The sequence below is a fragment of the Aedes albopictus genome, chromosome 2 (genome assembly GCF_035046485.1).
Source record: "Aedes albopictus strain Foshan chromosome 2, AalbF5, whole genome shotgun sequence".
NCBI lineage: Eukaryota > Metazoa > Arthropoda > Insecta > Diptera > Culicidae > Aedes > Aedes albopictus.
In genome coordinates, this window is record NC_085137.1 from 92,597,554 (window position 1) to 92,669,642 (window position 72,089).

General features: G+C 36.7%; 2 protein-coding genes and 1 long non-coding RNA gene across 4 annotated transcripts; 1 reads left to right on the forward strand and 2 right to left on the reverse strand.

Moving 5' to 3' along the window:
• The first annotated feature begins 11,285 nt into the window (after window positions 1-11,285).
• LOC109431826 (zinc finger protein 91) lies at window positions 11,286-20,213 on the forward strand. Of its 2 annotated transcripts, XM_029852619.2 has the most exons (4): window positions 11,288-11,992; window positions 17,550-18,042; window positions 18,895-19,833; window positions 19,894-20,213. In XM_029852619.2, exons 1-4 carry the CDS (start codon window positions 11,435-11,437, stop codon window positions 20,199-20,201), a joined length of 2,298 nt encoding a protein of 765 aa, XP_029708479.1. In that variant the 5' UTR covers window positions 11,288-11,434; the 3' UTR covers window positions 20,202-20,213. The 2 variants fall into 2 exon arrangements, with proteins under 2 accessions (XP_062706052.1, XP_029708479.1); XM_062850068.1 differs by having other exon boundaries at window positions 11,286-11,992; window positions 18,895-20,213.
• Window positions 20,214-22,247: 2,034 nt separating this feature from the next.
• LOC109431831 (RNA polymerase I-specific transcription initiation factor RRN3) lies at window positions 22,248-31,150 on the reverse strand. The gene is made up of 3 exons (XM_029866796.2): window positions 30,294-31,150; window positions 23,491-24,114; window positions 22,248-22,990 (listed from the first exon to the last, which is right to left on the reverse strand). Exons 1-3 carry the CDS (start codon window positions 30,830-30,832, stop codon window positions 22,324-22,326), a joined length of 1,830 nt encoding a protein of 609 aa, XP_029722656.2. The 5' UTR covers window positions 30,833-31,150; the 3' UTR covers window positions 22,248-22,323.
• Window positions 31,151-42,521: 11,371 nt separating this feature from the next.
• LOC115255530 (uncharacterized) lies at window positions 42,522-43,816 on the reverse strand. The gene is made up of 3 exons (XR_003892210.2): window positions 43,316-43,816; window positions 43,198-43,255; window positions 42,522-43,109 (listed from the first exon to the last, which is right to left on the reverse strand). It is a non-coding gene; the product is annotated as an uncharacterized LOC115255530 (long non-coding RNA).
• Between the last annotated feature and the right edge of the window lie 28,273 nt (window positions 43,817-72,089).

Here is a 72,089-nt window from a genome sequence, read left to right on the forward strand (position 1 = left end):
AGGATCACAAAACACTTCAAACTCAACACTGTACGGTAAGAGGAGCATGCGATTAGTTGAATAAAGCAACCCAACAAACACGCATTATTGTGAATGTGATTTCGTGTGTGGCTCACAACATCAAACAAAAGCTGCGTTTGTTGATTACACGCTCATTGCAATTTGCACGAATATGAGTATAAGGCAGTTAGATGTTGGCTACGATATATTTCATTGATGCCAGGGGCCTGGTTTTCATATCATTCGAAAAACTATGCATTTAACGATTTTTCCATTTTTTCGCGCTGATAGTAAAAACCGTTATCAATTTGATATCACTGATGGCAGGAATTGTTTTCAACTTGTTGTTACGGGAACATTTTTCTGCTTTCATTTTTGATGTTTTAACCGTTAAAACGACCAAAATGACAACAACCTGAGTTATAATAATTTGCAATATCATAACATCAAAATTAGTTTTCAATTTGCTGTCAAGCTTTGCTCGGGAATGCCTCCCGCCACCCCATGCAACAACGGCAGCAGCAGTGCTGCTGATAAAACAAAACAAAAAGCCGTTCGTTGGATCACTAATCGGTAATAAATCAATAACTTTTTCCACAAGCGTCCAATTGTTTTGCGGTCTTCGTAGGAAAGTTTCATAAAATCATAAATGATTTTTCTTCAAGAAGCATTGATCGATTTGTATTAAGGAGACAAAGGGCGACTTCTGGGATTTTTTATCTGAGAGTGTAACTTTTCCCATAGAAAATTCTATGAAAACTTTGAACCGCTTGTGCTAAATTACCTATTGCGCTGAAATTTTGTACAGTTCATATGGGACCTCAATGAGATCTAAAAAGTCAACTGAAGCGAGGATTTATTTTTTACATACAAGCGTGTCTCATGCTAATGGGCAGTAGACGTTTGTCCCAGTTTAAGCTGGCCGTGCCTCTGGTACTTTGTGCCGCGGTTCGATCACACGCTACAAACTTCAGACTTCTTCAAACGATTATAGAGAAAACTGCTACAACTACTGCGTTAATGTAACTTTCGACCCTATTCGAACAAACGCTTTTCATTACCCCGATCAACTCAGATCAACCGATCATCATTTCAAGAATTCAATTAGCATTAGCATTAGCATTAAGCAAGTCGATCATTTCAAGAATTCAAATTCAAAAATTCAGTGATGCGTTCCAAGCCCAAAATATCAACAGCGTTCATTGTGGTCGTTTTTGTAATCAATCAAACTTTACACAAAAGCTTACACACAAAAACCAAATAACTCAATGCCACCGCAAAAATGGCAATGAAGCTAAAGCTCGGATAACAGCGACACCTATTCCTCAGAACGACAAACGCAATGCAACGTGCACTGTTATGAATTTCTACTCAATTTCATCAAAAAACCACACAACTCAGAAAACGAGTAAGTCATAAAATGACTATTTTTTATTCACTTGATTACTAAATTAAGTTTATGCATACATATTACTAAAAATTACACAATAATAAAATAGCTTTTAGTATCTCAATGAGTAAAATTTGCTAAGTTTTTCAAGTTTCTAGAATTCAGATCCGCGTTCCTGACTGAAATCAGTTAACAAGTGGTTTAATGAAATTGTTAGTGAAGTGTGTTGGCGCGTTTTACAAGAATAAAATGCTCGAGATAATGTTCAAATGGAAAATAGTAAATATTTTAATCATCGTTGTATATAAACCTCATTAATCTTGTTATTATAAATTATATGCAGGATCTGGTGCGATACGTATTATGTCAAGTCCGGAGTTCACACAGGAACCATCTCGGAGCGTATGCAGAAGTATTTACATATAATTATTTGTTATTACCAAGATTATTATTTGTGAAATCATCATAAACAAATTAAAATGTTAATGTTTAATCAAGTACGGTAAAAATAAAACTATTGGTAGCAAGTTAATAAAAGTGTCGGATAGTTACTTAAAATTAGTAATTTTTATGCATAGAAAACAGACAATTGAATAACCTGTCAATTTTACAAAAATAGTAAAAAATACTAAAATGTATGCATTGTCGAACTAAATGAGACTTAGTTTTCAGTAACTGTTCGTTACTTAGTAACTTAATGCATGAACCCAGTCGAACCTTCGTTTTGCATGAAAAATATGCATTAATGACTTCTTTTATTTCTGAGTGCACGCAAAGAAATTTCAACTCTGAATTGAGATCTTTTCGCGCACGCACGCTAAGAAAATGTTACTCTAAAATGAGTAAGATTCACACAAAACTGAGCTAAACTGGAACAGCTCAAAAAATGAGTAAATTGCATTTCCAGCGATAGCACTGGCTCAAGTGCAAAAATCCAACTGGTTTAAGCCGTATAATATTCTTCGCATCATCAAGAATATTATACGGCTTAAACTGATGAGATTTTCGCACTTGGGCCAGCGCTATCGCTGGAAAAAAATTTACTCAATTTTGAGTTGTCCCACTTTAGCTCGAAAATGAGTAAATTTTCTGACCGTGCGGGACGTTACACGCAACCACAGACAAACAGACGTAACACTTGCGAAATTTCCATCGACCACGCTTTCAACGATCATTTTAAATTTTCATAGTTGTGGCTTTCACAACCAGAGGCGCGCGCATCGTTTTTCTATGCGTTTGACGTTTTACACTATCGCCTTCTGTTGACGATATTGCACAACACAGTGATTCGTGCAACTTTTCCACCAGGTGATGATAGTGTGAACTGGGCGATGGAGTTTCATGAAAATCGTTCAAGGTGTTACGTCTGTTTGTCTGTGGCGCAACTAAAAAAACTTTTACGTTTTTCGGCCGTCGTGGAGGGTTTTATGTAACCTATTTATTAAACTCAAAATTCTCCTTAAATCTTTCCCATTCAAGCTGAATTATATGATGAAGTCTCAGGCAATTTGGCCGACTAAAACACAGAAAAAACTGTTGTGTGAACTGCTGCAACCCGATCAATCCATCGGTTGCATGAATATTACACAGGACGATGTACTCATAAGAACAAAAGATTATACATCAAAACTATGTAATCGTACATAGGAATCGTGATTACATTGATTATTTAGTACATCGGAATGAGTTACATCAGGCGGGTTGCATTTATTTTTTGCTGTGAACCTCTCATGACGAAGGGAACAAGCATGCCATGCCATGCGAATGCCATGAGAAAATTTATGAAAAGTCATTTTCATAAGATATTCTTATGTCATGCCATAAGGATTAGACCTGTTCACTTTTTTTGACCTACCCGTGTCACATCAAATTATCAATCCACATGCAAAAACAAGTCTTCAGTCCAAAAATGAGCCAAATTGATAAAGGTTTAGAGGTGTATCAAATCGATTTTGTGTTTTTTCGAGCATTTTCACGAAAATGTACTTCAATATCCAGAAAATTTCACCAAAAAGGTATCGAAAATACCGTTAAAATATAGTTAGAACAATACGCTACAACTTTGCCGAAGACACTACGGTGTTTATATTGCGTATTTCAAAGTTCTTCAACAATTTTCGTTAAAAAATCACCAAAAAATTGAATATGTTTACGATTTTCCATGTAAAAGTCATGTAATTTTACATTGTTTTAGGTGACTAATTTTATGAGCTATTGCTTCTATGTGTTACGAACATTTCGTCCATACATCATTTTAGTGTAGAAATTCGTTTTCATTGACGAATTATCAAAAGTTTGTCACATTGATAGTTAAAATTGTACAGAGTTGCCAGCATAAAATAAAACAAAGTTACCCATGATTTAAAGGTCATTACACTTCTGTGTCTCATCTGCATCAGTTTAAATTTGGTGCAGTTGGTTGAGCATGAGATTGTAGATTCGAAGATTTAAGGTTCGAGTCCTGGAATAGCATTTTTTGCGTCTCGATCCTGCTATATAAGTTGATTTGGCATCATAGCATTGTTTCGGAACCGTAGAGTGCATAGTAAGAATGAAGTTTCCCTTCATCGTGTAGTTGTGCTGATTTGTGGGTAGATAGATAACTAGTAAGCTCCACCCACAGTTGTCTGTAAAATGTTGCATCCAGAAGCAGTTCCATCATCGTATTGAATTGTTTTAGCTAAATTGATCATTATCAAACAGATGATCAATATTTCGCCCAGCTGATATCGTCGACACGATTTATTGTCAACAAGTATAAACTAATTATCTAGCTCAAGGTAAGTATAAACTTACCTTGATCTAGCTAGTCCTGGAATGGGCTTAATTGGCAGGTCCCGATCATTATTATTTGGGAGATTGCGTGTAAGTCATGGCAGATTCATCATCCTAACTGCTACAAAGAAAGAAAAAAAAGTTTATCATGTATTTGAGCTTGAACCTGGGACCTTCTGATCCGCAAGCTCGAGCCTTACCATCTGCACCATTTCTGATACTTAAATCAAAATACATTAGAATACGATGGCATGACGTCTTAATCATGGGTAACTTTGTTTTAATTCGTGCTGGTAACTCTGTGCGATTTTTAGTATCAACGTGACATACTTTTGATAATTAGTCAATGAAAACGAATTCCTACACAAAAACCATGTATGGACGAAATGTTCGTTACACAAAGAAGTAATCGCTTATTAATTTAGTCACGTAAAACAATGTAAAATGACTTTTATATGTAAAATCGTAAAAATATCGTGTTTTTTCGTGATTTTTCAACTAAAATTGTTAAATAACTTCGAAATACGTAATTTAAACACTGTACCCAAGTAACCACGAAGCTGTATATAAGTGCATCAATTTGGCCATATATTTATATTTAAAATTGTGTAAATAATGCTGCACTACTTTAAACACATCATTGAAGCAATATTAAAGTCGAAAAGGGCCCCACTAAAATGAAATTAGTGCCACATATTGCAGCACGTTGACAGCCATTGCTAAAGTGACATAAATGCATGTGCTGTACATTTGCATTAGCACAGTTTAATACGTGCAACACGAAAAACCAAAACAAAAATCTATTTTTAGCACCGTTTCGTCATCGACGGTACTAATGCCCCCCATATGAATGTTTTTACCATTTTTTTTTGTTGCCGAGTCGGGAGTCGAACCAGAAGTGTTGAAGACCGCTAGATGAGTTCCATACGCGCTGGTGCCGTAGACCGTTTCTGCTACAGTGGTAACAAGAGATATTTCATTAACTAAAAGGAAACTGTTCTTCTGCCTCAACCATTGCAGTAGAGGGCAAAACGACTATGGCATATGTAATCACTGATAAATACATAATGCATTCTAGAAGATATTTAACAAATATAAGAAAATTAAAACACCCTTCATACACTGCTCATAACATTATGCTAATTGCGGTTTCCATCATTATTGGCATGTGATCATCAGAAAAGAGAAAAGGTCATCTCTAAAATAGTTTTGCTGAAGAAATTCGTCGATCGGTGGTTCAAACGAGGATTAAGTTGGTCGGGAATCGAACCAGAAGTGTTGAAGACCGCTATAGTTGACCGTGAAGTTGTTAGCTCTTCTTGATTTCATTTGTTTACCATTAGAGTCAAGCTTTTATAATTGTATTGTTAGAGCAACCTTTGCTAGTTTGTACATTGCATTTATACAGTTTCTGCAGTGTTGAATTATTGAATTACCATATATCACCTTTTAATGCACCCTAATACAAAGAAAAAATGTAATGCATCAAAACATTGATAATGCCAATCTAAAGGATTATTGCATGATAAGTGTGGAATTACTGCATTTCGCATTGCAAAGGTTGATATGCAGTCTAATTCGTGCAATGATATAATGCTTGTGGTTACTTGGGTAGTGTCTTCGGCAAAGTTGTAGAATATTGTTCTAACTATATCCTAACGGTATCTCCGGCATCTTTTCGGAGCAATTTTGTGAATTTCTGAGTAAATTTCTGTGAAAACGGCTAAAAAAACACAAAATCGATTTGATACACCTTTAAATTTTCATCAATTTGGCTCAATTTTGGACTGAAGACTTGGTTTTACATGTGGATTGATAATTTGATGTGTCACGGAGAATCGGAGAAAAAAAGTTTCAAAGTGAACAGGTCTAATAAGGATGATAACATATGAAAATAGTTATTTATGTAACGAGTTGCACAATGATGATTATTACTGTACGAGTTGTACATTTATCCAACGAGGCTTGCCGAGTTGGATAAATTCGACGAGTGCTATATAAATCGAGTTTTGCAACGAGTTGCATACAACATTTTTTGCAATGAAAAAAAAACATTAGAATATGATTGTTTGCTTCAATATCATCGTGCTTCACGGTGGATGAATGGGAACGGCCATGCGCTCTATCGTGCTAGACACAAAATTAGGATCAAGCAAGCCGTAATATAACCGTCACAGTTTTTCAAGCTCTAGCCGTGGAAACTGCACGGTCAGAAAATTCACTCATTTTAGAGCTAAAGTGGGACAACTCAAAATTGAGTATTTTTTTTTGTCCAGCGCTAGCGCTGGCCCAAGTGCAAAAATCTCATCTGTTTAAGCCGTATAATATTCTTGCTGATGTGAAGAATATTATACGGCTTAAATTGGTTGGATTTTTGCACTTGGGCAAGCGCTATCGCTGGAAATGCAATTTACTCATTTTATTAGCTGTTCCAGTTTAGCTCAGTTTTGTGTGAATCTTACTCATTTTAGAGTAACTTTTTCTTAGCGTGTGAGGTCAGACCGAGGTCACAGACAAACAGACGTAACACTTGCGAAATTTCCATCGACCACGCTTTCAACGATCATTTTAAATTTTCATAGTTGTGGCTTTCACAACCAGAGGCGCGCGCATCGTTTTTCTATGCGTTTGACGTTTTACACTATCGCCTTCTGTTGACGATATTGCACAACACAGTGATTCGTGCAACTTTTCCACCAGGTGATGGTAGTGTGAACCGAGGTGTGAACTGGGCGATGGATTTTCATGAAAATCGTTCAAGGTGTTACGTCTGTTTGTCTGTGCCGAGGTTGTCAATCAAACAATATTGCATTATGATTTATAATGCAACCGAAATGAGTTGCATTATGAACCATAATGAAATTGTTTGGAATCGTGCGGAAAAGTAGACCGTTACCTTACCGAAACGGCAAGTATAAAATACAGCTTTATAGTGCCGAGTAGCAAAAATGATATTTTTTACTTTGACATACAATCAAATGATTCCGTTAGTTAGTTCCCAACCTTTGAACAGAACAGTTTGTTACTCTTATTTCATTAACCGATCTACGGCAGATCCCTCTGTGTATACAGGTTCGTCGGTGTTCTTATGCCATCCATACGCTTAAGTTATGGCTAAAATTCATAAGGTATTTTGATGAATTAGTTTTTCACCAAGCGAAGAAAGAGAAGTATAAATATAAGTATTGTACCCGGCAAACTTTGTCTTGCCAACTGCGTTTTTTGACGTTTTATGTTTCTAGCCGAGACCAAATCCCCGGTCAAAGTATATGGAAGATCGATTTTCAAAAACTCTCAATTTGTCCATGTTTTATGCCTCATAAACCTTCCTTGGGTGAAAACTAACAGAACAAAACTAAGACGACCAAAATCGGACCTTCTGTTCGCAAGTTATGCGCGGTCCCACGTATGCCACTGCATTTTAATATATATAGATATATCGCAGACAAACAGACGTAACACTTGCGAAACTTCCATCGACCACGCTTTTAACGATCATTTTAAATTTTCATAGTTATTCACAACCAGAGGCGCGGGCATCGTTTTTCTATGCGTTTGACGTTTCACACTAGCGCCTTCTGTTGACGATATGGCATAACACAGTGATTCGTGCAACTTTTCCACCAGGTGATGGTAGTGTGAACTGGGCGATGGATTTCCATGAAAATCGTTCAAGGTGTTACGTCTGTTTGTCTGTGGATATATACCCAATGTACCATTACCTATAAAATGCATTTGTGAACTTTTTAACAAATTTTTGAGCAAACTGACCTTAGCGTGTTGGTTTGATCACACACACACGGTCAGAAAATTCACTCATTTTCGAGCTAAAGTGGGCCAACTCAAAATTGAGTAATTTTTTTTTCCAGCGATAGCGCTGGCCCAAGTGCGAAAATCTCATCGCAGTTTAAGCCGTATAATATTCTTGAGGATGCGAAGAATATTATACACACGCTAAGAAAATGTTACATACCGCTTGTGTTAAATTCACACATCGAACCGTTTCGTGTACAAGAACGCTTCGGTGAGTAAAAATTTTGCTCATAATGTGAGTAACGGCTTCCATACTCACATTTTGTGTAAATGAGCTTTTAGCGTTTGTTCCGAAAACGTTTCGAAATGGAGAGATTGTTTTTAAACGTCAAGTTTCGAAACAAATTCCACATCGGAAGCTTGTTTTTGCTCGTAAAAACTTTTATAATGTGTTCCGCAGCTTCTTATTCCGGTCGAGATTCCACATCAAAACTGTCCCAGCATGGACGAGCAACTCGATGGACAAAGCAGCCTTGAAGGTAAGGAGATACTGGCCTAAGTTTCGTTTGAATTTCTTGGTGATCGAAATCAATCAACAGGAAAATCCTCATCCGGTAAAAGTCAACGGTTTCATCTCCAAGAGGAAAGATCTCCAGCCGGCCGTGGAATGAATCATCCCGCTGCTAACCTAACGCTCGTCAGAAGTGGCTTGAGGAATTAGCTGTTCAATTTCGTTCCAGAAAAGTGGACACAAATTCTGGGAATTCATATTTAAAAAGAGTAATATGAAAACTTTTAAAATAATTCCAGATTTTACTTCCGGCGCGGTTGAAAATCTGAATTTTTGACACGTAAGAGTCGTATTTTACGTCGTACGTCAATAAGCTGGAATAGCGGTTCGACGTGCGAAGAAAAATCGACAATCGCGTGTTGAAAATCAGATTTTCAACGCGCGCTCAGAACATTTCGTTTGCGCAAGAAATTTCTAAAGCATTCCATTTTACTAACCGATGAGTAAATTTTGCTCATCCAATTCTAAACAAGCGAAGCGTTTGTGGTGTGTAAAAATCACTCATCATCAAAACGCTTCGTGAAAACGCTTCGCTGTGTAAATTTCACTCATGACATTTTCAAGAACAGCAGTTACTCTAAAATGAGTAAACCGACATTTGCTCATTTTTTGTGTTGTCCCAGTTTAGCTCGGAGATGTGTGAAAAGAACTCAATTTAGAGTAACATTTTCTTAGCGTGCACGGTCAGAAAATTCACTCATTTTCGAGCTAAAGTGGGACAACTCAAAATTGAGTAAATTTTTTTTCCAGCGATAGCGCTGGCCCAAGTGCGAAAATCTCATCAGTTTAAGCCGTATAATATTCTTGATGATGCGAAGAATATTATACGGCTTAAATAAGTTGGATTTTTGCACTTGGGCGAATGCTATCGCTGGAAATGCAATTTACTCATTTTTTGAGCTGTTCCAGTTTAGCTCAGTTTTGTGTGAATCTTACTCATTTTAGAGTAACATTTTCTTAGCGCACGCTAAGAAAATGTTACTCTAAAATGAGTAAGATTCACACAAAACTGATCTAAACTGGAACAGCTCAAAAAATGAGTAAATTGCATTTCCAGCGATAGCGCTGGCCAAAGTGCAAAAATCCAAACAATTTAGGCCGTATAATATTCTTCACATCAGCAAGAATATTATACGACTTAAACTGATAAGATTTTCGCACTTGTGCCAGCGCTATCGCTGGGGGCTTGTTCACAAATGTCATAACGCTGGAGGGGATGGGTGGGTGTCCTTCATGGTGTTACAGCTCGAACAAAAAAATTTTCTCCCCATATAAACAATGTTACGAAGGGGTGGGTGGGTGTTAGAAAAGGTCAATTTTAGCGTTATGACATTTGTGAATGAACCCTGGACAAAAAATTTACTCAATTTTGAGTTGTCCCACTTTAGCTCAGTTTTGTGTGAATTTTCTGACCGTGCGTGCACGCTAAGAAAATGTTACTCTAAAATGAGTAAGATTCACACAAAACTGAGCTAAACTGGAACAGCTCAAAAAATGAGTAAATTGCATTTCCAGCGATAGCATGCACGCTAACCTGAAACTACCCATCGGCTGGGTCGATTCTACCCGGATTTTCATGTTGTTAGCAGTTGTCAAAAAACGGGTAACCCGAAAACCCAGATTTGTCGAATCTGGGTCAAGATCTGGGTAATCGGCACTTTCTCATTTTGCGGCTTGGAGTCATGGCGGCGGTCAGGAGAACGCTGCAAATTATGGATGTTACTACGGAAAATGTGATGAAATGATGATAAAATAGTGGAATTGTGCTTAAAAACTGATTTTCTACATCAGGTAGGTTGACTACATCGTGAAATTGGGGTTTTTTGTTTGAAACTTAAATTGGAAATAAATAAATAAAATCAAGGGCCAGGAGGAGCTGGGTAACGGTTACCCAGATTTGGCCATCAACATCGGTAACCCAGATTTGAGTAAAGGGACCTTTACTCAGATTAGAGTAACTGCAGTTTTGCTCAATCTGGGTCACTTTGACATCAATCTGGGTAACTGAGGGTTAGCGTGTGGGCCTTTTCATTTGACGTCTTAAATCAGCTGATTGTTCGGGCGTTTGACAGTTCAAGCATAATTTTTCAAATCGACGTATCTAACTTTTTCACTGATCTGAGAAAATTGATAGTCAATGTTGACGACCATTTCACTAAAATAGTTTTTTATTAAAAGACTTTTCATAAGTTTTTTCGTGCTTAACATCACCAGGGATATAGCACGCACTAGGTAAGAAACAAAACCTACTCATTCCATATCATTTTCACAATGAATTTTGACAAAAATACACATACACCGGGTTGATTAGAGATACGTCATGCCAGATACGTCGCTTTTGTATGGTGCCAATTTGGTGTATCTGTTACTTTTGATTTTGGCTAGATACGTCGTTTGGTTTTTCCATCTATCAAAACGGTGTATCTATCAGTAAAGTTGTAAACATCAAAATAGTTAGATACGTCGTTCCGAAAAATATGCTTAGTTAAACAAATTAAGCAATAAATCATCAAACAGTGATGTGGATTCTTCAATTTGCTTTATGAATCATGCATGCAGCAGTTAACCCGGATTTGTTTACATTCTTGAGTTACGTCGGATTGAAAAGTTATGCTTGAGTTCTTCTATGAAGATGACACGTTCTTGTTAGCAGCTGTTGTTCAAGCTTTGCAAACAAATGCATGCACGGATCTGTCACATGAAAAGGCCTATTGGCCCAACACAGGGAACGCTGCATTCCGCCCGCACCACCTCCCATCATCAATGATTGATAAAAGTAAACAATCAGTGATACCTTATTGATTAAAAAAGTATTTTTAATCGTAATAATCGTGATAACTATAATTATTGTAACATTGATGTAAATTTAAAGTTCAGGAAGTAAGACACCTGTTCTTTTCGTACAAAGCATTTAATTTTTCAAAACAAAAAAAAAAACAATTCACATGGATTCCGCTGAAAATTGCAACTCAACGGAAATCGACCGTTTGCCTTCGGAACACTACCCATGCAGCCACTGTTCGTCCGTGTTCCGGAACAGAGCCCTATTGGCTCGTCACCAAAGTCAGCTACACCCGGAAAAGAAGAAATTTCAATGCCCTCACTGTGAAGCAGCGTACAACTTATCGAAGAACTTTGCCCTCCACCGGATAGTCCACAGTGCCGGTGGCAATGTACCGTTCAAATGTCCTCAATGTGGGGTTGCGTTCCGTCGTCACGCCACACTGGTAGGTCACATCGAGCGGCACTACGTCAGCGAGGATTACATTTGCGCCATATGCGACGGGGCTTTTCAAACGCTGGATGGACTGAAAGCTCACGTGTACGAAGGCCACGAGGTTGGAGTACGGAAAAGGGACAATAGCACGGCGGACAAAATTGGTATGGGGAGTGCGCCGGGCAAAACCGTCTTCAAGTGCAATCTATGCGAGGACAAAGTGTTCCCGAAGCAGAGCTTGCTCGAAAGGCATTATCTCGTACATACCAAGCAAAAGCCGTTTGTGGTACGTATAACCTGATTTATGTATTAATACTAATTATTTTGTTTGGTTTTGTAAGTCCTTAGGAAGCAGACGACTTTCTGTACACTTCTAAATAAAGTTTTGATTATATTATCTTTTGAAGCAGCGAGTCGATTTTCAATATCAAAACAGGTAATTAGTTGTATTTTAATATGTTCAAATTCGATCAACATTCTATGCGGTAGTCATAGTGAATTGTGTACAAGTTCAAAGTTGATAATCGCATTATACTACTTTCATGTAGGTCTCAGTAAAGTCCTAGTTCATCCAAACTATTCTGGGGTTTAGATGTTTGGACAAGATGTGTAATGTCATACCAATACATCTGATCTGATTCTAGTTGGTTTAGTTTTAGTCATTTTTAATAATGAATATGTCTAAAATAATTTATTGTAGACTAGCTGTCCCGGCAAACGTTGTCTTGCCAAGCTGTGGCGGTTTGACAACTGTTGAGGTTATCGCAGCAACGCACTCTAGATTGATTCAATTTTGATCACGCTGAATTTGTTCCCGGCTCATGAAAAATCCGTACTTCATCATTTTTTTACCTTTCTAGTGGATTTTCGTAACTTTTTTTACATATAAACACAGCCACCATGAATACGAATCAAACCCTGCAAGAGTCATCCCGATCGGTTCAGCCGTTCGTGAGTTTTGTTGCCTCAAAGGGATTGATTGATTGATTTGTCTTTATTAGAGAGACTTTCAGCCCTTGGCTGGTTCGTCTCTCGCCTCAAAGGGACTTCAAACTCATTTTTATATGTGTACCGTGGAGGGTCCATATTCTGCGCATCTAAGACTTTTTCAATTTCAATCAGCTGTAACAAATTGCAAATCGAACCGATTTGGCTGAATTTTTGACTGCACATAGTTATTAGCTTTGTAAATGAGGGAAAAATATAATTCTTTTACAAAACACTCAATTTATATGTAAAATCATGAAAATTCTAAAGTGTGTCTCTGTTCCTAATTCTGCGCACCCTTTTTTGGAATATTCCTTATTCTGCGCACTAATGTTCCTAATTCTGCGCACATGGGAAAAACTCTAAAAAGATTATTATTTTTTTTATTATTATTATTTATTAAAGACCTTTTAACCCGGGGGTCATTCAGGTCTGATTTTATAAACTATATATCTACAATCTTCATTGATTTGATTCCAAACTTTTTCGTTTGTTTTTCCACTTTTCTCGTCCGCTTGCTAAAAACGAGATCCATTTATCCAAGTCATCCTGGGCTGGTTCGGGTTCTGAAAGATCCACACTGCTAGCTGTATCCATTTCATTCTCCTCCTCATCGCGCGCACGTCCATGTGCGGTAGTTGTAATGAGAACATGATTCATAGATTTTTTTTTTTTTTTTATTCTTTATTATTGTGTTTTTTAACATAATGTTAGTTCAACACACTAAATTAATGAACGAATGAGAGAGCTGTTAAATTAATTCATACAGGTTACAATCGTGGAGAAACTTGAACAGTGTTTTGATGGTATCCTGATCGTCCCGTAGGACTTCTCCAATATTACCAGCGATGTTGTGGAGTCGACGTTGGCCCTCGTAGATGGGACACACGCAAAGGACATGTTCTACTGTGGCTGGGATGTGGCACACTTCACACTCCTTGCGGAACGGACCACCTCCCATGTTGTGTGATAGAAGTGTGTGCCCGGTTCGCAATCGAGAGATTACTCTCTGGTCTTTGAGCACTGGCAAATCAGTCCATGGTTCAACCGTGTCTTTTGTTTTCCGCAGGAAAGCAGTTCTTGATTGGCTCCATAGGTTACCCCAGTACTGACGGCAGCTGGATTTGATCCATCGTTTAAGATCCATGAGCGGGATTCTGTCAGTGTGTCGTTCACGGGTGTGACCGGAGCCAGCGAGATGATCAGCTTTTTCATTTCCCGGAACACCGCAGTGTCCAGGGATCCACGTGAACACGGTATCAGCTGGAGCGTTCATAAGTATACCCTGGATCCAGGGGTGTGTCGGTGTATCAGATTGAAGCGCCGATATGACGCTCGCAGAATCGGTCAGAACCAGTATCGGGCGGTCAGATGGCGTGGTAGCAGCGATGAAGGCTGCTGCTGCTTCAGCAGAGAAAACTGAGCACTGTGGGGGAAGACTCATGCTGACCGGCGGGATGTCCCCTGATACACCTATCCCGACTCCAAGATGGGAGAGCGATTAGGGGTGTGCCGATATCGATAAATCCGATATTATCGATAATTATCGGGTTCAAATTATCGATACGATATCCGATAATTTAAAATCCGATATCGACGATATTCTCCGCGCGATATCGGACAGTCCATCAGTACTATTTAGCCAACTAAGTTTGCAGCAAGAGAAAATTTCCAAGTCTCGCTGATTTAGAAAATCGGCTGACGTTTCAGTGGAGTTATTACGAATGGATAGTTCAACGTAAGGTTTAACGGCATATTGTCTATCCGGTTGGAATCAAGAAAGACAATCAATCAAAAATTGCATGTTTCTTGGTCCAAAAGTGTCGCAACTTTTTTGGGACTCCTGCGCTTTGTTGTTGATGACAAGGAGATAGATGCACACTTCTTCCAAAAACGTCGCGAGTTGTGCGACGTCCGATATGGTGGCGAAGTGACAATATTATTTACTTAAGGGTCAACAAGGGAAGAGTAGAGCCACAGACAAACAGACGTAACACTTGCGAAATTTCCATCGACCACGCTTTAAACGATCATTTTAAATTTTCATAGTTGTGGCTTTCACAACCACAGGCGCGCGCATCGTTTTTCTATGCGTTTGACGTTTCACACTAGCGCCTTCTGTTGACGATATTGCATAACACAGTGATTCGTGCAACTTTTCCACCAGGTGATAGTGTGAACTGGGCGATGGATTTCAATGAAAATCGTTAAAGGTATTACGTCTGTTTGTCTGTGGTAGAGCGATTAAGAAATCTGTATTGAGAGTATTAATAAACGTGGCTTCCCGCTGTTGCATCAAGGCTGCAAGAACATTAATAACTGGAAATGCCATGTCAGTCTCTTCTCAGCATTTGTCTTTGAAATGGCTTAAGGTGAATATAGAACGAAGTCACACCTTGAAATTTTGGAAGCACAAATCTGAGGAACCAAACATCGCACCGAGCTGAAAAATTGATCGATTGGTCACCCACTGGTAGTGCGATACTTGGTTCTTCAGATTTGTGCTTTTGAAAATTCAAGGTGTGGCTTCGTTCTATATTCACCTTAAAAAGTTAATATTTTCACTTTAAAAAGTCATCAGCGAAACAGAAACCGTAAAATGTATATAATTACTACATTTTAAAATAAAATTTCATATTTCATTCATTATCGGATATCGGATTCGATATCGATAATTGGAAACCGATATCGCTTCGATTTCGATAATTGGGTAAACCGATATCGATAATATCGATAAATCTGGTCTCGGCACACCACTAAGAGCGATCCATCAGAAAACCGGTGAGCAAAGTTCGGGTAGGAGACACGCAAAAGTTCAGCGACCGACCTTCGTAGAGCAGCAGAGTTACAGCCGGCAGAGAAACTGTTTTTTATCCGATTGTCAATTTTCGGCGGTACGGAATGCCAACTCCTGTCTCCAAGCCAGTGCAGCTTTGCAACCGGAGGGAGATCCATGTTGGCTACTGTGTTTAGAGCTCTGTTCCCCTCGATGAGAAGAAAGACTCTGTCATCGCTCGTGTTCTTGCTGGAGAAGGTCGCACTCTTGATGCAAAGAGCTGCGAGGATAAATATCTGGAACGGTAGCAGACCAGCCTCTACGCAGGAAGACTCTGCCGGAGTTGAGGGTAGCAGTCCGGAGATCAGTCGAACATATGAACTGTATATGATTCATAGATGAAATTCAATTGAATTCTTCATTTTAAACTTTTATACGACATTACGACCATATTGGAACTTTGCATGTCCTCAACATTGCTACTACCTACTTCGATTACTAAGCAAAGGGATTTTTAATCATAATACACAAAAGGATTTTGTAACATTATCGAATACTACTACGTAAAGCTTTTTAGTTATTCGCATACGCACATTTTAGTAAAATTTACTTTCATTTCTAAAGGCAATATAAACTTTTTCGCCATGACAAGGTGGCACAATCTTTGTTTGCAAACTGAGACTTCTTTCTTGTCTAACTCCAGGGTTTCCACTGTTTAAGAAAATTCCATGTAAACTCACATCATATATCGCATTTGACGAATACTTGCATGAATCCATAAAATTTCCCCCGAGGTTTATAGCAAATGCTTAAAACAAATGGTTAGTCCGGTCGAACTATCAGATCAAAAATTCAAAAATCGTAAATTAGCCTTCAAAGTTCAAAAACTAACTTGTTGAGCCGTAATTACATTCACCGGATTGCTAGAAACTTCGAATATCCTAGTTGTAACTATGGTGGCATTTATATGATGTTTGTTTATTAATTATATGTTCAAAACTTAGTGTTGAAATGTCTGCGCAGAATTAGGACCACTATTTAATACCGGTTCCTAATTCTGCGCACCTAAGAAGAACAAGAAGATTAAAAAAAGAAGAAGAAAACTCAATTGTTTTTTGCCGATTCTGATTCCTCAAAGACAGCAGTACAGGATGCGCATGGAAAAGCAGACATTCTCTTCATTATTCATGTCGCAAAATGCTTCAGCTCATGAAGCAACTTTTTAGCAGTTTCGCTAACGGACACAGATTTCAGGCAATTTATGGTACTTGCAACATTATTTTATTTTTTTTACAAAATAATGATCGTTGATTCGAAATTTTTTTCTTCACAAACTTTTTCATTACTATTGAAGCAATATTCAAAAAATATATTTGAAGGTAATATTGACCTAGCGTCCGTGATTTTGTGGTATATTCGAGAAAGTGCGCCGAATTAGGGACTGCGCAGAATTAGGGCCGGTCACGGTAGATAGATTAAGCACAAAACTCCAAGTTTTGAATGACCTGAGCTGCCGTGAATCGCATATCAGTCCCATCTTTGCTGGATTTCCTATGCAAATGGGACAGATATGCGATTCACGGCAGTGATAATCTTTACAACAGTTGTTAAAATACAAAGCTACCTATTATTGTTAAATGGCAATAAACTAATATTTAAATGTGTACATTTGGTTTGCAGTACAATCACCGACGAACCGACGTGACAGTGGCGATTCAAAAGTGTCCCCCCCCCCCAAATTTAACGGTCGACCACCGAAGCGAGCGATCGCTTCTGTCAAATCAGCGCAGACGCGAATCCCTGTATACTAGATACGTATATGTATCTTTAAATAATTGACTTTTTCGATATTGAGAATCGGCGCACTGGTTGAAAAGGTAAATACAATCAAGTGTACAAAAAGTATTTCATATCCTTTAACCTTTCGTAACTGGTGGTCAACCACCACCAGCACCACGTTGAATACAAAAAGTGAGATTTTTTCGATGTGTAGTACAAAATACAACAGCGCGATCGCTCGAGGGTTCAGGGTAAATGTGTTTATAACAGTTAATATATTTTTAATTACCTTTATTTACAGTGCAGCATCTGCGGAAAAGCTTTCAACCAGAAAAGCACACTGAAAACACACTCATTGGTGCACAGCAAAATTCAGGAATTCGTTTGCCTCCTATGTGGCTTGAAATTCTCGCAGAAGGTCAACCTACGCGTTCACACACTCCGGGTACACCCAAAAAGAACAACTTCTTTGGTGGGAAAGCAACCATGCCCGTTCTGTCCATGTGTGTTCAAAAAACTAGGCAGTCTGAATGCACACAAAACAAAAGTACATGCCAGCCTAATGGCCGAAACAAGCAAAGATCAACGCTCACCCGCCAAATTTCCCACAGATTCAGCTAAACCGAGCGAACCATCGCTCGGTGTCATCTACAAGTGTGGCAACTGTGGAATGGATTTCCCAGAAATGGCCCAACTGAACAAACACATCAGGGAACACGAAACAGATGGTCGTCAATCTGTATCGGACGTAGTACAGCCCACCGTAGCCAGTCGGAGCCAAGAGCATTTGCAAGGTAAAATTCATATTTGTTAAGGACGAGATTTTTCTTAACTTTATTAATCATGCCGTGATTAGAGACTCCAGCAATTAGTAGGACAGGAAAGTGCAAGGAAAATGTAAAAAAAATGCCATATTCAAATTTTTCGCGGCACCACTAGTAACGTTTAATTCTATGTTTGCATTTTCCATCTTTGATAAATAATACCAAAAATTCAGCCAATTACGACATTCCGTGTAGCTAAGAAAGTTCTAGGAAGCTAAATGAACTGGTTTCCAACAGATCATCAGGTAGATCATTCCGTTCCGGTATGACTCTGCACTGCAGCCATAGCCATAGATAATTTTTGCGCTGATGTGGATACACAATTATCATCTTCATCATCACCAACATGTAAAAAAAATCAGAAATGAATAGAAGAATCAACTCACTAATTACAGATAGAACTTCAAGAAACAAGTCACAATAAGCTGGACAGATATGTGATAAAAGTGTGATTTCCATATAACGGTACACGTTATCAAGAAAATTCTCTCATGATGTCTTGAAAGGAGTGAATTATCATTGTAGAACTCATTCTAAGTGAAATTGTGCAGTGATTCCAGTATCACCTGTGTGTCATCATAAATATAACGCGCCACCATCACTAAAAAATGCAAACTTTGACTTAGCATCATTGAATTTACTACCTCCTAGAAACATTTTCCAGGATGTCAAGTACTCAAAAATAAATTGAAGTAATAGAGTGATCTAGGCGATCTACCACAATGTTAAATAAAATTTCAAAGATTCCCGACTGTACAGTTTCATCCAGATATATAGTATAGATCCCGTTAGTGATGTGTTCCTGTCTTATTAAATTTACAGGTCCTAATGCACAAAGACGTCACCTTTGTGAAATTTGCCCCGCTGCATTCAAAAAATCCAGTCATCTCAAGCAGCACACTAAGTCCCATTACGGCATTAAGGGTAACCGTTGTCATATTTGCGACAAAACCTTCACCACAAGCCACACCCTGAAAGTGCATTGCAACAGTCACAGTCAGAACTCTCACCTGCACTATAAATGTGACCAATGCAGTGTCAGCTTCAGCCTGCAGTCGAGTCTTCGTAGGCACCAGAAGCATCACGATAATCCCACCAGGTCATATAGTTGCCCTTATTGCAAGCGGGTATTCAAATGGTATCAGAATTGCAAGTCGCATATGAGAGTCAACCATCCGGATGTCGTCGATCAACAGAATCCAATCGAACAATTCTCAACCGAATCTGCACAGAAATCTGATGAGCCGCAACCTCAGCTAACCGAAGAAATGCTAATTGATGTGAGCAACCTACCTTCCAATGTCAGCATTGTAGACATCAGTAATCTCACAAATTGCATCGTGAGAATAGACGATCAACTATACGAACTTCCGGTGCAGATTGGAACCGATCTTTCAATAAACGAATCAATAGACCTAGGGGATGGCAATTTCGCGCAAGTCATAATGGAAAATCCAGTCGAAGACACGGTGCAACCAACTGCAGAAACGCCAAAATCGAATAACTTGGACGACTCGTTGTATCAGTATATGAATGAGACTTCCCAAGAGGGTGAGACTGAAACAACGTTTGTCTTAGAAGAACATGCGGATCCAGCACAAATTGCTCTGAAAACGAAAGAAGGCAAGATTCCGAACAAAACCGAACAAGATCTGTTCGAGGAAGTGGTTGATGACGGGAAGAAAAAATACCGCTGCAAGGGTTGTCAGAAAGTGTTCAAGAAGCCCGTGGACCTACGTCGACATATTCGAACGCATACAGGTAAGGTTGATCGTGAATCTGGTAAGGTAGAATGCTTAATTAAAATTCTGCATTTTTCAGGTGAACGCCCGTTCCGGTGTGATAAATGTTCTAAAAGTTTCACCCTCAAGGCCGTCCTCGAAGTGCATCTGAAGACGCACGAATTGCGAAGGGAAATAATGTCCTGCCCGGAGAAGGATTGTGGCAGTAAATTTTCCAGCAAAACCAGCCTGGAGTTGCACCGGCGTATCCACACCGGCGACAGGCCCTTCCAGTGCGGTGTGTGTAGGCTTACGTTTAGAACGTCGGGTCACATGCAGGCACACATGACATCGCACGCCCGTTTGGCTAAACGGCGCGAACAAAGTAGCTTTGAATTTGTTGAATGAATAAAGCTCGAACTCATGACATTCTTGTCACCGAGCAAAAGGTCTCTGACCTATGCAATGGCATTCAAATCATTCAAACCTATAAGAATAAATTATCATAAGACGCAGTATCGACACCTACGAAGCATGTACTACTTTTTTTCTAAAACGTAGGGGGGAGGGGGGGATCTGCTCAACAGACACCCGAACAGGAAGGTCCGGGTAGTGTGGGATTAAGACCGTCTTCTACAATAAAAGTAAAGGGCAGGACCACTGTCTCCTCGACCAATAAAACAACATTCCTATGGTCGCCAAACCACAGAGGACAGACATTTAAGCTCGAACAAAAATACGTCGAAATCGTGTGTAAAGGATTTAAGTGTACCTCAACGCCACCAACGGAGACTGTCCCACTTATAAAGTCGATTTGACCAGACGATGGCAGTGTTCATCGTTAAAATACACTAGCCCACAACAGGCACGAGCGCTCAAATGCCAGAAACGGTGAGCACTGGAAACATAAATGACAACACGATCGTGTTATTGATGGGATGCAAGCGCCACGCAACGGGAGCATAACCACATACTTTGATATGACCGTTACAAAGTTTTACACAAGGCAGAAAGCAAAGATAGACGTCTGTTCTCTGTGATCATAGGCAGTATATACGTCGTAAAAGTGTTAGTACCACCTACTCATACTAAACGATCGGATTTTTCGATCGTTTAGTATGAGTAGGTGGTACTAGCGCTCTAGCGCCGTATACATAAGAGTTAGAATATGGCGTCCTTGGTGAAAATTGTAGGAGAAATACTAATGTACAACTTTACCAAACACCACTTTTCAATATTAGGTTTCTGAACTGAGTTATGGACAAATGAGTCAAAAGATCGCCAGGTGATCGAAAACATTCCTGCTTTCGTCTGTCCGGAAACACCAAGAAGGCATTGCTTCAAAGAGGGGTTGGTGCACATCGCACCCTCAAGGTTGGCTTCGTAGCCTGCAGCAACGAACATCGATGATTCGCATTGGAGAGTCAGCTCCCAGATCCACGAGCTTGGCGTCGTCGCTTTGCGTCGCCTTCACGACGTCCGAGGACTAAGACTGTTCGGTCTTGATGACAATAAGCGCGTCGCCTTCCTCGCTCTTCGCACCTTCTCTTTTACGCCTTCTTGGATTAGCGTCCCTGTTCTGATCGACCTGCTGCTTCTGCCTCTTCCACTCGACTTTCGTCCAAGGGGGATCCTTCCCTTGGTTCACCCAGGGATGGCATGCTCCTCAGTGTGTGTGTGTGCAAGTGTGCGCGGTTTTTATATGAAATTGTGCTGCACTGTGCACATTTTCAGTGCGGATTTCCATCTCTGGGTTAACCCTACTCTGTGGTTGCTGAGGGCCTAACAACGTTCGCAACCCCCTGTTCCCTTCCATTCGTGACAGGCAAGGCTTTTCAGGCCTACCCTACCCGGCTTTACGGGACATTACTGCCGACCTTCGGGATTAGAATCTTCCTAGCCTGGCGGGCACCTACAGACAGCTCATTACCCGCTTCTGCGAGTGCTTATCACGAGCAGCCGCATCCGCCACACCTTTTGGACTTCCTGCGAAACGAAGGCTTTCGTCAGGATAGTCTTCATAACCTTTACTTTCACTGGTTCCGTAGCTGCTGCAGTCTTCACGAGTCTCACGTGATCCTGCTTAGCATTGTCCATCAACTTACGAAGCCGCAACAGGGCCGTTTTCAGCACCTTACTAATGTTGAACTTCGTGGACGCAAAGTCGATGATCTTGCCAAGCTGCTGCTCAGCCACCTCGATCACCGGCAGTCCTCTCTTTTGGTTGATGGCCGTTCGTCCAGTATCTTCACCCCGGCTGGCTTGCCGGGGAATGGATCGGAGCTCCCACGCTGGAGCTGCGTGTGCAGCTTCCCGCTCCATCGTCCTCGGTTCTTCTTAACGGAAACCTCGCCAATTCACACATTTTTGTTTTAGTTTGTCATGCTTAATCCCACGAGTTGTACCAGAAAAAAGGTCCATTATGTGATATATTTTAAAATAAATGCATCTATATTATGACAAAAAATGAATATGTAATATGGTCTATTTACAATGTATGTATGCCAGTAAAACCGAATTGTTCTCGTATCTAGCTATGAAAGCCCGGCGACACCCCATAAGAATACGTAAAGTGCAGCTCCCCAGGATCCTGTCCGTTGCCGTGGCAGTTTTTCAGTCGTTTGCTCTCCAGAAGGAAATCGTCTACATCTTCCGACGTGGATTCATACCGTTTGCGGCCTCTCGGTTCCGACGGATTGATGATTCCATGCTCCTCTTCCACTTCGCTGGCCTGATACTGCAGGAAAATGAGATCGATTCGCTTGCCGGATTTCTTCAGCATGTACGGATCGAACGGGAAGAACGTGTCCAGACATTCCTCCGGCGTTTGGGATTCATTTTTGTAGACGGTTGCCAGCTTTCGACGGGCATTGCGTTCCAAGATCGTGTGACAGTAGGCCAACTGGTGGGCACGGGTCACCCCCGCAAAGGCCGTCGCCACCGCCGGCAGGCAAACTCTCAACGGATTGAGATGGCAGGTGACGATGGATGACAGCTGCAGCGTTTGGAGGAAGGTGAGATTTTTTGCACTGGATGTCAGCTGCTTGCTTCGGAATGCGACCACGTAGAAGATGGCCTGACACACTGAATAGAATACCATGTGTGCTTTTAACGATTGATTGTAATGCATCGAATCCATCCGTTGAATGTAATTGTGCACCCAGTAGGAGAATTCTTGTAGTGTGGATTTTAAAAGACTGCAAAAGAAGAGGATATTATTCAGCTATTAGGTACACATAAGTCTAGTTAACTAAATAACAAGAAATTTTTGATGGAAAATGCATTTTGAGTAGGAGAATGAAGTTCTCTGTATAGACATTCTATAGGAGTTATTACACAGGACAGGTGTTCATATCGCAATGAATTTTGCTGATACTTTCCTACAAAACTAAATATAATACAGCGCCTACTCGATAATTGGATCGAGCTCCCTTCGGCGATTATGGTTATGTTGCGTTTATTTATCGATTAGCATACGAAACAACGCATTCTCATCTATTTAAAAAAAAAACTTGGCAACTTCAGTGTAATTTACAGCCATCTATCAATAAATCAGTTTAGAACGTCAAAATTCACTGTTCCACCATGTTCTTAAAACTACATTAAATCTGTCTACCAAGACTTCAATTTTAGCGTCAAAATGCATTACTACATCATTTTCTTAAAACTACGCCAAATCAAACAAAAATACACTTACACTAAAGAAAGGTATTTTGCACGTGCCAGCATGCTAGCAATGTACCCTACAGCAGCCTGCCGCATCGGCGTCGACACATTCGGATTGCACACCTGTTTCCATAAATACGTAATAAAATACTCGGCGTACGATTGCTTAAAGCTGCAGATATAAAACACTAGGAACTGCACATGGTGCGTGTTGTGCGTCGGAAGAATATGCTTATCGAACAAGGCCAGCAAAACTTTGAACATCCTATCGGCATCGCTGGCATTTTCGGATGATGCTTTTTGTTGAATGTACACGAACATCTTCTCCATGCAGCAATCCAGAGTTTCGGCAACGGGTAGCTTCATTATAATGTCATCTTTGTCATCCTCGTCGATTGCTGCCGCCACTGGATCTTCATCCATCGAGAAAATCTGATCATCCTCGGGAAATTCAGCATCTTCGATTTCGTTACGTGGAGTATTTACATCGATCGTAAGCAATCGGTTGAAGACGATTTCCAGCAATTCCTCGGAAAACATGGAAGAGTGATCCGTCATCCACAGTATGTTATGTAAGTATCCACAGATTACATGCGTAGGTTTCTTGAAGTATGGAAACTGTTTCCTCAACTGCACTAGTATTACGTTGAAAATCCTGGAATGTAAATTTTTTTTTAAATTTGGGTTAGGTAAGGTTTAGTTTTTTAAGCATGTTTGCGGAATAACATTTCGTCAGCTTTGCTGATTTCGTCGCGAAATATTCTATGAAACCTGTCAAGTAGGTATGCCACTTTGATCGCCAATGTTATTTTTTACTCTTCGAAATACTGCGTATTAGCCTGGTACACGGCTTAAAATATAAAAAATGGAAAAACTGCAACTCCTGTATACTTTTTGAGTTCCATTTTGGTCCCATATCAACTGTGCAAAATTTCAGATCGATCGAAGAAACTATATTTTAGCGCCAGCCATTCTTAGTAGTTCATACGATTTACTATGGGGAAAATTTACTTCTTCAAAGAAAAATCGCTTGAGGTCACCCATTGATCCCAAAAATAAGCCGTTGAATGATTTCTGTAGAAAACTTCACGAGGAATCAGACCTCCCAAGACCACAAAGCGATGCGACATTCGTGGAAAAAGTTATTAAGCTTTACCCGATCGATAAAATGACGAGATTTTATTATTTATTGTATATGAAGTGTAGAATTAGCATAAGTTAAAATACACGTAAATACAAAAAAAAAAAAAAAAATATTTATTGTTATTCCTTACGTGTTAAACAGCGTTTGCATGCCATTCGGTTTTCAGTCAATAACTTTTTCCACGTGCCTTAGATCGCTTTGCGCTCTTCGGAGGGTTTGCTCCTCGTGAAATTCCCAACAGAAATCATTCATCGATATATTTTTAGGGGTTAAGGGGCAACCCGGGGCGATTTTTCTTTGAAAAAGTGATTTTCCCCATAGTAAATCGTATGAAAACTTAAAACGGGTGGCGCTAAAACAGTGATCCTCAGCCTAACTGTCTTTGCGGGCCAAAATTGAATTTTGAAAAGCGAATGCGGGCCGCAAGTCATTTAAGGTGCCGGCCAGAGTGGACGCGTCACGCGGCGCGGCGCGGTGCAATGCGGCATTTGACAGGTCGCGCGTCGACGCGCGGCAGAACTCCGTTCATTGGAATACAAGGAAAACAATCATAACATGCCAGAGTGCGCGCGGAACGATGCGAAGCGGAAAGCGTTTAGCCGCGCGACGCACGACAAAACAGTGCATGCACTGTTTTTGATGCGGAAGTCACGCGGTTCGCGCGGAGAATTTTGTATTTTTGTGTGGATTTCGTCTGTTTTTACCAAACCATGACGTTAATTTTACGAAATTGTTTTTCAAATGTATTCAAATGTGAATATAAAAAATATTAACATGCATAATACCACATGTTTATTATACGGTGGCGTCTCGTAACCTCACTTTTCACCTATTATGCGAAACAAAATCAGTAATTTCTTCAAATTTATGACTAAAGACTTAACGGAAATAATCGAAATCTCTGTCATTCTACACCCATTACAAGCAGAGCTTTCACATTAGCCCTATCCATGTTTCATGCACAAAAAGGGTTGATACCCTCTCGTTTATTTTACTATCTCAAAGTATTCTACTAGGGTGTAAGCTTAAAAAATAGTTTCAAAATAAAAATCATGATAAAAATACACTATTTTTGAGTTAACAAACTTGTTCCATTGCCTTGCTGTTTAAAAATAAACCAAGGGGCGCCATTTTTTACGTATACAACCCTGTGGTAACTCTGACTACAAGCTCACTTGTTCATAAAATTTCAAAATTTGTACCTGTAGGACGGGTAGATTTGAGGTTAGGGAATCACCATTGTCCCAAATGTATATCTCTTCTGAATCATCTGAAGTAAATAGCATTTGAGGGTAAATTTAGATAAATGATTTATTTTGGAAATTTTTCATCAGATAACATGTACTCATGTGCAAAGGTGACGGAGATTATGAAAACTTTTCAGTTTACTTTACGAACAGACGCGTTGCACCGCGTTCACTCTGGCTATCAAGCCGCGTTGGAAACCGCGTCAAAAACGCGCCGCACCGCGTCGCGCCGCGTGACGCGTCCACTCTGGCCGCAGCCTAAGGCGAAACTGGAAGCATTTCCTCATTTTTTCAGTTTTTTTTTTTCAAAAAATAACAAAGCAATATTTTCAAAAACGGTTTTCGTACACATGTAGAGTATGGATCAATGCATCTGAAATTTTTTGATGTTGAAAAAGTTTTCCATTTTTTCTAGTTTGTTTGATTTTTTTTAATTATTAAACAATGGAAATTAAACAACCTGTAGTTATCAGCAGATTTTATTTCACTACAAAAAATCTTGAAAATCGAAGGAAATTAAAAACAGGATGCAATGACAGTAACATTTAGGTTTTGTAGTTCTTAGTATTAATAATGTTGAGCAAATTATTTCAGACAAGCTACTTGAAAGTTATACGAAAAATAAGCAATAACGATGTTGGCTAGAACAATATGGACCTCTTTAAGAATGTTGTGGATGAACTTACAGTGCATAAGTCCTAGATACGAACAGTAACTAGTAATTTCCCTGGATCCAGTTTTGAGAAATTTTCGAATGAAGTTTTTTTTACTGCAGCTTAGGAGTTTTCTGAGAAGTATATTGAACCCTTTTAAAAAAAATAATCTCGGAACTGTGATCCAATTTTTTTAAGGACTTTTCGTGGATTTTAAGAAATTTCAGAATGATTACTCGGAGTTTAGGGTACTCGAAAGAAATTCCGAAAAACTGCCTGGTGATACTGTTGTGGAAATCCTTGATGATTTTTTGAAGTTTTTCTTGCGTAAAAGATAAACCTACAGACATAATTTCCTGACCAATATGTGCAAGTATTTGTAACCGATTGAGAAAAAATATTTTAGATTTTATTTTTTGTTAGAGGAATTCCCAAAAATATTGCAAGGGAAATGAAGAGTATCTTGCCCAATCCCTGAAGTTTTCAGCGAAGTTACAAAAGTTTGGGCAACACTTCCTTTAAAAAAAACTTGTGGACAAAATTTCTGTAAAATATTTTGGAATATTTGGAATGAAAAAAAAAAAACAAAATGGATATAATTTTAATTTTATTTTCGTGAGATTCGTGAGTCCAAAATCCATGGCAGAGAACCTGTAAATTTACCCTTAACTCATTATTTAAGCAAAACACACCTTTCTTACCAACAGTTTCGAATATTTTTGGAACAAAATTCGAGAAAATAGTCTTTTAAAGTTTGTAAAACTTTCAAAAATCGTATAGCTTTTGAAAATCTTTCCAGGGTATTGGCAGAGTTAATCAGTAGTTAATATTCATTCTCATGAAAGTTTTGAAATATGGTGATTTTCATTATAGAATCTTTGAGTGAGCCACTTTCTATTACATTTCAAAATCAGTTCGCGGGCCGCACAAAACCTTGTCGAGGGCCGCATGCGGCCCGCGGGCCGCAGTTTGGTGACCACTGCGCTAAAATATAGTTTCTCCGATCGAGGTGAAACTTTGCACAGTTGCTATGGGCAGGCTTGATAATCTTCCTCGAAATCAAAAGAGTTTTGCAACATGCTCTAGAGCGGTGTTTTGCTTTTGCCTCGTCGCGAGGGAGCGAATGAACCCCAAACAGAGAGGCAATAAAAACTGAGCGAGGAAGAGGGGAACGAAAAAAGAGTCGATGATTATTTCGGGTTTTTGAGTGCGATTTTCGCCTCGAGAGTCTTTCTTTGTATGGGAGTGGAACTCGCGAGAGCTTTTTGAGTGTGAGTGGATGTGAGAAACACAACAAGCAATTTTGAATGTTGGACGAATTCCTCGTTGCGCGGCAAGCTCGCGCTCGGTGCAGTTGAGGATTTGCGTTGTGATTTCTGAGTTTTATTTTCACTCCTCAGAAAATCACCGAAATCGCTTCCTCATTTTCTCGCGAGGGAGTTTCTATCAAGCCTGGCTATGGGGCCAAAATGGAACTCAAAAAGTGTACAGGAGTAAAATGTCTTTTTGTGTCTCACGCTACTGCGTATTTCACACTAATGTATCAGTCGTGTTGAAACTTCAGAGAATACAAACATGGCTGCCACAATGGCCGTCTTGGTTCCCTACTCACGTTTTCAAGAGCACCAATCTTGAAAATTCGTAAACAAATGCTCTCAATTTGTGAAAGCTGCCTCTTTTTGCAAGTGAGCAAAGCCAGGATAAACAAGTGCGACAAGATGCTTCGTTCGACAGATTTGTGCTCCTAAAGTTTGTATGGAAAATTTCAATGGGATTTCTTGATGTTTCACCTTAAGATGGTTTCCTTTGGGTTCATTCACAAATTTCATAGTGGTTTCGCAGCGCGGTGTCACGAACACTAATGCAAATCTACTGGTTGAAAATATGCCCATTTGATTTTGCCGGGAACAGCTGATTTTTGTTTTCTATTTTCAACCAGTAACTTAGGTAGTGTTCGTGTAATGCAACGTGTAAGTACACGGAACACCACTAAAAGCAGAAACCACTATAACGGCAAAGCTAGCCTTTCGTTACACCTCCACCCTTTGTAGGGTAAAAGCTCCCTTAGTGGAGGTAGTACCAATAGTGGTGGTAGTGGCAATTTAGCACCATTTTGACCAAGAAGCTTGCAAATTACATTTTTAATAGATGCATCATACCTAAATACTAACATTAATTCAGTTTTGTGTTCAGGATTTGCCGAAAAACCTATTTAAAACAATTATTTTCCTTAATTTTTTTGCTCCTTTGCACCTATAGTGGTGGTAGTGTTCCCATAGTGGTGGGTCCCATAAGAATTCAATGGGATGCACCACTATAGGAACCAATGTTAAATTTTACCTCCATAATAGGAACCGTGTACCTATAGTTGATGCAAGTGATTTATTAGCAAAAACTGAAATAAGCAATAGTTTTTGCATTTTTTCTAGAAAGTTTATGTGAAAAACTACCGATTAACGTTTTCAGCATTTTTATTTTGTGGTTTTATCAATTTTATTCAATTATTTTACTACAAGGAGCTACTAATAGCACCACTATTGGTACATTTACCCTAACACTGTTTACTATAATTCAAGATCAACAATTGAAAAGGCCGCATCAACATTTTGAAAACAAACATGTTTCTGTCGACTTGGGGCTTTGGAACTCCACACACACACCTCTCCACCACTAACCCGACGTCTCCACTAGACAGAAATGTCTTGCCATTTTGCTGGACAGATGTGTCACGACAGAAATGTTCTCTCGCTGTTTGCATAGAAAGCAGCGGTGTTGATCATTTCTGTTACGTTTTCTCTTTCTGGCAGCAAAATGGCAAGACATTTCAGTCTAGTGGAGACGTTGGGTAACAGAAAGCGCAAACAACAAGCTTTCTGTTAATGGTGGTGAGATGCGTGGGTGGATCCCAGAAAGCCTTAAGTCGAACATAACGTGTTTGTTTACGCAATGTTGATGTGACCTTTTCAATTGTTGGTCTTGAATTTATTTTAAAGAACGTGTCAGACTAGGGCTGCAATTTTAATGAAGTTTCTGATTAATAAACTTAATGAATTATATACACTGAACTGAACAAACACTCCAACTAAAAATCAACTGAGAAGCTATAACTAGATTGAGTTTAAATAAGGGCGAAAGTAACATGAGAGAGTTCTCTTCATCGACTCTCTCTTCTTCAAATTAAAGTGACAAGATGCAAGTATTGTTGAACTTTTTGGTCATAAATCGCTAGGTTGCGATGCAATCTAGCGACTAAGTGTAAAAAAGTTCGATTGAATTTGCATCTTGTCACTTTAATTTGCAAAAGAGAGAGTTGATGAAGAGAACTCTCTCATGTTACTTTCGCCCTTATTTAAACTCAATCTAGATAAGATCATGCTCTAGTCCGACACTCGGTCGGAAACTGTATGATTCACTAACCGTATTATCATCCCAAAATCGGATACCAATCCATTTCCATTTTCCATTTCCATATGGAACAGGGATGCCACATATACAGATTTTTCCGTAATCATGCAGATTTTCTTGCAGCTTTTTATACAGAATTCTGTATACCAATATTACAGATATTTGGAAATGATACAGATTATACAGATTTTTCAGAAACTCACAGAATTTCAAACAGATTTTTCGCGAAATATTACAGATTTCCTACAGATTTTTGACAAAAAATGGTGATAGATTATAAAGATTTTTGAAAAGCAAAATAGATTTAAATGTGGCAACACTGAAATGGAATGCCGGACCAACCTAGTTTTCTAGCTACACCCTTCCACCCCCTCGCAATACTCACATAGGAATGACATTCTTCAGTCTCACAATCAATTCGTGCACTGGAGCTAACACCTTCAGGACTCCTTCACTCGGAACACCATGGGTCCAGCCAGCACGATCTTCATCTTTCGGAACAAACTGTGATACCAGTTTCGCAATCGCCAGCGCCGTATAGTTGCTATGAGCTACCAACAGTTCTATCACAAACTCCATAAAGATCTCTCGTGCCGTTTCGCTTCTCACAACCCAGTTCACCGACAGCAGAGCCTCCACCAGCATCCCGAAGTTAGCATTCAGCAGGTAAACGCTTCGTTTCGATTCGATAAAGACCTGTTGGAACTTTCCGTCGTCGAACTGTTCCTCCTTGACGGCCGCCAGCAGGTGTTCGAACCGCTGCAGCCGATTACTTTCCAGGGCATCCTGCAGCACCGATTCTACCGAGAGGTCATCAAAATGTACCTTATTCTGCGACAAGCTTCCATTCAGCCGCGACCCGTCCAGATTTGGGTAGGGCTTTAAAATTGATGAAATACGACGTTTTTCCGTTGTGACAGACATTCTAACATGACCAAGTTAAGACGTAATCTGCCTGATCCAGATAGTTCCCCCTCTACGGAAGCTACTTCAAGGCTATCTCTGCAACAATCACAAGCGCCGATTTAATCACTGATTTTCACCCAGCAAACGCTCCGCACTGAATGAATTCAATCAGAATTTCACTGAAATGCTACTTTTACGCAAAAATTGCACCAATTTGTGAAAATATCACTTATTTCTACGCAGATAAATTAAATCGCACGTATTTTCACTACACTGAGCACGTTTTAACACGTTTCACAGAATTTTCTTCACACCCCACCGCAGGCAGAATGTGAATTTTGACGTTTTGAAATGAGCGGTTTTCTTTTAGCGACGTTTGTTTTGATTCCCTTTCTTCTTATTCACCACTTGGCACGCAGCCATTTTATCATCCCAGTGGTTTTAGGTCCTCGAATGGAGCTGGTGCATCGATTCTGCATGCAGCGTGCACGCTAAGGTCAGTTTACCCATAAATAGGTAGTTGATCTACCCATATTTGGGTTTTGCATACAAAACTAATAATATGCGTAAATTATACTGATAAATATCGGTAAACATTACTCATAAAAAAAGCTAAGCGACATTACTCAAATATGGGTAATTGCCTCTTACCCATATTTGGATGAAAAATAATATCTTTAGCATTTTCATTTCATAACAAGTACAATATTGAAGTCGTCCTGTCAGGTCCTGTCTAGTTAACCGCAGTGAGCAGCCGCGTCACCTAAATTTAAGCGGATTTATGCCGTTTTGCAATTAAAAATACATCTCCAGCAATATTTAGTATTTGAATAGAACCGAACCACGTCCATTAATCGGGTAAATTATATTAATACTTGGAACTTAGTATTTCTTATAACTCTCCCCTTTATCAAACCTACAGTGTCGCCTGCACAATTTTATTGATCTCAAACAAAGGCTGGAACATGGCCAAGATACACATCGAGGAATCCGTAGCCCGTAGGATTGTAATCCGGATGATGATATCCAGCGTCTTAGGAAAGTTTTCCGGGATAAAAGCCCGCCGGCCGGAATCATAGCGTTTTCCCGTGTGTGGCGAATTTTCGTTTGTCAAGTGTGAGTTGCGCCAACAACTCTTCCGGCCGGGAGGGTGGAATCATGGCACAGAAGCAAAAGTATGCCAACGTTCGCGATAGTTCCAACCGTCAGATACCTTGGAAACTTAAGAAGAAGTGTCGACAGATCATCCGAGGATATCTGGAACCGCCGGGTGCTCAATACGGACATATTTTTTTCGCCAAAGTTAGCTTTTTTTACAAGAAAATTGTTAAATATATTAACTTAATAAAATTTAATTAGGATGAATATTATTGTTTGGGCATTTATTATAATTTTTATTAGCTCTTCAGAGCTAATCAAAACTTTTCGAAATTATTTAAAATATGAACAGGGAAAATTTACCCACATATGAGTAAAAATTGTCAACCCATTTATGGGTAAAGTTGCCTTACTTATTTATGAGTAAAGCCACTTTACCCATAAAATGCGAATGTGCACTTTTCGACGATTATGAGTAAACTTTACTCATATTTGGGTAAACTGACCTTAGCGTGTGCACTAAAAATTATATATTGAGCAAGTTAAGACGTATAACCAGTAGATTTGCTTTAGTGTTCGTGACACCGCGCTGCGAAACCACTATTCACCAAAAATAGTTATGAAATCCCATTTGAGCTCTGTGCAAAACTATTTACCACTACTGATGCAATAGTGGTAATCACGTTCAAATGTATGCGTGTCTCTTTTGTAGATGTAGTAGTGAAACTTGGGGGAAAATATGTGCACTCTTACCCCGGTTGTTAGTTTTATCATTATTTAGCCGTTTTACCCAAATCAGTTGGGTAATATTTTCATATGCAATCTGAATAGCCTTTGAATTGGCGTGCATTTTTGTGTATGGAAAAATTCAAGCTAGTGTTCGTGTGATGAAATGTCACTTATCTCTATAGAGGATCTAGCATACCTAAGAGAACTGTCATCTATACTTGGGGTTGGAGTGAATTATGAGATAGTCTTGTAATAAAAAATAAATCACTTTCAAATGCTCGAAAGATGCGCCCAATATTGAAAGTGACCCATCTTGCCTATAGACACTATAGATTCCATAGACTCGCGGAGACATGGTTGAGCAATACGATTTTAGTGTGTTTTTCCGTGAATTTAGAGTGTACCGAGCGAATATGACGTCACGCAACCCACTGTCGCTATTGAAATCGTGACGTCATGCTCGTTTGGCTACACGAACTGACAGTTCGTTTGGCTACAGTTGTCTTCGCCTTCGCGAGTCTATGGAATCTATAGTGTCTATAATCTTGCCCCGCGGTCGGTTTTAAATAGATTGTATGGAATTAAGGCCGGACGGGCCGGTGGTTGAATCGTCCGCCATTGCTCTGTTGCTAGCAAGATGCAAATCTCAACTTCTACTTCATACACGGAGAGAAATCAAACTAGTTTGAAGCAACCAAAATTTTGGTTGACGTTCAAACTCTGAATTTGGTTGTTCAGAGGTAAACAATTATTTGTTTTAATGTTGAGGTTTTGATCGAAATAAATTATTTTTCCAAGTATTTTTTGCCTACATGATTTGGTTCTTTCAAAGTAATACTCACTTAGATGCAAACCATAATTACAATTTTTATCAATCGCTGGCTTGTTTGTTTTTACCAAATATTAGGTTGATGAATGTAGTTCATGACTGACAAATACAAAGTAGATCTTAGATTGGATGGACCTAATAAGAGCAATAAAAATAACCTAAAAAATTGGTTGGACGAAATCCAATCTGAAAACAGGTTCGAAGCAAACTATAATATTAGTTTGTCCACACCACCGTTAGCTGCATCGCGTCAGCCGCACTCTGCCATTTCATTAGTGTTGTCATCGTGTCACGGAATTTCTATTGGCGAGCTGGTCGAATGTGTGCGGCCATTTCAGGATTGCCGTATCTCCGGAAAACGACCTCAGAACCATCATCAGCGTACGGGTAAGTTTTATTATTAGTTCATCTGTTTTTTTTTTCTAATTTGCGATATACTTCATCCAGAATGGTGCGAGGTGTGACAAGACGCATGCAACCCATGACCGAAGAATCACGGTTCCGGCCGGCTTTTCCATACTACGGTATAATTTAGGAAATCCGACGGCTTTCATCGGCTGAAGACTATGATCCTCCCTGACGAAAATTTAAGTAGTGGAAATATGTGAAATGCAATGTTAAATGTGAACAAAATAGAGTAAGTAATGCCTATTGTTTTCCTGAAAATAAACGAAATGTCGACCGAAATTCATTGTTTTATTTTTACATTATTTTCAATAAGAAACACGGATTAGATGGAAGAAGGGGGGAGGGGAAGAGGAAAGGTAAACGAACAAAGTAATGTCAACAATTTTTTTGTTTAATTTTAGGTGCAGTGTTTGTTTGTTTCAAATTGATTCTTGTTAGGTTGGAACTAAATTATTTGGCTGACATAACCAATGTTTTAGTTTGTTTCGGGAGCTGTCAAAATATAACTACCAACATAATGGTAAATTCAAACAAAATTTAGTTGAATTAACGTATTGAACCCTTAAAACAGTTACATAATAATATAGTTTGCTTTAACCAACGCCGCCATTTGAAGGAATCAAGATTTTGTTTGTGCAAATATCAACCTTGAAATTTGGTTGAATCTTGTTAAATTTTGGTTGCGTTTACCAAATATTTTTCTCCGTGTATTATTGACTAGAAATTTGATCGTTCATTTGCTCACTTGTGGTGCACAATCGACTAAAGTTTCAGCTACGTCAATGCAGTGGAAATTGATATTTGCTTCTTCAAAATCGCGAGGCAAATTGTTAGAAAGAGAGGGAAGATAGGAAAAATTACACGTCGTCCCGTGCGGCCTTAAAAACACTATATGCTAAAGACACGAAATCTGATGATTGTTACTGATGATGATGATTTCCGCATCATGACGATGATGCTGCCGAGCATTGTCTTTAAAGCGCGTTTGATAGGTCTCTTGCTTGATTGGAATGACATTGACAGTAAATTTGGAATTCCAATTGGAACATTTCGTGTCTTTGCATATAGTGTCTTTAGTATGGAATGTATCGCATAAGAAAAACGGCTAAAACCATTTTTTATTTATTTTTTAAGAAGCCTAGACTTACTCTCGCACTTCGCAACATTTTTTTTCACAAATTTCATCTCAATTAATCAATTAGCATTAGCAACATTACGTAGTATGCTGGTCACCTAACAAAATTATTAGCATAATCATCTTGCCCGCAAGCATAACCCATCTTGCCCCACCCCACTCTGTATGGATTTATTGCAAGGATTAATGAGATAAAATTTGGAAAACTTAATTTAGACATCGTCCCCTTAATGCTAGAACTAGGTAACTGGTTTTGCGAAATCGCAAGAAATTTGTTTATATCTCAACGTACACCACAATAAGCACAAGTTTGTCAATTGATAATCCAAAAACACATATTGATTCACCTTTAAAGACCAACAAAGAGTTTGTTTTATACCAGGATAAGTTTTACCAGTCATTTTTATCCGCACTTTTCAAAACGAGTTACCTTCATTTCATTCATTTATTTAGTTCACATCAAATTCATGATAATACTGAATCAACAATTTGCCGCCATAATACTCGATTTGCAGCTGCAGCTCTCCATCCTCGGTCACGCCCAACACTCGCCAGATCACGCTCCACCTGGTCCGCCCATCGTGCTCTCTGCGCTCCACGCCTTCTTGTACCAACCGGATGGTTAGCAAACACCAACTTTGCAGGGTTGTTGTCCGGCATTCTTGCAACATGCCCTGCCCACCGTATCCTTCCAGCTTTGGCCACTTTCTGGATACTGTGTTCGCCGTAAAGTGCAGCGAGCTCGTGGTTCATCCTTCTCCGCCACACACCGTTCTCCTGCACACCGCCGAAGATCGTTCTTAGCACCCGTCGCTCGAAAACTCCGAGTGCTTGCAGGTCCTCCTCGAGCATCGTCCATGTCTCGTGTCCGTAGAGAACCACCGGTCTTATTAACGTCTTGTACATGGTACATTTGGTGCGGGGGTGAATCTTTTTTGACCGCAGTTTCTTCTGGAGCCCATAGTAGGCACGACTTCCACTGATGATGCGCCTTCGTATTTCACGGCTCACGTTATTGTCAGCCGTTAGCAAGGAACCGAGGTAGACGAATTCTTCTACCACCTCGAAAGTATCCCCGTCTATCGTAACATTGCTGCCAAGGCTTGTCCTGTCTCGCTCAGTCCCACCTACCAGCATGTACTTTGTCTTAGCCGCATTCACCACCAGTCCGACCTTTGCTGCTCCACGTTTCAGGCGGGTGTACTGTTCTGCCACCGTTCCAAATGTTCTGGCTATAATATCCATGTCATCCGCAAAACAGACAAATTGGCTGGATTTCGTGAAGATCGTACCTCGGCTGTTGAGCCCGGCTCGTCGCATAACACCTTCCAGGGCGATGTTGAATAGTAGGCAGGAAAGTCCATCACCTTGTCGTAGTCCCCGTCGAGATTCAAATGAACTGGATAGCTCACCCGAAATCCTTACGCTGTTCTGCACACCGTCCATCGTTGCTCTTATCAGTCTAGTCAGCTTCCCGGGAAAGCTGTTCTCGTCCATAATTTTCCATAGCTCTGTGCGGTCGATACTGTCGTATGCCGCTTTGAAGTCGATGAACAGGTGATGCGTTGGGACCTGGTATTCACGGCATTTCTGGAGGATTTGCCGTACGGTGAAGATCTGGTCCGTTGTCGACCGGCCGTCGATGAAACCGGCTTGGTAACTTCCCACGAACTCATTTACTTTAGGTGAAAGACGACGGAAGATGATCTGGGATAGCACTTTGTAGGCGGCATTCAAAACGGTGATCGCTCGAAAGTTCTCACACATTAACTTGTCGCCTTTCTTGTGGATGGGACAGATTATCCCTTCCTTCCACTCCTCCGGTAGCTGTTCGGTTTCCCAGATCTTGACTACTAACTGGTGCAGACAGGTGGCCAACTTTTCCGGGCCCATCTTGATGAGTTCTGCTGCGATACCGTCCTTACCAGCCGCTTTGTTGTTTTTGAGCTGGTGGATGGCATCCTTAACTTCCCTCAGCGTGGGAGTTGGTTCGTTCCCGTCCTCTGCTGCACCAACATAGTCATTTCCTCCGCTGCCTTGGTCCTCCGTGCCTACATTCTCTTCGCCATTCAGGTGCTCGTCGAAGTGCTGCTTCCACCTTTCGATTACCTCACGTTTGTCCGTCAGGAGGCTCCCTTCCTTATCCCTGCATAATTCGGCTTGCGGCACGTAGCCTTTGCGGGATGCGTTGAGCTTCTGGTAGAACTTGCGTGTTTCCTGTGAACGGCACAGCAGTTCCATTTCCTCGCACTCCGCTTCTTCCAGGCGGCGCTTTTTCTCCCGGAAGAGACGGGTCTGCTGCTTTCGCTTCTGTCTGTATCGCTCCACATTCTGTCGGGTTCCATGCTGCAGCATTACCGCCCGCGCTGCATCCTTCTCCTCCAGAACCGCTCTGCACTCCTCGTCGAACCAATCGTTTCGTCGACTCCGTTCTACGTACCCGATAGTGCTCTCGGCTGCGTTGTTGATGGCTGCTTTCACTGTACTCCAGCAGTCCTCTAGAGGGGCCACGTCGAGCACACCCTCGTCCGGCAACGCTGCCTCGAGATTCTGCGCGTATGCGGTGGCGACATCCGGTTGCTTCAGTCGCTCTAGATCGTACCGGGGCGGCCGCCGGTAATGTACGTTGTTTATAACGGAGAGTTTTGGGCGCAGTTTAACCATCACCAGGTAGTGATCGGAGTCGATATTAGCGCCACGATAGGTCCTGACGTCGATAATGTCGGAGAAGTGCCGTCCATCAATCAGAACGTGGTCGATTTGCGATTCCGTTTGTTGTGGTGATCTCCAGGTGTAACGATACGGGAGGCTGTGCTGGAAGAAGGTGCTACGAATGGCCATGTTCTTGGAGGCGGCGAAATCGATGAGGCGTAGGCCATTTTCGTTCGTCAGCTGGTGGGCGCTGAACTTTCCAATCGTCGGTTTGAATTCCTCCTCCTGGCCTACCTGAGCGTTTAGATCCCCTATGATGATCTTGACGTCGTGGTTTGGGCAGCGGTCGTACTCGCGTTCGAGCTGCGCGTAAAATGCGTCTTTGTCATCATCAGTGCTTCCGGAGTGAGGGCTGTGCACGTTTATTATGCTAATGTTGAAGAATCGGCCCTTGATCCTCAACCTGCACATTCTTTCGTCGATCGGCCACCAACCGATCACGCGCCTCTGCATGTCGCCCATCACTATAAAAGCTGTTCCCAGCTCACGTGTGTTGCCGCAACTCTGGTAGATGGTATGATTACCTCTAAACGTTCGCACCATAGATCCTGTCCAACACACCTCCTGCAGCGCTACGATTCCGAACCCGCGGTCCTTCAGTATATCGGCGAGTATGCGGGTGCTCCCGATGAAGTTGAGAGATCTGCAGTTCCACGTACCGAGCTTCCAATCGCAAGTCCCTTTTCGTCGCTGTGGTCGTCGCCATTGGTATCGGTTCGCATTCTTCTCTTGTTGATTTTCCGGTGCTAGTCTTTTTTACGGCTGGCTCGCAGGGCCTGACACCAACCCACTAACCCAGGGAGCTGGGCTTACCTTCCCGGAAGCTACGGGTTCTGCATTGGCATTTCCTCCAACTACAGTGCTAAATAGCTAGGCTCGAGCGCCAGTCTTCGCCGGGGGTGGTGTTTTTAATGGGCGCCCAGGAGATAATATTTTACCTGAGCTTCCACCCCCTTCCACGAGTTACCTAGTTCTAGCATTAAGGGGGCGACATGTTGGTCGACCATGAGGGATTGCTATTTGATTTGACGTTAATCCAGCACGATAACTAAGTATCTGTAATTTTCGTTTGCCTCATTAAGCAACGTGAACACTAGTGAACCAACCATAGCCTAATTGATTAATTAATCATTCATTCTTCATTAGTTATTTGCTTTCATTAACTGATCATTTGCATCATCATGAGCAAGACTCAAGCTACTAGGATGGTGGCTACCTACATACGGTACATTTAAATTATTGCATCATCATATGTGACATGCGCGAAAGCGAAATAAACAAATCATACGCGGTAGTTGGTCAGCGGGTGACCTAGTTTGCTTCAGCAAGTCTCTACCTGTTCTAGTTGGCATACGGTAAGCCAAAAAGAATGCATAACTACCGGAGTATAACATAATAAAACATGTGACTCATATGTAAGTGTTCGCAGTTCAGTGGTGAGTGTTTTTGAGATTTTGTATGAATTGGAACCGTGTATTGTATAAAAAGTGTAGGAAGTGTTCGTATATGTTGTGTAGTTTTCTCCGTTAGCTAGATGTCTGCTAGACCGTAGTTGAACAGTCTACCATACTACGCCATCAGTTTCCAAAACCCACCACCAGAGGGACAAGCAGATCCTGTTGGTAGCCTGGAAGGAATGGACGAAGAAACAAAGATGGACGGGCTAACGGACACGATGATGAGAGAGGGACACGACTGATCTAGGTCGCTGGCCGAGTATAAAGGACAGTGACCCATTTGTACTCCATGGTTCTTGAAAGACTGCCAAACGAACCGCCAACTTAAGAGGTTGTAGTGAACAATCGTGCGGAAGGTTGTACCCGCATTGAAAGAGTTAAAGATATAGACGGAAAAGCAAGTGAAGCGTAGAAAGACAGCAGGTAATTGGTTCTTCCTCCAGCAAACCTATATGATCCTAACACGTTTACCCGGATCCATAGAACCCCGCTATTTTTGGTTAGAACTTCGGTTCTGACTGCTGAAGGATACCAAACACACCCCCCCCCCCCCCCTATGTTGAGGCAGTTCCGGCAAATCGTAATCGTCGTAACCGAGTCCGTCAACATACTCGGCAGCCCGAGACTACAAGGGCCTTTGAAAGTCGCCATCGCTACCCCGAAGGACGCCGAAGCGCAACGTTTGGAAGGCCGCCATCGTAGAAGATCTGGTGGAAGCTGGTGGTAAAAGGTGGAAGATAGAAGGGGCCCCGATAGGAAAAGGAAAGATCAGGTTAGAGTAGATATAAGAATGTGGGAAAGAGGAAAGTGTAAGAAGAAGAATAGACCGGGAAAGTCCGGGAATAAATGTGTAAATGTAACGTGACGTGAGTTTTTATGTACAACAGTGCGAATATTCCCTGCCCGCGAATAACTGGTCGAGAAGCATGCCGATCCTGAGGTGTTGTTTCAGGGAGTCTCAGGAAGGCTCCCCTCTTGAGCTAGTCGGCAGTTACACATATAAGGAAGCATTCTAGCCGCTTCCAATTAGATACTAAGTAAGAGACGCGAGCTTTCTCTCTCGCGCTTTAATTTCGCGTTTCGAAGTACTAGAATGTTGGTACTTTAGTAAAGAGAGCGAGAGCGGAGAATATGACGCTAGGCGCTTAAGTTAAGTTAAGTGGGGGGAGAAAAATAACCAAAAAATTGTAATTATATATAAGGTTTAAAATTTGAATAAAAAGATGAGTGGTAGTTTTAACTATGAAAAAGTGAGTCGGCTTCTATGTCGGATGACAATTCCCGGTGACTGCACGGTCAACGCGTGCATTTGGTGCAGAGCGTTCATGATTAACAAACATTTTAATCATGATTAATCATTGATGATTAAAATTCCAATTTTGGTGATTATTGATTATGATTAATGATTAATTTGATTTTAAGGATGATTAAAGATTATGATTGATGATTAAAATTGGTTTTATCTGTGATTATTGATTATGATTAATAATTAAAAATGGCTCATTGATTAAAAATCATGATTAATCATGATTAATCAATCACAAAAAACTGGAAATGATTAAAATATATTTATTATTTAACATGTTTTTGAAGTTCGAAAGTAAAAGGTAACTCTGACCGGGAGATTTTTGAAAAAATAATCATAAATTATATTATTTAGAACAGCATTTGAACCAATTTAAATTGGATCATAAACTTTATATGATGAATCATTTTTGGTGATGAATGATTAATGATTGATTAATATTTTTTCTCGTGATTATGATTACTGATTAATGATTAGGTTGCAAAAACAGTGTGATTAAGACTAATGATTAATGATTAAATGAGATTTTTTGGTGATTATGATTAATGATTTTGATTAATCTTAATCATTAATCATTAATCATGATTAAATTTATGATTAATCATTAACGCTCTGATTTGGTGACAGCGGTAAAGCGCGAAAATCAAGTAGTGCCGGTACGCCGTTTCTGGCTGTGTTCGCGTGTGGAAAAAAGTTAAGTGAAGAAAGGCTATTGGCGTCCTAAAGTGAGCTTTATCAACGAATCATTTTCTTCAAGTAAACAAGAAACTACAAGTATTTTAAAAACGTTGGCCGCCAAATAGTCTGTGAACAATGTGTTAAGTGCAGAAGAAAATTAAAAACTCAGATAATAGCGAAGAATTGAAGACACAGTATAGTAGCGTAATTCGCCCAAATGGGAAAGTGAACTAGTGAGGGACGAACAAGGATTGACCCCACCGAGCACTTCGGAGATGCTACTTAAAACAACAGGATGCTGCCGATTGAATGCCGATAACTGCCTGATCATCTCCATAAGTATCTTCATCGGATTCAGGAAAATCAGTTGCAAAATGATGCCGAATAATTGGTGAGTACAATCAGTAATTTTTAAGAATAATTGTTCTTCTTTAATGCATACTTCAAGAGAATACCTAGCAGAACACTGTGTGGTGAGTGATGGAACGGTCTAACTTATAATCAACATTCAAAGGCATTATTTTATAGCAAATTCTAGTACACATGAATACCCATTGATATGCAAATATCACGATTCTCCTTCACCTTCTCCGTATCGTAACTTCCCAGCTGGAACGGAGCCAGCCTCTCAATGAGCATTTCCACAGTTATTTTACTGAACATTTTCATCGCTAATGACCATTTTACATTTAAATAACAATGTGTGGCAGGCACGAAGACTCTCTATGCTTAAAAGCAATCAAGTAAAATTCTATTACGAAAAGACCCTTGGCAATTTGTTATAATCCTGTGTTTCTAATATACGTTTAAAAAAAATATATTAAATTGATTTGTTAAAAAAAATACATTACTATATGTTAAAAAAGTACAATTTTTCACAAAAGATCATCATGAAAAGCCACTAAAACAGGGCCTTCATCTTCTCACACAAAAACTTTGTGAAAATTGTCAGTGACAGAAAAACGAATGAATAAGTGAAAAAATTCACCAAAATGAATTTTATTTTTATCCCTCAGTTGGGAATTTTCAAAATTCACGTTAATTTCACTTATTGAAAATGAAAATTTTAAATTCTGGTTCAAGTAAAAATGAACAATTTCTAAGAACATTTTTTTTTTGCTCAGCCCTGATCCCTAAATAGTAACGAAAAGAAATATAAAAGTGGTTTTACTACTCACATGATAATAACAAAATATGCACCGAAACTCACTGTAATTGTCACTAACCAAATTTCTTTCCGCGAATACCTAAAAAGATTTACAATTACAAAAAGAAATAAAACTCAAAGAATGATACTTCTCTTAATAAATTACCAGTGGGTAGTCCTCCACGTCTCGCATCGTTTTCAAACTACACGGAGAAAAAAATATGGTAAACATAACCAAAGTTTGGCCAGTTTCAACCAAAACTCCAGGTTATAATTTGCACAATCATAATATTAGTTTAGTTTTACCATTCGTGTAGGTAATCACAAACTAAAATTGTACGTTACATTTTTCATGACTGTATCATTAGGTTCAACGAATATTTGTTCCAAACAACCAAAATATTAGTCATATCATTTGACAGATGTTGAACAACTTGAAAACAACCCAAAGATTTGGTTATCTCAAACTATGAAAAATAGTTTGGAAGAACCAAAAACAAATTAGAATGGAATAAATGCTTTGGTTAAAACAACTAATCTCATTGTTAATTTATCCAGGTTTTCTAGTTCCCGGGAACTGGCCATATTTTTTGCTTTTAATAAAAACAAGACAAATTTAAAGCTTCGTTCTATTCATTGCTATATTTGTAATCTTCTTTCAGAATCAGATGATCTTTGTAAGCACATAATATTTTTTTAAATGCACATTGGAGGCTCGAAGGATGTTGAAAAAACTGCTTGATGCGTGGGGAAATCCATAATGCCACATCGGTCTATTAATTAAAGCATTTCATACCTGTAAAAAGATGAAAATTTAACGCGTAAATTTCATAGCTATTCTGTTGGCAAGCTCACAAAAAAATCAACCCAAAAATTTCACTCACGCGATCTAATGTTTTTGATGTTACTTCAATCCGTTCCACGCGCAGCACCACAATGTATCTGTGAATAAGTAATTAATTAAGCTTCCTAATTTACTAATTTTGAAATAAAAATACTTACATTTATTGTACGTTTTTCAGGGGAGCAGAAGTAGCTCCGATGAACTCGGTGAATGTGATTATTTTACAATATGGCGTAGATCGAGCGTAGAACGAAGCTATCACGGCGGTGGAACCGCCAATGTGAAGCTTTAGGTTGATTCTAACAAAATATTAACTTGAATTGTTTTCAAACAAAATGTTGCATCAATTAAACGCAGTAGTTTTGTTGAACCTAACTAAGACACTAGTTTGATTCTCTTTTCTCACAACAATCATGAACTACCTAAAATATGATAAAATCATACCATATTCCAGTTTTAAACAACCAATAATATAATTTGAAGCTATCATGAAACAACGTTGAGTTTACCAATATCTAATGGTAGAAACAACTAATGCATCAAGTTTGTTGCAAACAACGACGTCGCATTGAAACAACAAAATCCCAATTGAGAAGAACAAAAATGCAAGCTTGAAATTCAACAAAAACTTTGGTTGTTCCAAACTGTGCTGTTTTTTCTCCGTGTACCGTCGGACGAACAGCACAGCACATATCACTTTGCTGAAACAGCAGCTTGGCCGTCGCTCGCTCGCGGTCGCGATTGAAAGTTAACAGAACGGTGGAGAGATGGCAATAAAATTAAAGCAGGGTTTCAAAATGTGCGATTAATGACATTCCACACGATGCACCATTTATGTCTGAATACAACTTATGGTTTTTGGTGGTCAAAATATTGTGACCAGCAGTAATTTCATCTGAATATTTTTGGTACCGTAAAACGGGGTAACTATGATAGTTTTTCAGCGAATTTCCTTAATATTTTTCCGTGAAACCGTATTTTCCTTAGTTCAATACTGGGGTTCCAATTATCAATTGCAAGTGGAGAATCACATTTTCATTTTGGAGTAACTTTATTAGTGCCCTGAAAAACACATTAAATCTAAAAAAAAAGGGGTTACAGATTGAAATCTTAGGAGCATGAACATGATGGAAAAAGCCGTGTGGAACATATCAGATTGATTTTTAATATCGAAAGATGGATTTTTACAAAATTCTACATGTAAAAGTGAGACTTTGGAGTACTGAGTGGAAAACACAGTTAATTTAGCTATCAAAAATCATTATTTATGCGAGAATATAGTTTTCTTTACGGTACTGATACTTTGAAAATTAAAATGGCAGCGTTTTCACAAATAACAGCCCTCCAATGTATTCCACAATTTGATGGGAATCCATATGAATTGGAAGTTTTTATTAGACAAATTGAGCTGTTTGCAGAACAATTGGAAGGAGAAGATCATACTCCGCTTCTGAATGTGGTTTATTTGAAACTTACAGGTAAAGCGCTAAAGTTGATTTCGAAAATTGAGGCAAATACTTGGCCCGAAGTTAAACGCAATCTAGAGGATGAGTTTAAATTCGAAAAGAGTGCCGCTACTCTTATGAAGGAAATTGAAACATTACTACAAAGGGAAAATGAATCGTTCGATGATTACAGAATCAGAGTAGAAGATTTACACAAGTGGGTAGCTAACCAGGGAAGATATGCGACGAATTCGTTACGCAAACATTTCTTGGGAGGATTACGCGATCGAAGTTTAGCTCATGCTGGGAAATCGCAAAGAGAAAAAACACTTCCTGAATTACTAACTTGGCTTAAAAAAGAGATCGATGATGGAAATGAAATCGATGAAATCTTTGCAAGAGTAACAACTTTAGAGTTATTAGAAACGAAGAAAAATAACAAAATCAATGACAACCAAAATAAATTTCTACCAGTACAAAACCTCCGTTTGCGAAATAAAAGGTATTCTAATGGCTATGTTCAAAGTCCGCATAATAAGATAACATACCCAAAAAACGTGATTCCAGGGGGTTCGTACATGTTGTGCGAACACCCCGCACAAATTATTACAGAGAGCGCAACCAAACTAATAACATCAATGGAAAACAGAATTTATCTCGGAATGCAAATTTTGAGAAAAATAATTTTCAAGAACTACCGGAAAGCATTGTAAATGGAATTAAAAATTGTATGCCGGCCCATGAAAGATTGTACATCGAACATTCAGGCAACAATTTATTTTTACTAAATATTGCATCTGTTGCAAAGCCGAAAACAGTGATAAAATATTTACTTGATTCTGGGTCATGCTTCAACTTATTAAGATGGGATACTGCTTTTAGGATTGGAGTAGAAAACATCAACTATAATGATAAAGAAACACTTCTGGGATTTGCTAATTCTCAAACAAAATCGATTGGATCGACGGTAGTGAAACTTAAAATAGGAAACTCTCATTATAATATTAAGTTTTACATTATTAAGAACTTATGTGTTCCAGGCATTATTGGAGCTGATTTTCTGAAGCAAAACACATTGTATGTTGGACCACGGTTCAAATATATTGCTTTAAGAAAAACTGAAGAATGTACAAAATTATTAAATATGAATGAAAACTCCCCTCATACTATGAATACATATAATATCAATAAACGTTTAATTAAGTCAGAAAAAGAATGTCAAACCGAATCAGTTAACTACAGCAATGTTGTAAGCCAACAACATGGGAAATTAGATTTAGCACACAGGGTGCATGAAAACAATTATAATAACCGCACAAGGATGGTTACAGAAAATAGTGTTTAATTCCAGAATAAATCTCAACAAAGCATAAGAAATGCAACAAATATTTTTAAAGATACCACAATGGGAAATACGAAACATTTTCCACATAACAAGTGCAACGTCGAAGACAAAAGAGATAATGCAAACAACATTAATATAATACATGATCAGAGAACAAATTTTACTGATAAAAATTTCAATGACGACTCCGCAAATTGGGAAGCGAAAGCAGAAGGACAATCTTCAGATCATAATGTTAACAAATATCTCGTAGAAACAACGACGGATATTGATAAAGTTTTCCTCGAAGATTTGGATTCAGACCAAGACCTCAGCTTATTAGATAACAGAAGTCAACCACAAATGGAAGGTAAAAACCGTCTCACAAAATTAGTGGAAACGATTAATTTAACTCATTTAAACAAAGCTAATTTTAACGCAATGGAAGAAATCATGACACATTACAGCGATGTCTTTTATCTGAAAGGAGATCAACTAACGATTACAAATGCAGCAGTACATGAAATTGAGACTACAACTAACGTACCGATTAACAAACGACAGTACAGATTCCCGGAGTCCACAAAGAAGCAAATTAATGCAGAAATTGAGGAAATGCACAGGCAAGGGATTATAAAGCCCAGCAAAAGTCCTTGGAATGCACCGGTTCTGTGTATACCAAAAAAAGATTTAGATTCAGAAGGAAATAAAAAGTATAGAATCGTAGTAGACTTTAGAGCTTTGAATCTAGTCACTAAACCCTTCGTATATCCGATACCCCTTATCAATGACATTCTGGACAGTTTAGGGGATAGTCAATATTTCTCGACAATTGATTTGAAATCAGGTTTTTATCAAGTACCCATTAATCCGAAAGATGCTGCTAAAACAGCATTTTCAACCACGAAAGGACATTTTGAATTCACAAGAATGCCTATGGGACTCAGAAATAGTCCATCAACTTTCCAGAAGTTAATGAACACAGTGTTGTTCGAAATTAAAGATGTAAAAGCTATCGTTTATTTGGACGATATCATTGTCTTTGGCAGTACAATTGAGGAACACAACGAAAATCTGAAAAAGGTATTGGAGGCTCTTCGTAGGCATAACTTAAAAGTTGAACCTACTAAATGCCAAATTTTGAAAACAGATTTGAAGTTTTTGGGACATGCAGTAGATAAACATGGAATTCGTCCATTAACGGACAACATAAAAGCTATTAAAAATATGCCTGTACCAAAAACAATTAAACAAGTTCGATCATTTTTAGGAACCGTAAATTTTTACGGTAAATTTATTCCAAAGATTGCGGAGATTCGAAAACCTCTTAACGATTTGTTGAGGAAAAACGTAAAATTTAATTGGACAGAAGAATGTAAACATGCATTTGAAAAATTGAAATGTTTTTTAACATCTGACTCTTTATTAGTGAGACCAAATTACAAAGATACATTTGTTCTTACGACTGATGCTTATGCAAGCAGGGGACTTGTTGGAGCTGAACGGAACTATCATACGATTGAAAAGGAATTACTAGCAATCGTATGGGCAGTAAATTATTTTAGGCATTACATTTACAATCAAAAGTTCATTGTATATACCGATCATAGGCCATTAATCTCTTTATGGCATCTCAAGGAAACTTCACCAACCTTGACAAGATTAAGGTTAAAATTACAAGGTTTAGAATGCGATATTCGATACAAACAAGGGAAAGATAATGTCAGGGATAATGTAGTAGCTGATTTCTTATCCAGGCTTCATACAGAAAGCGAACCCGAGGAAAATTCTAATGTTGTTGCTGTCGTGACCAGACAACAAAAACGACAACAGCACGATGAAAAGCAAAGGGAGCAAGTAAATTCTAAGACTACAAATGTTGAACGATTCAATACATCCAAAGACGTAGTAGATAAACATTCAAACCCCAGGCAAAACTCCAACTGGAATCCACAAATGGACGGACTAGATAATATTGATTTTGCTATGGATGAACACAAGGGGCCATGCAAAACTGTTCCAAGCGATGAATTCAGGAACGCTTTAAGTGATCAATTGAATATTAAAAGACTTACATTTTCAAGGAATATAATATCAGAGGAAAGTACAGATACAACATTTTTGATTTTGAATAGCAGGTCAGCACATAAAGAATTAAGTGAATTCGTTGACCTACCACATGGTTTTAAAGATTACTTGAAAGGAAATGTATTTTCAATCCCAAATAAAAAGTTATGGGGAATAATTTTAAATGGAAACAAAAGATCTAAAAGTGATACTAAAGTTTTATACGAAGAACTAGTAGATGCATTTACCAATAGTCCTCAATACGCGAAAGATGCGGAAAATGTACAAATCATATCATTTAGAAATCTTCAAACACCCCCATATATGGATGTTTTGAGATTTATTGCAGAAAAGTTCAACAAACTTTTCACATTATATGCTCCCGAAAAGGATCGAATGTGGGTAGCACCAGAGGAAAGAGAAACTGTCTTACAAGAATTTCATGACAGCCCACTAGGTGGACATGTCGGAAGCAAACGCATGCTAAAGCGCATACATCCACTTTTCAAATGGGAGAATATGCGCAGAGATATAGAAAACTATGTCAAACAGTGTGACTCGTGCCAAAAGAACAAAATTAGTGCTGCAAATAAAATTCCAATGAAGATCACGACCACGTCCACAGAACCTTTTGAAAAGATTTTTATGGATATCATTGTATTACCCGAATCTAATAGCGGCAATAAATATGGATTGGTAATACAAGATGATTTGACTAGATATCTAACAGTAGCTGCAATGGAAAACCAGGAAAGTCAAACAGTTGCCAAAACATTTGTGAATAGTTTCATTTGCAAGTTTGGAGCACCAAAAGAACTTGTAACTGATAATGGTACAAACTTTGTTAGCCAATTGATGAAAAATGTTTGTAAAATTTTGAAAATTAAAAAGATTACAACTACTGCCTATCATCCACAAGCAAACCTTGTAGAAAGATCTAACAGAGAGTTGAAAATATATTTACGGCAATTCATTGGCGGAGATCCTCAAACATGGGATCAACTTCTTCCGCATTTTACATTCCAATATAATACTACACTCAATTCTTCTACCGGTTTTACTCCATTTGAATTATTGTATGGCAGAGCCGCAAGAATTCCAAACTCAATCTACAGAATGAGAGATATGGAATTGACCTACTCCGATTATGCCGGCGAACTTAAATCTACCCTAAAGTACTTTCACGATAAAGCACGTGATAATTTGCTCGTATCGAAACAAAAACGCAAGGAGATTTATGACAAACAATCAAAGGAATGGCAACCAATGTGGGGTGACATGGTTCTTGTGAAAGCCAACCCTACAGGTACCGGCCAAAAATTGCAATCATTATGGAGAGGACCTTATGAAGTGGTCAGCTTTCCTAGCGAACAAACAACTATCGTTAAAAACGGAAAAAGACTAGAAAAAGTTCATAATAACAGACTTCGAAAGTATAATGATTAATGAACAACTACAACTGCATATAAATATGTAAGTTTTAAAATATATCTAACTGATTAAAGAAATATAAACGTGAACATATATATACATAAATATCTTTTATTTTGACAGAAGTTGGTCAAGCTATACGGTTTCACATATTTTTTTTTTCAATCAATTCAATATATTTTCCATGAAGACCATTAACCATTATTTTTAATCCTATGTACATTATATAATATTCTTTAGATTATGATTGATGCTATTTTTAAGTTAATATACAATAATTGCAATTAATTTAATTTAGCGTGGTAAAATAATAATAGTGTATATTAAGAATTAACACTGTAAGTAACAGATTACTTTTAAGAAAAAATAATCTATGCTAGAATAAGACAAAAAAATATAATATTTTAAATATTTAAATCAATACTTCGATAAGCTATTATTTAATTAACAGTTAAATATACTACAATATGATACTATAGTAATGTTTAAGTGACCTACCCAAATATTTAAGCTAAATATCTAGATAATAAAATGAGAGTTTCCACAATAACAAAGAATTTGAGAATATTCAACGGTTTTTATATACTAGTTTAATTATATTGCAGTAAATATGCATATACTGGTGTACATATAATTTTTGATTAATTAGTAACTTAAAGAATTTAAATGTATGTTTTAAATTAATAAAAACATTAAAAAGATTGCGCAAAAGCAATGAAATATAAAACTTATATTTTTTCACAAATCTCAATTATAATCAAGCAGAGACTTTTAAAATAAGACCGAGCAACGGTAATGGGAATAGTAATATACAAATGGGAAGCATACTATATTTTTTGGGAACTATAATTTCTTTGGGAAGATCCAATTACAAAATGTGGGATAAACAGACTTGAGGGGATAAAGCCAACAAAAGAGATAAATTGAAAATAAAATCTGTACAATCAATGAAATTCTAATATTTAAATGCTGGACATACGTGGAAAAATGTGAACTACGGAAGTTCATTATCTAGGACATAATGATCCTTCATATTTTTGTTATAAACAAATACCTTATACATTGAAAGTTAACGATATGACTTAAAAGATTATGTGATGAATAATTTTTAAAACAAATTATTGAATATCTGAGAAAACAATGAAACATGGGCCCATATACAAATTCATATGCATATTCAAAACAACAGACACAACACACTACAAAACAATGACAATAAAATGTTTGAGTGCGGATTAGTGTTGGTAAACTCATGAAAAACTAACTTACGAAGAAATATCACTCACACTCAATGAATACATAGAAATTTCATGTAGAACCACGCAAAATATTTAAAAAAAAAACAAAGAAAATTGAATGAATAAATAAAAGTAAATACAAATTATTATATTATTTTTATAACAATCTTTTGAGTCTTGCCAACACTAGTGCTGAAGAGAGTATGATTGGACAAGGGGATCGCGACCCCGGAATGTATTTGTATGTATGCGAAAGAATGTATAACTCACTGACAATACACACACGACAAACTTAACAAATGAATTAGCTTTTAAATATAAAGGAAAAAAGATAAACAATAATAATTTTCAAGAACGATATTTATCTATGCAGTTCACCAATGAAATTCAAACTTGTAAGACCGATAAGGGAAGTTTGGGGAAATCGGCAGCAAAATTCAAAAACAAATACAAAATGGCATGTAAGCCCAGTGCGAAAAGGGGATACTGGCAATAACCATAAAAAGAAAATAAATGGGGTAATTCAAGCATAATACACTATGTCAATAAAAAAATACGCAGATTATTTTAATACTGTCAAAATAATAATAATAATTATAATAATAATTAAACGTTTTGAAAAACGAGTGAAAATTTGTACTGTATTCCTTAATGGAAAAATTTGAAACATAAATAATGTATTAAATACAAGATCTAAGTCTCATTACAGGATTAAATCATAGTCGGAGAAATGAGAAGCTACAGCATGGAAAGACGTTGGAAGACAGAAAATGATGAAAGCAAGAAATTGTCTTACAGGCTTAGACAATGGATATCCTTCACCACCCATGAAAAAGCTGTGGAAAAGGGGGAGTATCCATCCAGATAAGCCCGAAAAAAACCGGAAAAGTGTAAGTATAATTCTAACGGAAAAGATGCATTTCTATTTTGGACGAGAAATGTTACATTCCATTGGAATTTCATTTTTGGAAATCGTGAATACTACTCAAAATTTGAATCAAAATCCCTTTACAAATGTACATTTTGTACAGATTTAAATCTCAAACATTAATTTCAACGCATTTCAAAATAGTGAAACAACAATCAATAATGGTCAATATCCCAACTAGAATGATTAAAAATTTAAGAGATAAATAGACACATAAAGAGTCAGTAAGGGTCATAAGGGACCACATTAACCAATAAGGGGATAAATAATCAGGGAAAAATAAAAAAAAAATTATACAATACAAAAGCGATCACTAATTAGGGAAAATAAGAAATAGGTATTACCGAGCAAAAGTGACATCACATACACCTTGAGAGCTAGTGACCCGAGAATACATCATCATTCGTAGCCGGCATACCGCGGAATCAAAGGCAAGCAACATATCAGTCAAACATATAAAATAGCAGTCAACGGAAGGTAGAGGGTATTGGATATTCTTTGGAAGAACGACACCATCACACACGAGAAGGTGCACATATGGAAAGCGAATCAAAACAATATTCATCATTCAAAAAATCATATCGTCAAAAGGCGTTTATTGAAGCCAAGTTATGTGCTTAAAGAGAATTAAGGAAGTTCTCAAACCATAGCGGAAATTTTCTGCACTGTAGGTCATTCGATCTATCATTTTTTTTGATGTCCATCTAGCTGGCAGGACACTTTTCATAAAATCAAAAATAAAGACCGTTAAGTGAGTGTACCAAGTGCGTACCATAGCGTACCTAACGGGATTTTGAACGTACCTGACGAATTCTTAGAAAACAGGTGTCCTGCTGGATAGATGGTGGTTTTTTCGAAAATCTCCATGAATCTTTCCGACGCTAAGGTTTTCTGCATGTACCAACAGCGTACCTTCCGAATCTGACCTCCTTTTTTAACGTACCTCAAAATTTCCCATACTTTCTTACATAAAACTTTTCAAATTACATTATATCTATATACTAGCTGACCCGACAAACCTTGTATTGTCCATATCAATTGGGGCTCTTGCACTACGACACTTTATATTGTTTTAGTTGAGATGGTTTTGAATTTTAGTTTCAAAGTTTTTCTAATGTTTTTGTTTATGCTTTAAACACGTCATCCTGTGAACTAATTGAATTCAAAAAATTTTTTTATCATTTCATTCGTTTATTAGTTAAATGGCTACTTATGTTATGTAAACTCCTTTGTAAAGACGTTTGGAAGACCGGCTCTTTTATTTGGGACATTTGTTCCCATCTGTTTTCATAATCCCATATTAAGGTGGCCCACACTTATATGAAAAACAAAAATTTCGAAAAATGCCAAGTCTTACCTCCTAAATCAGTTGTTTTGGACTCCCAGAAGCTACGTTCAAAATTTGAGCAAAATCAATTAAGCCTAAGGGGGCGCTTTAATTTTGTATGGGAAAACTTGGCCAAATGTATGCTGACGGGCTTGGTGGTCTAGTGGCTACCGCTTCTGATTCGTATGCAGAAGGTCATGGGTTCGATCCCTGGCTCGCCCTTTTCATCCTACTTTGTATCTTTCTATCCACTTTCTCTCGCTCTCTCTTCTCTACATATACAACTCATGTATATTCATATGTTCATAGCCATCGCTAGAACCAGAAACGAATTGGAAAAAAGTCGTTTCCCTCCCTTCCAACTTCCACTCACAGCACAGTGTATATATAACGCCTATAAGTTATGCAACCAAAGCGTGCTGTGCCGCTTGACCTTATTCACCTTATTCACCACACAATCTATCACGAACACTATAAATAACCCCTATCCATGGATTGCATCACTGACCCAACGGTGACTCCCAGATCTCCCATCCTTTCCGTCTAACAACAAATACCCCAGTCCATGCTGGTTGTGGTGATGCAGAGGTGATCTCGGTCTTTAGTAGCAACAACCAGCACACTCTAACATTCCTTTCCCTTCCCAGCTGACTATAAGGACTTGGCCGGCGCCGTTATTGATCAAATATGCATGAGCTGCTAAAATTGCACTTTGAGAATAAGTGGAGTGTCCCAGCCCCTTATTCAGTTGGATCTCAGTGCAATTGGTACCAGTTCAGATCAATCACGGAGGAGTAACCATTGACATGTATAGTCAGAATTGATCGATCGTTGATCGAAAACTTGGCCAAATGTATGCAGAAATTTTAAGTTTTCGAATTTTGCCGCTAGGTGGCGCTGTAAGCGTTCAATAATCAAACCCTTTGGTATTATTGTAGGTGACTATATGCCAAACAACTTTGTCGAAGACCACAAAGTGATCCAACGTCTGAGGAAAAAGTTATACCCTAGGCAAAATGAGGATAAACTTTATTGTTGTTTTTTCAATACATGTAAAGGAATAATATCAATAACACAGCGCAACATTTTTTTGTCTCAAGAGCAAACTTATATGTCTCTGACAGATTTTGGGCCGCTGAATCCGAATCCGGCCTCAGATTTGCTCCAGCACGTCACAATTTTGAGTTACACCTCAATTTATAGGGCAAAATATGCGATTTTGGGCTTTTTTGACCGCAAGCCATTAAGCATGGGAATATATTTTTTAAGCAATCAAAGGATAAATTGGTCAATTAACATCTAAATTAACGATTTATGCAAAATATTTCGTTTTACCAAATCAATTTTTTAGATTTAAGCATTTTATGTCAGTATGTAAACTTGCATGCAACTTTTGGAGGGTGACTTGTATGGGAAATATCGTACCTAACATAAATCGCTTAAAACTATCAAATTCGAATTGGTAAAATGAAATATTTTGCATGAGTCGTTAATTTACATGTTAATTGACCAATTTATCCTTTGATTGCTTAAAAAATATATTCCCATGCTTAAGTTGAAAAGTCCCAAAAAAATGACCACGTGGTTTATGGACAGCCCCTAATGTTTATTCGGAACATTGTGCATTCGGCTGGACGACGTTCGACCTAATAGCCGTCGGCCGGACATCACTTCCAAAATATACCTTTTCTCCTTCCAGGGATGGATATTACGGACATTTTTAGCCTTCAAAAACCACCAGATGCTAAATTTGGTTTCCTTTGCTTTTTACTGCTCATGTTATGCCAGGCTCAGTGTACCAGTTATGGCTATTGTACCTCAAATTGGCCATAGTTGATTTTCAACATTTAACGATGCAAATCAACACGAAAAAAAATATGAACAAAAGGTCATATTCACATAAGATGGAAAAGCTCATTAAAACATCAACATTTGCTAAAATTATAGTAAAAATAAATCATTTTTCTTTAAATTTCGGCTCCTTTGCACCTTATTTTGCCATAGTGTACCAGTTATGGCAAGTGCCATAAGGAATGCAAGCAAATTGTGCGAAGTTTAACCAAAATTAATAAATGTATCCATAACAGGTACAGGGTTCCTATCATTGGCACACGCCGTAATAAATATTAAAAGCAGTTTTGATACCGTTTCTATATTTTTCCTCTAAAGTATGGAAACTAAGCTATGATTTGACATATTGTTGACTTTCGTAGGTTTTCTTCTTATTTTTGTAGAAATAGTTTTACTTATGTAGTGTTATAACTGGTACAGCCGCCCTACTTTTTTTTGGATGAATAGGAGGAGGGTCCTGCGAGATGGGGGTCGCACACGACTTTTCAAACATGTCTTGCCTTCAAAACCCATCACATTAATAATTTAGTTCCATTTGCTTTGGTCTTCATTTATACGGAAGTTTCTGTTTCATTAGTGTAGGAGCTCCGTTTCCAAAAAAAAGAAGGGGTCTCACGCTAACAAAGAAACATTCCTTGCCTTTCTATTAGCTTTATTTGTTCTATAAATATTCAGAAAAGTGTTGATTTATTTGTATAGGATATGTCCTATACAAATAAATCAACATTTGTATGGGAGCGATTTGTCGAATCACCCCTCGTCGCATTTTGTACTGAGCGGAGCTGTCAAGCAGTTGCCCAGCTGTCAAAAGGTGATTTCAAAAAATCTCTTTGAAATTGATTTTAGATACCAAAATAAAGTTCTAAAACCTGAAAAAAATCATAGCGGCTCAGAAAAAGGTGCTCTTTTGTTTAAAAATAGAAAATCATTAAATTTATCTTAATTTAAAAACCCAATTCTCGAGTTATTCATTCAGAAATGTCCGTTTCATGTATGAGGGAGCCTCCCTTTCCACAGAAAGGAGGGGTCCCACAACACCGGAAAAACATTTGTTTCCTTCTGAATCCTCCCCCCTCTTTGCCCTTTGCTGGAGCTAAGTGGGCGTTTAGGGAAAACTCTGCTTAGGTAATATAATTATCCTGCATGGTTCTTTAGAGCGTACATATATTAAAACTTATTTGCGTTCAATAAGATTTCTTTTGTTGGACCAGCACACGGCTCGCCCCGCGAAACCAGATCAGTTTTTGCGACTTACCGTAAACGATTTCCTTCCCCTGTTGGCCAACCCCCCTCCTACAATGCCCGCTTTCCTGTCGGCCGAGTACAGGCTCAGACACCGCTCACCTTGCCATCCGGCGAGACTTCCGGCCGCACAGCTCCACAGGAGTCGCTGATTGGTTATCGAACAGCAGCGTTATGTTGTCGATTCGTTTCAGCCCTTTCAAATATGACAATCATTTCAGCGCCGCACTCTAGATTGGATTTGTTTGCGACCTTGTTGAACTCCTCTCCCAGGTCATTTCCGGTTCATTTCTATGGGAGCCCCCCGTTTTAGAGACCGGAGCGGTCTCACACCAAGCCAAGAACCTTCCCCGGCCTCAAACATACCCACATACAAAATTTCACATCGATCGGTTCAGTAGTTTCCGAATGCATAGCGGTCAGACAGACAGACAGACAGACAGACAGACAGACAGACCGACAGACAGACAGACAGACAGACAGACAGACGGAAATTCATTTTTATATATATACCTCAACGTACCTCGAAAATAATTGACTTAGTTAAACGAATTCGTGTTATATAAGAGAATAAGTGAAAATAATGCTTCTTCAGAGAAATCTGTTAGGTACGTTGCATAAATCTCACTGAATTGTTAATAACTCGACTTGGTATTATTGTTGGATGTTTAAAATATGTTTTGCAAGTATTCACATTCAACGTACCTCGAAAATATTTGACTTAGTTGGACTATATAAGAGAATATGTGAAAATTATGCTTCTTCAGAGAAATCTGTTAGGTACGTTGTATAAATCTCACTGAATTGTTAATAACTCGATTTGGCATTATTGTTGGATGTTTAAAATATGTTTTACAAGTATTCACATTCAACGTACCTCGAAAATAATTGACTTAGTTGAACTAATTCGTGTTATATAAGAGAATAAGTGAAAATAATGCTTCTTCAATGAAATCTGTTAGGTACGTTGCATAAATTCTCTGAATTGTTAATAACTCGACTTGGTATTATTGTTGGATGTATAAAATATGTATTGCAAGTATTCACATTCAACGTACCTCGAAAATAATTGACTTAGTTAAACTAATTCGTGTTATATAAGAGAATATGTGAAAATTATGCTTCTTCAGAGAAATCTGTTAGGTACGTTTCATAAATCTCACTGAATTGTTAATAACTCGACTTGGTATTATTGTTGGATGTTTAAAATATGTTTTGTAAGTATTCACATTCAATGTACCTTGAAAATAATTTACTTAGTTGAACTAATTCGTGTAATACAAGAGAATCCAACAATAATACCAAGTCGAGTTATTAAAAATTCAGTGAGATTTATGCAACGTACCTAACAGATTTCTCTGAAGAAGCATAATTTTCACTTATTCTCTTATATAACACGATTTAGTTCAACTAAGTCAAATATTTTCGAGGAACGTTGAATGTGAATACTTGCAAAACGTATTTTATACATCCAACAATAATACCAAGTCGAGTTATTAACAATTCAGTGAGATTTATGCAACGTACCTAATAGATTTCTCTGAAGAAGCATAATTTTCACTTTTTACTTTTATATAACACGAATTAGTTCAACTAAGTCAAATATTTTCGAGGTACGTTGAATGTGAATACTTGTTAAACATATTTTATACATCCAACAATAATACCAAGTCGAGTTATTAACAATTCAGTGAGATTTATGCAACGTACCTACTAGATTTATCTGTAGAAGCATTCACTTATTCTCTTATATAACACGAATTAGTTCAACTAAGTCAATTATTTTCGAGGTACGTTGAATGTGAATACTTGTTAAACATATTTTATACATCCAACAATAATACCAAGTCGAGTTATTAACAATTCAGTGAGATTTATGCAACGTACCTACTAGATTTATCTGTAGAAGCATTCACTTATTCTCTTATATAACACGAATTAGTTCAACTAAGTCAATTATTTTCGAGGTACGTTGAATGTGAATACTTGCAAAACATATTTTAAACATCCAACAATAATACCAAGTCGAGTTATTAACAATTCAGAGAATTTATGCAACGTACCTAACAGATTTCATTGAAGAAGCATTATTTTCACTTATTCTCTTATATAACACGAATTAGTTCAACTAAGTCAATTATTTTCGAGGTACGTTGAATGTGAATACTTGCAAAACATATTTTATACATCCAACAATAATACCAAGTCGAGTTATTAACAATTCAGTGAGATTTATGCAACGTACCTAACAGATTTCTTTGAAGAAGCATAATTTTCACTTATTCTCTTATATAACACGAATTAGTTCAACTAAGTCAATTATTTTCGAGGTACGTTGAATGTGAATACTTGTAAAACATATTTTATACATCCAACAAAAATTCCAAGTCGAGTTATTAACAATTCAGTGAGATTTATGCAACGTACCTACTAGATTTCTCTGTAGAAGCATTCACTTATTCTCTTATATAACACGAATTAGTTCAACTAAGTCAATTATTTTCGAGGTACGTTGAATGTGAATACTTGCAAAACATATTTTATACATCCAACAATAATACCAAGTCGAGTTATTAACAATTCAGTGAGATTTATGCAACGTACCTACTAGATTTCTCTGTAGAAGCATTCACTTATTCTCTTATATAACACGAATTAGTTCAACTAAGTCAATTATTTTCGAGGTACGTTGAATGTGAATACTTGCAAAACTTATTTTATACATCCAACAATAATACCAAGTCGAGTTATTAACAATTCAGTGAGATTTATGCAACGTACCTAACAAATTTCTTTGAAGCAGCATAATTTTCACTTATTCTCTTATATAACACGAATTAGTTCAACTAAGTCAATTATTTTCGAGGTACGTTGAATGTGAATACTTGCAAAACATATTTTATACATCCAACAATAATACCAAGTCGAGTTATTAACAATTCAGTGAGATTTATGCAACGTACCTACTAGATTTATCTGTAGAAGCATTCACTTATTCTCTTATATAACACGAATTAGTTCAACTAAGTCAATTATTTTCGAGGTACGTTGAATGTGAATACTTGCAAAACATATTTTATACATCCAACAATAATACCAAGTCGAGTTATTAACAATTCAGTGAGATTTATGCAACGTACCTACTAGATTTATCTGTAGAAGCATTCACTTATTCTCTTATATAACACGAATTAGTTCAACTAAGTCAATTATTTTCGAGGTACGTTGAATGTGAATACTTGCAAAACATATTTTATACATCCAACAATAATACCAAGTCGAGTTATTAACAATTCAGTGAGATTTATGCAACGTACCTACTAGATTTCTCTGTAGAAGCATTCACTTATTCTCTTATATAACACGAATTAGTTCAACTAAGTCAATTATTTTCGAGGTACGTTGAATGTGAATACTTGCAAAACATATTTTATACATCCAACAATAATACCAAGTCGAGTTATTAACAATTCAGTGAGATTTATGCAACGTACCTACTAGATTTATCTGTAGAAGCATTCACTTATTCTCTTATATAACACGAATTAGTTCAACTAAGTCAATTATTTTCGAGGTACGTTGAATGTGAATACTTGCAAAACATATTTTATACATCCAACAATAATACCAAGTCGAGTTATTAACAATTCAGTGAGATTTATGCAACGTACCTACTAGATTTCTCTGTAGAAGCATTCACTTATTCTCTTATATAACACGAATTAGTTCAACTAAGTCAATTATTTTCGAGGTACGTTGAATGTGAATACTTGCAAAACATATTTTATACATCCAACAATAAAACCAAGTCGAGTTATTAACAATTCAGTGAGATTTATGCAACGTACCTAACAAATTTCTTTGAAGCAGCATAATTTTCACTTATTCTCTTATATAACACGAATTAGTTCAACTAAGTCAATTATTTTCGAGGTACGTTGAATGTGAATACTTGCAAAACATATTTTATACATCCAACAATAATACCAAGTCGAGTTATTAACAATTCAGTGAGATTTATGCAACGTACCTAATAGATTTCTCTGAAGAAGCATAATTTTCACTTATTCTCTTATATAACACGAATTAGTTCAACTAAGTCAATTATTTTCGAGGTACGTTGAATGTGAATACTTGCAAAACATATTTTAAACATCCAACAATAATACCAAGTCGAGTTATTAACAATTCAGTGAGATTTATGCAACGTACCTAACAGATTTCTTTGAAGAAGCATAATTTTCACTTATTCTCTTATATAACACGAATTAGTTCAACTAAGTCAATTATTTTCGAGGTACGTTGAATGTGAATACTTGCAAAACATATTTTATACATCCAACAATAATACCAAGTCGAGTTATTAACAATTCAGTGAGATTTATGCAACGTACCTAACAAATTTCTTTGAAGCAGCATAATTTTCACTTATTCTCTTATATAACACGAATTAGTTCAACTAAGTCAATTATTTTCGAGGTACGTTGAATGTGAATACTTGCAAAACATATTTTATACATCCAACAATAATACCAAGTCGAGTTATTAACAATTCAGTGAGATTTATGCAACGTACCTACTAGATTTCTCTGTAGAAGCATTCACTTATTCTCTTATATAACACGAATTAGTTCAACTAAGTCAATTATTTTCGAGGTACGTTGAATGTGAATACTTGCAAAACATATTTTATACATCCAACAATAATACCAAGTCGAGTTATTAACAATTCAGTGAGATTTATGCAACGTACCTACTAGATTTATCTGTAGAAGCATTCACTTATTCTCTTATATAACACGAATTAGTTCAACTAAGTCAATTATTTTCGAGGTACGTTGAATGTGAATACTTGTTAAACATATTTTATACATCCAACAATAATACCAAGTCGAGTTATTAACAATTCAGTGAGATTTATGCAACGTACCTACTAGATTTATCTGTAGAAGCATTCACTTATTCTCTTATATAACACGAATTAGTTCAACTAAGTCAATTATTTTCGAGGTACGTTGAATGTGAATACTTGTTAAACATATTTTATACATCCAACAATAATACCAAGTCGAGTTATTAACAATTCAGTGAGATTTATGCAACGTACCTAATAGATTTCTCTGAAGAAGCATAATTTTCATTTATTCTCTTATATAACACGAATTAGTTCAACTAAGTCAAATATTTTCGAGGTACGTTGAATATGAATACTTGCAAAACATATTTTATACATCCAACAATAATACCAAGTCGAGTTATTAACAATTCAGTGAGATTTATGCAACGTACCTACTAGATTTCTCTGTAGAAGCATTCACTTATTCTCTTATATAACACGAATTAGTTAAACTAAGTCAATTATTTTCGAGGTACGTTGAATGTGAATACTTGCAAAACATATTTTATACATCCAACAATAATACCAAGTCGAGTTATTAACAATTCAGTGAGATTTATGCAACGTACCTACTAGATTTCTCTGTAGAAGCATTCACTTATTCTCTTATATAACACGAATTAGTTCAACTAAGTCAATTATTTTCGAGGTACGTTGAATGTGAATACTTGCAAAACATATTTTATACATCCAACAATAATACCAAGTCGAGTTATTAACCATTCAGTGAGATTTATGCAACGTACCTAACAAATTTCTTTGAAGAAGCATAATTTTCACTTATTCTCTTATATAACACGAATTAGTTCAACTAAGTCAATTATTTTCGAGGTACGTTGAATGTGAATACTTGCAAAACATATTTTATACATCCAACAATAATACCAAGTCGAGTTATTAACAATTCAGTGAGATTTATGCAACGTACCTAACAAATTTCTTTGAAGCAGCATAATTTTCACTTATTCTCTTATATTACACGAATTAGTTCAACTAAGTCAATTATTTTCGAGGTACGTTGAATGTGAATACTTGCAAAACATATTTTATACATCCAACAAAAATTCCAAGTCGAGTTATTAACAATTCAGTGAGATTTATGCAACGTACCTACTAGATTTCTCTGTAGAAGCATTCACTTATTCTCTTATATAACACGAATTAGTTCAACTAAGTCAATTATTTTCGAGGTACGTTGAATGTGAATACTTGTAAAACATATTTTATACATCCAACAATAATACCAAGTCGAGTTATTAACAATTCAGTGAGATTTATGCAACGTACCTACTAGATTTATCTGTAGAAGCATTCACTTATTCTCTTATATAACACGAATTAGTTCAACTAAGTCAATTATTTTCGAGGTACGTTGAATGTGAATACTTGTTAAACATATTTTATACATCCAACAATAATACCAAGTCGAGTTATTAACAATTCAGTGAGATTTATGCAACGTACCTACTAGATTTATCTGTAGAAGCATTCACTTATTCTCTTATATAACACGAATTAGTTCAACTAAGTCAATTATTTTCGAGGTACGTTGAATGTGAATACTTGTTAAACATATTTTATACATCCAACAATAATACCAAGTCGAGTTATTAACAATTCAGTGAGATTTATGCAACGTACCTACTAGATTTATCTGTAGAAGCATTCACTTATTCTCTTATATAACACGAATTAGTTCAACTAAGTCAATTATTTTCGAGGTACGTTGAATGTGAATACTTGTTAAACATATTTTATACATCCAACAATAATAGCAAGTCGAGTTATTAACAATTCAGTGAGATTTATGCAACGTACCTACTAGATTTATCTGTAGAAGCATTCACTTATTCTCTTATATAACACGAATTAGTTCAACTAAGTCAATTATTTTCGAGGTACGTTGAATGTGAATACTTGTTAAACATATTTTATACATCCAACAATAATACCAAGTCGAGTTATTAACAATTCAGTGAGATTTATGCAACGTACCTAATAGATTTCTCTGAAGAAGCATAATTTTCATTTATTCTCTTATATAACACGAATTAGTTCAACTAAGTCAAATATTTTCGAGGTACGTTGAATATGAATACTTGCAAAACATATTTTATACATCCAACAATAATACCAAGTCGAGTTATTAACAATTCAGTGAGATTTATGCAACGTACCTACTAGATTTCTCTGTAGAAGCATTCACTTATTCTCTTATATAACACGAATTAGTTAAACTAAGTCAATTATTTTCGAGGTACGTTGAATGTGAATACTTGCAAAACATATTTTATACATCCAACAATAATACCAAGTCGAGTTATTAACAATTCAGTGAGATTTATGCAACGTACCTACTAGATTTCTCTGTAGAAGCATTCACTTATTCTCTTATATAACACGAATTAGTTCAACTAAGTCAATTATTTTCGAGGTACGTTGAATGTGAATACTTGCAAAACATATTTTATACATCCAACAATAATACCAAGTCGAGTTATTAACCATTCAGTGAGATTTATGCAACGTACCTAACAAATTTCTTTGAAGAAGCATAATTTTCACTTATTCTCTTATATAACACGAATTAGTTCAACTAAGTCAATTATTTTCGAGGTACGTTGAATGTGAATACTTGCAAAACATATTTTATACATCCAACAATAATACCAAGTCGAGTTATTAACAATTCAGTGAGATTTATGCAACGTACCTAACAAATTTCTTTGAAGCAGCATAATTTTCACTTATTCTCTTATATTACACGAATTAGTTCAACTAAGTCAATTATTTTCGAGGTACGTTGAATGTGAATACTTGCAAAACATATTTTATACATCCAACAAAAATTCCAAGTCGAGTTATTAACAATTCAGTGAGATTTATGCAACGTACCTACTAGATTTCTCTGTAGAAGCATTCACTTATTCTCTTATATAACACGAATTAGTTCAACTAAGTCAATTATTTTCGAGGTACGTTGAATGTGAATACTTGTAAAACATATTTTATACATCCAACAATAATACCAAGTCGAGTTATTAACAATTCAGTGAGATTTATGCAACGTACCTACTAGATTTCTCTGTAGAAGCATTCACTTATTCTCTTATATAACACGAATTAGTTCAACTAAGTCAATTATTTTCGAGGTACGTTGAATGTGAATACTTGTAAAACATATTTTATACATCCAACAAAAATTCCAAGTCGAGTTATTAACAATTCAGTGAGATTTATGCAACGTACCTACTAGATTTCTCTGTAGAAGCATTCACTTATTCTCTTATATAACACGAATTAGTTCAACTAAGTCAATTATTTTCGAGGTACGTTGAATGTGAATACTTGCAAAACATATTTTATACATCCAACAATAATACCAAGTCGAGTTATTAACAATTCAGTGAGATTTATGCAACGTACCTAACAGATTTCTTTGAAGAAGCATAATTTTCACTTATTCTCTTGTATAACACGAATTAGTTCAACTAAGTCAATTATTTTCGAGGTACGTTGAATGTGAATACTTGTAAAACATATTTTATACATCCAGCAATAATACCAAGTCGAGTTATGACCAATTTAGTGAGATTTATGCAACGTACCTAACAGATTTCTCTGAAGAAGCATAATTTTCACTTATTCTCTTATATAACACGAATTAGTTCAACTAAGTCAATTATTTTCGAGGTACGTTGAATGTGAATACTTGCAAAACATATTTTATACATCCAACAATAATACCAAGTCGAGTTATTAACAATTCAGTGAGATTTATGCAACGTACCTAACAAATTTCTTTGAAGCAGCATAATTTTCACTTATTCTCTTATATAACACGAATTAGTTCAACTAAGTCAATTATTTTCGAGGTACGTTGAATGTGAATACTTGTAAAACATATTTTATACATCCAACAAAAATTCCAAGTCGAGTTATTAACAATTCAGTGAGATTTATGCAACGTACCTAATAGATTTCTCTGTAGAAGCATAATTTTCACTTTTTACTTTTATATAACACGAATTAGTTCAACTAAGTCAAATATTTTCGAGGTACGTTGAATGTGAATACTTGTTAAACATATTTTATACATCCAACAATAATACCAAGTCGAGTTATTAACAATTCAGTGAGATTTATGCAACGTACCTACTAGATTTATCTGTAGAAGCATTCACTTATTCTCTTATATAACACGAATTAGTTCAACTAAGTCAATTATTTTCGAGGTACGTTGAATGTGAATACTTGTAAAACATATTTTATACATCCAACAATAATACCAAGTCGAGTTATTAACAATTCAGTGAGATTTATGCAACGTACCTACTAGATTTCTCTGTAGAAGCATTCACTTATTCTCTTATATAACACGAATTAGTTCAACTAAGTCAATTATTTTCGAGGTACGTTGAATGTGAATACTTGCAAAACATATTTTATACATCCAACAATAATACCAAGTCGAGTTATTAACAATTCAGTGAGATTTATGCAACGTACCTAACAGATTTCTCTGAAGAAGCATAATTTTCATTTATTCTCTTATATAACACGAATTAGTTCAACTAAGTCAAATATTTTCGAGGTACGTTGAATATGAATACTTGCAAAACATATTTTATACATCCAACAATAATACCAAGTCGAGTTATTAACAATTCAGTGAGATTTATGCAACGTACCTAATAGATTTCTCTGAAGAAGCATAATTTTCACTTTTTACTTTTATATAACACGAATTAGTTCAACTAAGTCAATTATTTTCGAGGTACGTTGAATGTGAATACTTGCAAAACATATTTTATACATCCAACAATAATACCAAGTCGAGTTATTAACAATTCAGTGAGATTTATGCAACGTACCTACTAGATTTCTCTGTAGAAGCATTCACTTATTCTCTTATATAACACGAATTAGTTCAACTAAGTCAATTATTTTCGAGGTACGTTGAATGTGAATACTTGCAAAACATATTTTATACATCCAACAATAATACCAAGTCGAGTTATTAACAATTCAGTGAGATTTATGCAACGTACCTAACAAATTTCTTTGAAGCAGCATAATTTTCACTTATTCTCTTATATTACACGAATTAGTTCAACTAAGTCAATTATTTTCGAGGTACGTTGAATGTGAATACTTGTAAAACATATTTTATACATCCAACAAAAATTCTAAGTCGAGTTATTAACAATTCAGTGAGATTTATGCAACGTACCTAATAGATTTCTCTGAAGAAGCATAATTTTCACTTTTTACTTTTATATAACACGAATTAGTTCAACTAAGTCAAATATTTTCGAGGTACGTTGAATGTGAATACTTGTTAAACATATTTTATACATCCAACAATAATACCAAGTCGAGTTATTAACAATTCAGTGAGATTTATGCAACGTACCTACTAGATTTATCTGTAGAAGCATTCACTTATTCTCTTATATAACACGAATTAGTTCAACTAAGTCAATTATTTTCGAGGTACGTTGAATGTGAATACTTGTTAAACATATTTTATACATCCAACAATAATACCAAGTCGAGTTATTAACAATTCAGTGAGATTTATGCAACGTACCTACTAGATTTATCTGTAGAAGCATTCACTTATTCTCTTATATAACACGAATTAGTTCAACTAAGTCAATTATTTTCGAGGTACGTTGAATGTGAATACTTGTTAAACATATTTTATACATCCAACAATAATACCAAGTCGAGTTATTAACAATTCAGTGAGATTTATGCAACGTACCTACTAGATTTATCTGTAGAAGCATTCACTTATTCTCTTATATAACACGAATTAGTTCAACTAAGTCAATTATTTTCGAGGTACGTTGAATGTGAATACTTGCAAAACATATTTTAAACATCCAACAATAATACCAAGTCGAGTTATTAACAATTCAGTGAGATTTATGCAACGTACCTAATAGATTTCTCTGAAGAAGCATAATTTTCATTTATTCTCTTATATAACACGAATTAGTTCAACTAAGTCAAATATTTTCGAGGTACGTTGAATATGAATACTTGCAAAACATATTTTATACATCCAACAATAATACCAAGTCGAGTTATTAACAATTCAGTGAGATTTATGCAACGTACCTACTAGATTTCTCTGTAGAAGCATTCACTTATTCTCTTATATAACACGAATTAGTTCAACTAAGTCAATTATTTTCGAGGTACGTTGAATGTGAATACTTGCAAAACATATTTTATACATCCAACAATAATACCAAGTCGAGTTATTAACAATTCAGTGAGATTTATGCAACGTACCTACTAGATTTCTCTGTAGAAGCATTCACTTATTCTCTTATATAACACGAATTAGTTCAACTACGTCAATTATTTTCGAGGTACGTTGAATGTGAATACTTGCAAAACATATTTTATACATCCAACAATAATACCAAGTCGAGTTATTAACAATTCAGTGAGATTTATGCAACGTACCTACTAGATTTCTCTGTAGAAGCATTCACTTATTCTCTTATATAACACGAATTAGTTCAACTAAGTCAATTATTTTCGAGGTACGTTGAATGTGAATACTTGCAAAACATATTTTTTACATCCAACAATAATACCAAGTCGAGTTATTAACAATTCAGTGAGATTTATGCAACGTACCTAACAAATTTCTTTGAAGAAGCATAATTTTCACTTATTCTCTTATATAACACGAATTAGTTCAACTAAGTCAATTATTTTCGAGGTACGTTGAATGTGAATACTTGCAAAACATATTTTATACATCCAACAATAATACCAAGTCGAGTTATTAACAATTCAGTGAGATTTATGCAACGTACCTAATAGATTTCTCTGAAGAAGCATAATTTTCACTTATTCTCTTATATAACACGAATTAGTTCAACTAAGTCAATTATTTTCGAGGTACGTTGAATGTGAATACTTGCAAAACATATTTTAAACATCCAACAATAATACCAAGTCGAGTTATTAACAATTCAGTGAGATTTATGCAACGTACCTAATAGATTTCTCTGTAGAAGCATAATTTTCACTTTTTACTTTTATATAACACGAATTAGTTCAACTAAGTCAAATATTTTCGAGGTACGTTGAATGTGAATACTTGTTAAACATATTTTATACATCCAACAATAATACCAAGTCGAGTTATTAACAATTCAGTGAGATTTATGCAACGTACCTACTAGATTTATCTGTAGAAGCATTCACTTATTCTCTTATATAACACGAATTAGTTCAACTACGTCAATTATTTTCGAGGTACGTTGAATGTGAATACTTGCAAAACATATTTTATACATCCAACAATAATACCAAGTCGAGTTATTAACAATTCAGTGAGATTTATGCAACGTACCTACTAGATTTATCTGTAGAAGCATTCACTTATTCTCTTATATAACACGAATTAGTTCAACTAAGTCAATTATTTTCGAGGTACGTTGAATGTGAATACTTGCAAAACATATTTTATACATCCAACAATAATACCAAGTCGAGTTATTAACAATTCAGTGAGATTTATGCAACGTACCTACTAGATTTATCTGTAGAAGCATTCACTTATTCTCTTATATAACACGAATTAGTTCAACTAAGTCAAATATTTTCGAGGTACGTTGAATATGAATACTTGCAAAACATATTTTATACATCCAACAATAATACCAAGTCGAGTTATTAACAATTCAGTGAGATTTATGCAACGTACCTACTAGATTTCTCTGTAGAAGCATTCACTTATTCTCTTATATAACACGAATTAGTTCAACTAAGTCAATTATTTTCGAGGTACGTTGAATGTGAATACTTGCAAAACATATTTTATACATCCAACAATAATACCAAGTCGAGTTATTAACAATTCAGTGAGATTTATGCAACGTACCTACTAGATTTCTCTGTAGAAGCATTCACTTATTCTCTTATATAACACGAATTAGTTCAACTAAGTCAATTATTTTCGAGGTACGTTGAATGTGAATACTTGCAAAACATATTTTATACATCCAACAATAAAACCAAGTCGAGTTATTAACAATTCAGTGAGATTTATGCAACGTACCTAACAAATTTCTTTGAAGCAGCATAATTTTCACTTATTCTCTTATATAACACGAATTAGTTCAACTAAGTCAATTATTTTCGAGGTACGTTGAATGTGAATACTTGCAAAACATATTTTATACATCCAACAATAATACCAAGTCGAGTTATTAACAATTCAGTGAGATTTATGCAACGTACCTAATAGATTTCTCTGAAGAAGCATAATTTTCACTTATTCTCTTATATAACACGAATTAGTTCAACTAAGTCAATTATTTTCGAGGTACGTTGAATGTGAATACTTGCAAAACATATTTTAAACATCCAACAATAATACCAAGTCGAGTTATTAACAATTCAGTGAGATTTATGCAACGTACCTAACAGATTTCTTTGAAGAAGCATAATTTTCACTTATTCTCTTATATAACACGAATTAGTTCAACTAAGTCAATTATTTTCGAGGTACGTTGAATGTGAATACTTGCAAAACATATTTTATACATCCAACAATAATACCAAGTCGAGTTATTAACAATTCAGTGAGATTTATGCAACGTACCTAACAAATTTCTTTGAAGCAGCATAATTTTCACTTATTCTCTTATATAACACGAATTAGTTCAACTAAGTCAATTATTTTCGAGGTACGTTGAATGTGAATACTTGCAAAACATATTTTATACATCCAACAATAATACCAAGTCGAGTTATTAACAATTCAGTGAGATTTATGCAACGTACCTACTAGATTTATCTGTAGAAGCATTCACTTATTCTCTTATATAACACGAATTAGTTCAACTAAGTCAATTATTTTCGAGGTACGTTGAATGTGAATACTTGCAAAACATATTTTATACATCCAACAATAATACCAAGTCGAGTTATTAACAATTCAGTGAGATTTATGCAACGTACCTACTAGATTTATCTGTAGAAGCATTCACTTATTCTCTTATATAACACGAATTAGTTCAACTAAGTCAAATATTTTCGAGGTACGTTGAATATGAATACTTGCAAAACATATTTTATACATCCAACAATAATACCAAGTCGAGTTATTAACAATTCAGTGAGATTTATGCAACGTACCTACTAGATTTCTCTGTAGAAGCATTCACTTATTCTCTTATATAACACGAATTAGTTCAACTAAGTCAATTATTTTCGAGGTACGTTGAATGTGAATACTTGCAAAACATATTTTATACATCCAACAATAATACCAAGTCGAGTTATTAACAATTCAGTGAGATTTATGCAACGTACCTACTAGATTTCTCTGTAGAAGCATTCACTTATTCTCTTATATAACACGAATTAGTTCAACTAAGTCAATTATTTTCGAGGTACGTTGAATGTGAATACTTGCAAAACATATTTTATACATCCAACAATAAAACCAAGTCGAGTTATTAACAATTCAGTGAGATTTATGCAACGTACCTAACAAATTTCTTTGAAGCAGCATAATTTTCACTTATTCTCTTATATAACACGAATTAGTTCAACTAAGTCAATTATTTTCGAGGTACGTTGAATGTGAATACTTGCAAAACATATTTTATACATCCAACAATAATACCAAGTCGAGTTATTAACAATTCAGTGAGATTTATGCAACGTACCTAATAGATTTCTCTGAAGAAGCATAATTTTCACTTATTCTCTTATATAACACGAATTAGTTCAACTAAGTCAATTATTTTCGAGGTACGTTGAATGTGAATACTTGCAAAACATATTTTATACATCCAACAATAATACCAAGTCGAGTTATTAACAATTCAGTGAGATTTATGCAACGTACCTAACAAATTTCTTTGAAGCAGCATAATTTTCACTTATTCTCTTATATTACACGAATTAGTTCAACTAAGTCAATTATTTTCGAGGTACGTTGAATGTGAATACTTGTAAAACATATTTTATACATCCAACAAAAATTCTAAGTCGAGTTATTAACAATTCAGTGAGATTTATGCAACGTACCTAATAGATTTCTCTGAAGAAGCATAATTTTCACTTTTTACTTTTATATAACACGAATTAGTTCAACTAAGTCAAATATTTTCGAGGTACGTTGAATGTGAATACTTGTTAAACATATTTTATACATCCAACAATAATACCAAGTCGAGTTATTAACAATTCAGTGAGATTTATGCAACGTACCTACTAGATTTATCTGTAGAAGCATTCACTTATTCTCTTATATAACACGAATTAGTTCAACTAAGTCAATTATTTTCGAGGTACGTTGAATGTGAATACTTGTTAAACATATTTTATACATCCAACAATAATACCAAGTCGAGTTATTAACAATTCAGTGAGATTTATGCAACGTACCTACTAGATTTATCTGTAGAAGCATTCACTTATTCTCTTATATAACACGAATTAGTTCAACTAAGTCAATTATTTTCGAGGTACGTTGAATGTGAATACTTGTTAAACATATTTTATACATCCAACAATAATACCAAGTCGAGTTATTAACAATTCAGTGAGATTTATGCAACGTACCTACTAGATTTATCTGTAGAAGCATTCACTTATTCTCTTATATAACACGAATTAGTTCAACTAAGTCAATTATTTTCGAGGTACGTTGAATGTGAATACTTGCAAAACATATTTTAAACATCCAACAATAATACCAAGTCGAGTTATTAACAATTCAGTGAGATTTATGCAACGTACCTAATAGATTTCTCTGAAGAAGCATAATTTTCATTTATTCTCTTATATAACACGAATTAGTTCAACTAAGTCAAATATTTTCGAGGTACGTTGAATATGAATACTTGCAAAACATATTTTATACATCCAACAATAATACCAAGTCGAGTTATTAACAATTCAGTGAGATTTATGCAACGTACCTACTAGATTTCTCTGTAGAAGCATTCACTTATTCTCTTATATAACACGAATTAGTTCAACTAAGTCAATTATTTTCGAGGTACGTTGAATGTGAATACTTGCAAAACATATTTTATACATCCAACAATAATACCAAGTCGAGTTATTAACAATTCAGTGAGATTTATGCAACGTACCTACTAGATTTCTCTGTAGAAGCATTCACTTATTC

Bases quoted from the DNA above. Each gene is read 5' to 3' on its own strand.
- LOC109431831 (XM_029866796.2), bottom strand. From the start codon at position 30,832: ATGTCTGTCACAACGGAAAAACGTCGTATTTCATCAATTTTAAAGCCC. The intron at 24,115-30,293 runs GTGAGTATTGCG...TTTACATTCCAG, and splicing joins CTGAAGAATGTCATTCCTAT to GATTTTCAACGTAATACTAG. The intron at 22,991-23,490 runs GTAAGTGTATTT...CTTCTTTTGCAG, and splicing joins GCAAAATACCTTTCTTTAGT to TCTTTTAAAATCCACACTAC.
- LOC109431826 (XM_062850068.1), top strand. From the start codon at position 11,435: ATGGATTCCGCTGAAAATTGCAACTCAACGGAAATCGACCGTTTGCCT. The intron at 11,993-17,549 runs GTACGTATAACC...CTTTATTTACAG, and splicing joins CCAAGCAAAAGCCGTTTGTG to TGCAGCATCTGCGGAAAAGC. The intron at 18,043-18,894 runs GTAAAATTCATA...TTAAATTTACAG, and splicing joins GAGCCAAGAGCATTTGCAAG to GTCCTAATGCACAAAGACGT.